Genomic DNA, 60,948 nt, shown 5'->3' on the forward strand with positions numbered 1-60,948 from the left:
GTGTGTAGTGTGTACACAGACAGTGAGTGCACACACGCAGGAGCAGCTAGTAGCCTATGAACAGTGACAGTGAGTGTCCTAGTACAGTTACAGTATATAACTACAATACTAATACAATCAGTAGTAAAGGACAGCAGAAATACTGGTATAGAATAGAGAGAAATAAACAGAGGACAGGAGGACAGCTGCCCACACAGGCAGGCCCTGAGGCCTAAAGCTGTAAGCCTGCAGCAGCTGGCCTGTCTCTATGTAACACAAAAGCTACTAACTAAAATACAATGTCTAACTAACTAACAACAATATAGGTGTGTATAGGAGGTGTATGTGAGCAAAAACGCTAGGTAAATGACCACAATAAAGCTCTTGCTAAGCCAAAGCACAAAGGAGCAACTCTCTCTCTATGCAAGTCTCAGGCAAGGACGGAGAAACGTAACATGGCGGCCGCTATTTATAGGGTAGGGGCTGGCCAGGGTCCCCCTCTGTGATTGGCTGCCGTCAGAGGGCCTGGGAGCCCTCTGATTGGCTCTAAGGACATCAATCTGGGCTATGACGCTATTCGAGCTCGGTACCGAGCTCGAATAGCGCCGTTTGCTCGAATAGCTCGAATAGTGAATGGGCTATTCGAGTGTACGCGAATAGCCCATTCGAATAGCTACAGCTATTCGGAGCTCGAATACCGAGCTCGAATAGCTGGAAAAGAGCTCGAATATTCGAGCTACTCGAATATTCGAGCTCTGCTGAGCACCACTGCTTGTTACACTTGCTAGGCACAGTTCACACTTGTCTGGTAGTTTGTGTGCTTTTCTCCGCATGTAATTGATAGACAAAATTTACACAGTGTACAAAATGATGTAGCCCACGAGCAGGGCCGGCCCGCTCATGAGGCGGGGTGAAACTTTTGCCTCAGGCGGCACTTCTAAGGGGAGCGGCAACCACCCATCCGTGGGTGTGGGGGGGCCGGACATCAAGCTGGAGGGGTAGCGGGCAGGAAGGGGGTATTGGGCCTAGAGGTGGGGAGGGGGGGTCGGACCTCCCCTCCCTCGCCTGGGTCCCCCGATCTGCGCTCCCCTCCAGCTGTAAATAGTTACGTAGCAGCCGATAGTAAGAGGGACGGGCGGGGATCACTCACCTCTTCCGGTTCCAGCGTGCGCTCCACTGACGTCACTTCCTGCAACGCCGTCTACTTACAATACAGTGGGCGGCGTTGCAGGAAGTGACATCAGTGGAGCGCAAGCTGGAACCGGAAGAGGTGAGTGATCTCCGCCCGTCCCTCTTACTATCGGCTGCTAAGTAACTATTTAAAGCTGGAGGGGGAGCGCAAATCGGGGGACCCAGGCGAGGGAGGGGGGGTCCGACCCCCCTCCCCACCGCTAGGCCCAATACCCCCTTCCTGCCCGCTACCCCTCCATCTTGACGGCCCGCCCACCCACCCACGGCTTGGGGGGGGACAATTTTTTCTAAGTTTGCCTCAGGCGGCAAAAAGTCTAGGGCCGGCCCTGCCCACGAGGTCCCCCGGCACCCTCTTAGGCTCTTCCTAGGTCCTGCTGGTGGCTCTGGTAATCCAGCAACTTCCCTGAAGTTGCATGTGCACACCCCCAGCGCGCACCTGTCGTGTCATCACGCCGATTGCCGTAAGCATCCCGCGCACGTTCCGTTTCATCTTTAGAGAACAGCGCATGTGCAGGGAACTTATGGCAACTGGTATGATGATGCGATGCAAGTGGCGTTTCAGCCGAAGTCGCCAGATTACCGGACCTGCCAAAGGGACCTAGGAAGAGCTGAAAATGATGCCGGGGGCCCACGTGGGCTAGAGAAAGACCAAGGTAAGTCAAGAATTCGGTTTTTTTTGTTTTTACTGCTCAGGGTCCCTTTAACATGGGTTTAAAAAACACCTGTGAGCCCCCTGTACCCGAAAACGGAGCTCAATAATATTTAGTGTTCATTTTTCTATTGTGGTCAGAGACATGTTCTCGTTACTCACTGTTTAATATCCTTATTGTCATACTGTATATACTGTATACTGTATATTGCCTTTTAATCAATGTACTTTGCCTGGCTGTCCTGTTGATCGTCTGCCTCTAATATTTTTAGCCATAAACCCTGAACAATTACGCAGATCAGATATTTCTGACTGTAGTCTAACTGGATAAGCCACATGCTTGTTTCAGGTGTGTGTCAGACACTACTGTTGCATGAAAGATAAGCAGGATGCTAGGCAACAGGTATTATTTAAAAGGAAATAAATATGGCAGCCTTCATATCTCTCTCACTTCAAGTGTCCTTCAAATGTGTTTTCCTATACAGAAAACATGCAGAAAATCAGACAAGTTTAAACCCTACCTTACTTTCCATTTTGTTTCATTTGTGCCCTTTTTGGTGCAATCACAGTTTCAGTAAGCTTCCCTAACCCTCTAAAGGAGGCCACTAACTATATTTCAACTAACAATAATTTACGAATGTTTATTAAAAGGCGCTCTGAGCAAGATACAGCTTTGGGCAAGGCTTATTTACCTGAGGAAGTGGCATCAGGCCATGAAACGGGTTGTTTTTATTCATATTAATAAAACTGTCTAAACTTTGAATGTTCTCATAATTGAAGGTAAGTATATAGTTACCTTCTTTTTAAGCATATTTTAGTTTTTTTATATTTTTATTTGGCGTCTCCAGTCACTAGCTACATGGGTTTCCACCCCATTAGAGGGGTGAGGGGGCAGAAATTTTAGATTTTATGTTTTTTAAAATCCTAAAAAAAATTCTTTTGGAGAAGCAACCACACCTGTACCTGAGAGGCCGAGTGGGGCGGTACTTCCTCAACTGCAATTATACTGGTTGCGGGTTGGGCAACCAGAAGAGTGTGAGTACGCATTCCTTTGATTACTTGCACTTGATACCGAAATACTAAAACATATTGGGCACCTGCTTTCACTGTGTTATACTTTTTTGTTTCAACATATCACATGATCAGAACCACTAACGAACGAAAATCTCCTAACCAATGTGATCAGATTAAAGGTTATCACTAATGGTAAAATTTGCAGAACGATCATTTACGAAAGATTCTTCGTATGAACGATTGGAAATGATTGTTTGTGACCACTGATGGAAAAAAATCTCCTAACCAATCCAATCAGATTAGTGAAATTAATTATCCTGTCACTCTGATCAGATTGTTTAGGAGATTTTTATCCATTCGTGGTCCCAAACATTAATTTCCGATCGTTCATACGAATAATCGTTTGTAAACGATCGTCTGGCAAAATGTTTTATTCGTGGCTACCTTAAAGAGGAACTCCAGCCTAATCAAACATACTGTCATTAAGTTACATTAGTTATGTTAATTAAAATAGATAGGTAATATAATCTCTTACCCACACTGTTTTAAAAGAACAGGCAAATGTTTGCTTTCATGATGGCAGCCATCTTTTTGGTTGAAAGGAGGCGACAGGGAGAATGACACACAGTTCCAACTGTCCTGTGTTCTGAGCACCTCGCCCAGTTGCTAGGCAACGTGAATAACAACATAGGAAATCCCATCATGCTCTGCACAGCATCAGGGGAAAAAAGCCCGGGCTTTTTTCTTTGATGGGTGGAGCTTAGCTAAAAATGCAGCTAAAAATGATGCTTTGGTAAGAAAAACAAAGTTCTGATGCTGTGAAACTGTTAAAGAAACACCAAGCCTTTTCAGTTCTGCTGAGATTTTTAGTCCGGAGGTTCACTTTAAGGCAGCTTCAATCCCACTGTATCTATCTAAATCATTCATCTTCCACATTGACCTCAGTGCATTTTGTGAAGATTCTGCTTGTCTGACAGTTTCACTCGCTGGAGGCCACTCTTATGCACAGTGAAGATACTGGAGGAAGGGAAGGCTAGGTTTCCCCTAACCAAAATAGCTACATTGTAGCAACCAGTGTAATTATGTTACAATAAAAACATATTTGTCAATATAAATGCCAAACACAAATGTATTAATCTTTATTTATTTATTTTTTAGAAAGCACAGTTTACAATTTTTAAACATCTCAGTGACCTTTTCCTTTAACCTCACTGACATTTAATTTCCCTGCAATTTTTGTACCTAAAGCTGTACAAATTTTTTTAAGCGTTTCTTTATAATGGATGCATTTGTGCAGACTGCTTGCAAGTTGTGGTCTTGCAAGCTTTGCACAAGCATGCGTACAGTATAAAAAAAGGCCTTTTTTATTTTTATTTTATTTTAGTTTTATTAAAAATATATATATTTTTATTTTGCTACTTTATTATTTGCTGCTATGGGAACCAGAAGGTGCATGCAGAGTCATAAGAGGGACATGCTGGGGGGGAGGTAATCACTGAGGGACAGGAGGAAGAGGAGATCACCACTGGGGACAGCCGCAAAGAAGACGGATATCCGCATACCTCCAACTTTTTGAGATAAGAAAGAGGGACACTTAAGCCACGCCCCTGCCGCACCCCTAATTACACCCCCAACACCCATAATCATGTATACCTGTAACGATCGGTGTCAGCAACCAGAGAGAATCTGATCCTTGGCGATCCGCAGTATCCCCAAGAATACAGATATACCCGATTATTGAGGATCTGCGGAATCGCCAATAATCAGATATGTTTAACCTCTAGACACCTGAGTGTGTGAGTGTTTGGTGCAACAGTAACAACTCTGAGTGGAGACCACCAGAGGAGCTGGCGGCCTAAGACTCCTGAGGAATTCACCCCTGACTGTGGGTGATATCCCTGTAGCCTGTGGACCCCTGGGTGAGGGACCGAGGCTAGGTTGCAGGAAGCCCTGCAGCTAATATGAAAGGTATTGCCCTGGACTGGGCTAACGTAGTAAAGAAATAGCACAATCCTAGTCTGGGTGTGAGGTCCGTAGTCACAACACCCTGGAACTAGTCTGGAGCATAACATAAATGATAATACAATTCCCTAGTCTTGGGTGTGAGTTCCTTGATCATCAACACCCTGGAACTAGTCTGGAGCATAACATAAATGATAATACAATTCCCTAGTCTTGGGTGTGAGTTCCGTGATCATCAACACCCTGGAACTAGTCTGGAGCATAACATAAATGATAATACAATTCCCTAGTCTTGGGTGTGAGTTCCATGATCATCAACACCCTGGAACTAGTCTGGAGCATAACATAAATGATAACACAATTCCCTAGTCTTGGGTGTGAGTTCCGTGATCATCAACACCCTGGAACTGGTCTAACAAATAAACAATACAAGGTAATCTGGCTCCGTGTGAATTCCCAAGTCCTCTTGGTTCAAACACACTGTAAGGATCTGACTATTGTCTGAATGCTTCCACGAAGTGTTTGCAATGACAGACAACCAGCAACTGACAAGCAGCAGAATATATAGTAGCTGGACTCTGCCGCCTCGCCCGAGCCACCCAGCCAATCATGAGTCCTGCAGGAATCACCTGATCTTCCTGATCAGCTGACACTTCCCCTGCTGGTATAAAAGTCCTGAGTTCAGGCTCGCGCGCGTAGCTCTCCATCTGCCTCTGTGCACTAACAGACCCAGCCACACCAAGCGCATGCCGCTGCATGCAAACCGCCGCGTTGGACGCGGAAACGGCCACTTTGCTGTCAAGACATGCGGCGGCCTTTCTGCATTCCATCATACTACCAGACGCGTGTCCATGCGTACAAACCGCCGCGCTGGATGCGGAGTCAGCCGCCTTGCTCTTGACACACGCGGCTTTTCCGCGTTTTCTCACAGTACCCCCCCCTGAGGAGTGGACTCCGGACATCTCCTTCCTGGCCTTCCAGGATGTAAGTTAGAGAATTTTCTTTTTATCTCATACTCAGGCCGGCCATCAATCAACCCAGAGAGGGAGGGAGTGGAATCCACCTGCAGCGCTGACCTGGGCAGGGACACAGGAAATGATTTCTTGTCAGCCTGTTTTTTCGGTGGTAGAATGGTTTTGGGCCCAAAACCCCTGTCTAAAGTGTCTGCTTTGGGGCTTTTACTATCAGATTTATGCATGAGAGGTAACCGTGAGGAACAGGAACCATTAGAAATATCTGTACCCTGTCCTGCCTTTCCTGCGACCTGTATCCTGGTTTTATCCACCTCACCCTTCTTCAAACAGTACTCATGACAATGGGCTGACCAGTTCAGCAGCTGTCCTGAAGCCCAGTCAATCAGTGGAGAGTGAAGTTGTAACCAGGGCATACCGAGAACAACAGCAGAGCCTTTCATCGGCAGGACTAGGAACTGTAAACTCTCTTCATGCAATGCCCCTAAACAACATGACAGTAGGGGGGTTTGGCAAAGAAACTGGGCACTGCGCAATGGAGAGTCATCCACTGCAGTGATCGAAATCAGCCGGTCGGGTGCAGATAACGGTATCCCCAAACTTTTGGCAAAATCGTAATCTATGAGGTTCGCTGACGAACCCGAGTCCACCATGGCCTCTGCGGACTTGGTCCGACCTTCCCATGTAACCGAACAAGGAAGGATCAGCTGACCGTCATTCAGGGATGAACCCTGCTCACCTAAGGTTTTGACTAATCCTAGGCGATAGCATTTGTCTGGTCTAGTGGACCCATGTAAAACGTTCTTCTTTGGGCTCCTGCTACTCTTTTCCCCCAGGCTCAACCTTGTGTATCCAATTTGCATAGGTTCGCCTGGGGGTGAGGGAGACCGAGAAGAATCGTGTAAGATAGACCTTCTGGCCACTCTACCACCAACCTGTCTCTGGTGGTGCAACCGGCGATCTATCTGTATGGCCAAAGAGATTGCCTCATCCAGTGATTTGGGCTCAGGATGACCTATCATTACCTCATGAATGGTATCTGACAATCCGGCCAAAAAACAGTCCAGGAGAGCAAATGCGTCCCATCTAGCCGAGACTGCCCACCTCCTGAACTCCGCAGCATAATTCTCCACCGGACCTTTGCCCTGACGTACAAGCTTGGGCTTCCGTTCAGAAGTCAAGGCAATGTCTGGATCGTCGTAAATCATAGCCATAGCCTTAAAAAATTCATCGACCGAGGTCAGCGCCTGATGCCCAATAGGAAGCCCATATGCCCAGGTCTGGGAATCCCCTGACAACAGAGTCTTAATAAATGTAATTCTCTGTGCCTAGGTTCCAGACGAGTTAGGCCTTAACTCAAAGTATGATAACACTCTATTTCTAAAGTTCCGAAAGTCAGATCTGTCACCAGAAAATTTTTCAGGCACGGACATACGGATGTCCGTAACTAGAGGAGATCGCACTGAGTTCATAGCTGATTGAAGTTCCTGAATAGCCCCAAATATCTGACATATCTGGGTCTGTTGGTTCAAAACTGCTGCGGAAAGTTGGTTTACCGCGGTGGTCAGGACTTCAACATGGCTATACAGTGCGTCCATTTGGGTTCGGTCTGTCATTCTGTAACGATCGGTGTCAGCAACCAGAGTGAATCTGATCCTTGGCGATCCGCAGTATCCCCAAGAATACAGATATACCCGATTATTGAGGATCTGCGGAATCGCCAATAATCAGATATGTCTAACCTCTAGACACCTGAGTGTGTGAGTGTTTGGTGCAACAGTAACAACTCTGAGTGGAGACCACCAGAGGAGCTGGCGGCCTAAGACTCCTGAGGAATTTACCCCTGACTGTGGGTGATATCCCTGTAGCCTGTGGACCCCTGGGTGAGGGACCGAGGCTAGGTTGCAGGAAGCCCTGCAGCTAATATGAAAGGTATTGCCCTGGACTGGGCTAACGTAGTACAGAAATAGCACAATCCTAGTCTGGGTGTAAGTTCCAGGATCATCAACACCCTGGAACTAGTCTGGAGCATAACATAAATGATAACACAATTCCCTAGTCTTGGGTGTGAGTTCCGTGATCATCAACACCCTGGAACAGGTCTAACAAATAAACAGTACAAGGTAATCTGGCTCAGTGTGAATTCCCAAGTCCTCTTGGTTCAAACACACTGTAAGGATCTGACTATGGTCTGAATGCTTCCACGAAGTGTTTGCAATGACAGACAACCAGCAACTGACAAGCAGCAGAATATATAGTTGCTGGACTCTGCCGCCCCCGCCCGAGCCACCCAGCCAATCATGAGTCCTGCAGGAATCAGCTGATCTTCCTGATCAGCTGACACTTCCCCTGTTGGTATAAAAGTCCTGAGTTCAGGCTCGCGCGCGTAGCTCTCCATCTGCCTCTGTGCACTAACAGACCCAGCCACACCAAGCGCATGCCGCTGCATGCAAACCGCCGCGTTGGACGCGGAAACGGCCACTTTGCTGTCAGGGCATGCGGCGGCCTTTCCGCATTCCATCATACTACCAGACACGTGTCCATGCGTGCAAACCGCCGCGCTGGGCGCGGAGTCAGCCGCCTTGCTCTTGACACACGCGGCGACTTTTCCGTGTTTTCTCACAATACCAAGAAGAATTCATAAGAAAAATATATTGTTTTATAATTCAAACCACACTGGTCCTTTCTATCCTGGTTCAATTTCCTTCATATTAATCTTTGAAAATAAGAAATATCTCAATTTAACCACTTGAGGACCGCAGTGTTAAACCCCCCTAAAGACCAGGCCATTTTTCACAAAAAGGGCCACTGCAGCTTTAAGGCCTCGCTGCTGGGCCACACAACTCAGCACACAAGTGAATCCCACCCCCCCTTTTCTCCCCACCAACAGAGCTCTCTGTTGGTGGGGTCTGATGATCGCTCCACCGATGTTTGTTTTTTAATAAATATTTATTTCTGTTATTTTTAAATAAAATGCTGTATTTTTCTTCCTGTGTCCCCGCCCTCCCTCCGCTGGCCAGTCTATCACTGTGATCGGCTGTCATAGGCTTCAGCCTGATCACCCCTGAGCCAATGCAGATCGCAGCGCTGTACAGCAATACAAGTTTCACCGTCTATCAGTCTTCCAGCAGCGATCACCGCTGGGAGACTGAAGGCGGAACAGAGCTCCGCCATCAGAGCAGGGATGCGCGCACGATTGCCCGCAAACCGCGCCCCAAGGACCTTACGCCGATCAGCATTAGGCGGTCCTGGGGCTGCCGCCGCATCCACGCCCAGCGGCGTGGCACTGTCAGCAAGTGTTAAAGGATGGGAATAAAGTTTAGAGTCAATTAAACACGTTTCAGTAAATAAAATACATATATTTTCATAGATCTGTACATCAATCCTGAACGAGGGACAAATGAGGGAGAAAGATGGAATAAAATACATATATTTTCATAGATCTGTACATCAATCCTGAACGAGGGACAAATGAGGGAGAAAGATGGACAGGGGGTTGGGGTTCCCAAAGAGGGACTGTCCCTCCAAAAGAGGGAGAGTTGGAAGCTATGAATCTGAGTGCAGGAAAGCCGCAAGGTGCCAGCAAGGTATCCGGAACACCAGCGACGCCGCAGGTAATAGTAGCCTGACTCATCCTCACTGATTCCAGCTATTTTTTTTTCAGGACGAGTCAGACTCATCCTTAGCCTATTTTGGTTCCTGGACGTAGAAACTACGTCCAGGAACCATGCACGCTCCCGCGGCCAATCCCGCACGTGCACGCGTGCTCCCGCCCGCAGTTCGTTAGCCAGGAAATCAGTGAATCGGGCTATGGTGCCTGATCACTGATTCCTCTCCCCTGCTGAAAAAGCGACAGCTTCTCTCGGAAGCTTCGCTTTTTCTGGCTGTTGTGTCCCCCATGCGTCTCTCTACCTAAGGGTCTAAACTTTTTAAATATCAATGTAAAGATATGAAATATTTCTATATTTTTTTTTATTTTTTATTTTAAACTTGTAAATAGTGATAGATGCAAAACGGAAAAAATGCACCTTTATTTCCCAAAAAAATATTGTCGCCATACATTGTGATAGGGACATAATTTTAATGGTGTAATAACCGGGACATATGGGCAAATACAATACGTGAGTTTTAATTATGGAGGCATGTATTATTTTAAAACTATAATGACCGAAAAAAAGAAATAATGATTTTTTTCAGTTTTTTTTCTTATTCTTCCTGTTAAAATGCATTTACAGTAGAGTGGCTCTTAGCAAAATGTATCCCCAAAGAAAGCCTAATTGGTGGCGGAAAAAAACAAGATATAGATCAGTTCATTGTGATAAGTAGTGATAAAGTTATAGGCTAATGAATGGGAGGTGAACATTGCTCAAGTGAAAACGACGGAACGCAAATGGGTTAACGCTAGGAAGGTTAAAGGAGAATGGCCACAATCATTCACTAGGATTGGCCAAGCTGATTTTAAGTTTGTATAAAATACATTCCAGGATCTAACCCTTAGCAAAGTTTTGGGTGAAGCCATTCAACCTACCAGTGTGCCTTTCGGTTGTGAAAAGAAACTGGGGTACACACTCACACCTAAAGCAGCAGTATAACTACTGGAGATAAGCAATTTCCAGAACTGTAGGTGAGGGGAGCCTCCTGTGCTTTCAGTAGCCACCTCACATCCTCCATCCTCTTTCCTCATGCAGAGAAGGGCAGCAGTGGTGCAGAAATTGTACTTCATCCAGTGGGCCAACTGTTCTCTGTCTTGGTCCTCTGCACACCACAAGGTATGCGACATGCAGTAAGATGCAGGGCCAGGAGACAGAGATAACAGCTGTGTTTTTTTAGAGAATTGGGGGGGTCCTAGAAGTAGGAGAAAGGAAGTCAGGTTTAGGTAACATTTTTAAAGGAGGGCAGAGGGTGGAGACAGGGCCGGTTCTACACTTTTTGCTGCCTGAGGCAAACTTGTGAGGATGCGCCCCCCCCCCCCCCCACACACACACACAATTTGGAATGATCGCACAGCACCCGACTCGGCTTCATTTAGTGTTCTCACATGACATGCTCAACACAATAGCACACTGGCTGGCTGTGGGTCTGTGACAAACAAACTGCTGTGCAAGTCAAATGAAACACTGCTACTCTCCTGTCTGCCCCCCTTCTCCTTCACTATCAGACTCCTCACACAGCACAACAAGCTGTTTCTTCCCCAATGATGACCTTTTCACCTCGCTCTCCTCTCATTTCTCCTCCTACTCTGACTGCATAGTGTTAGTGTAAACACAGTACAAAACTGCTGCCCCTGTAATCTCTCGCCTGATGCAAATGTTTCACCTCGCTTCATGACATAACCTGCCCTGGGTAGAGAGGAGGGTTAGAGGGGAGGTGGCCAAACACCTTATTAGGCAGGAGGGAGAAATTATACTGACCACACTTGTTATGGTGCATGGGGAATGGGGGGTGGAGGGGGGTTACTGCAATTATTAGAAGATTAGTTGTGAGGCAGTTGGGGATTTTGTTGCCCCCGTCCCCCCTCACTGGAGGGGGGTTAAGTAGCAGCTGAGTTTGCTGTGGAGGATCTATGTGGAGTTGATGCCACCATACTTGTAACTGGGGGTAGGTTATGATGTCTACACTTGCTTTATAAACCTTGTCGTCTCCACCTTTGGAGTAGAAAGAAGGAAAGGGGGGGGGGGGGGGGCATCAAAGTTTTATGGAGGTCCATGATGTATAGTTATGTCCATGAAGGACAGGGAGAACATAGAAACCTTCATGCAGGTGGTGTCTTGGCTAGAAGTGGAACCTAGGACTCTAGTCCTGTAAGAGGTCTAACCAACCAGCCATCATGTAGCCGCTGTCATGTACAACCGTCACAATCAGATACCTTGTATCCCCAGCAATGTGCTACATTCAATCTTTATATATTGGCTGCAAAACAAACTTGACATTCAAGATGCACAAATTACATTGTACATATTTAATGCCATTCTTTATATTCACCCCTAGGGTTTGGCCCATCATAGTCCCAAAAACACAGACAACATGGATATTACACTAACTTTGCCTAATCATCAAGCGAACGAAATGTGCTCTTTCAGCTCCGCTCAGCACTATCAATAAGACATTTATCATTGTATTGGTTCGCCTGCCAGCCAGACTGTTGTTCCGCATACTGATGAGCCTGAATTACATGACAATAATTTTAATGAGGGCCGTGTTTGCTTCTGTTTACAGTACATCTGTCACATCTGAGGGTTAACAGAAACACACACAAGACCAGCGAAAGAACATAGAATACACTGAATGCTGAAAAACCGATACATTCTAACTGATCACTGGTCCTGAAGCTGTGCACTGTGATAAAAAGCTTTCAGTTGGAATGCAGAGATGTAAACTGACCCAAAGAGAAACATGGACATTGCCTTCACCTGGGCTGCACATCACTCATCCGTTCAGTTATAACTGACAGCAACTGATTCAGTATCAACCAGCCCTAGCTGCGTATAGGAATGTGTTTGTTCTTTAGCTCCTATTTGTTCCAGAAATTCAATTTTACATGTAGACCTTGCACAGAGGCTACACATAAAATGAATTTCTGTACACCAGAAAAAGCTATCAGCATTTGGTGTGGGGGGCGGAGGGAAGGGGTGGGGGGGGGGGGAGAGGGGGGTACACAGGCGAAGCTGTATGCTGACACAATTGTAATGTGTTTTAGGTATTTGCAATCTATTTCTTTACAGAAAGCAATTCCTTGCAGATATCTCTAGCGCCACCTACTGGCTGCTCAGTGGCATATAGGATGATTTGGTTCATACTAGAATTGCTAGGGATTGGCTTGAGGCACAGGCAGGCACACAGAGCACGTCCACATTGCGCTCTCTTGAGCAGTAGCTTTCTATTCAGTGCACACAATCAGAACATCCAGCTAAAGGGCTACAGCATCCACCATCCATCCTATCAGTCATTGGAACACACTTTGTTCCTCCTCTAAAAAGTCAATGTCCTGAAGCTTAACTGAAGGTGCAGATGCAGCAGCAATACTTGCAGGGATGACCAACTTTTTTTTAGCGTCTAGAACCTGAACAGAGAAGATGTCAGCTCTGAGAAGGAAATTTGGAGAAGAATATCATGTTGTCACCACGACGGTGGGAGGTGGGTTCTTTCCCTCTGTTAAAAGAAAGCGGCAGAGGTTTGTAGACAAGAATGGTCGGTGCAATGTTCAGCATGGGAATCTAGGAGGAGAGACCAGCAGGTACCTGTCGGACCTCTTCACCACCTTGGTGGACCTGAAATGGAGATGGAACCTCCTCATTTTTATTCTAACCTACACAGTTGCTTGGCTGGTCATGGCTTCCATGTGGTGGATGATTGCTTACATCCGAGGAGACATTAACAGGAACCACGACGATAATTACACCCCTTGTGTGGCCAATGTCTACAACTTCCCCTCTGCCTTTCTGTTCTTTATAGAGACAGAAGCGACCATTGGGTATGGCTTCAGGTACATCACGGAGAAATGCCCAGAGGGGATCATACTCTTTCTTTTCCAGTCTTTGCTGGGATCTATTGTGGACGCTTTCCTGATAGGCTGCATGTTCATAAAGATGTCACAACCGAAAAAGAGAGCAGAGACTCTGATGTTTAGCCAAAACGCTGTCATCTCCCAACGAGATGGGAAATTGTGTTTGATGTTCAGAGTAGGCAACTTGAGGAATAGTCATATGGTTTCTGCACAAATACGATGCAAGCTCATCAAGGTAAGAAACAATGGTTGCAATAAAATAGTATTAGTTCAGATGTCTACAGAACACTAGTATATTTGGTTAGTATTCTTTATTGCATCATGTAATCAATATAATCCCTTCCATATTATAAAGTCCCTCATAGCCTCAGCTTACAGTCAAGCTGACAGATCTTAACCCTCAATTTGGGCTTATTGGTAGTAAGCTATTGTTTGTTTCTATGAGGTACAATTATGATGTACTAAATTTTAAATCAAATTAGAATCATTATATTTCATTACAGGAATAGTGGATATGCGCAACAAACCTCCAGACAGGCTTGGAAGTGGAATTTAATTGGATCTACCGGATAATTAAAATTATAGCAATGCAGGCGTATAAGTATGCTTTAAACATAAAACAGCTAAATAGTGGAATTTTGCCACGCTTGCAGTCACATAAATGCTGCAGCTGTTTCCCTCCTGTTCTCACCCATCAAGGTGGAAGAAGTGTTTTGCCCTTGCCTCTTACAAGACTGAATGGAAAGGAGCATGTCCTGGACTGCCAAATGGACCAGTCCTCTGGACAACTACCCAGGGCCTCAGGCTTTTTAGGGGTCCCCAGTTCAGGGCTGCAGAGGTAACAACATGAAAATGTAGTTTTACCTAAAACCAAGCCGATTGCTGGAGTGGTACAGCGTGTACGATGGTCCAAAACAGAAGGTGACGTGCTACAGTGGTCATGTGACTGCAAGAAGAATAAGCATCATTATGGGATTTTTGTGTACCTGTAGGGAAAAAAGTGTCCCTTTTCCACTACACTGTCCCTGCGCTGAGATCCCCAAAAATCCGCTTGTCGACAGCTTGCACATGCGCAGTATCATGGACCAACTCAGCTTTTTTCAGTAAAAGCCGAAACCAATTGGGTCCATGTTACTGCACATGCCCAAGCTGCCTGGGCAGCAGCACAGACCAAATCAGCCTTGGCTTTTTCTGTTGGAGCCCAAGTGGGTCTGTGCTACTAAGTAAGCGGAATGCGGCCGCACTTCGGGGATCTCATTGCTGGATCCGCCTGGATGAGGAAGACAGGGGAAGCCTCTGGAGGATCCAGATGCTTCCCCCTCCCGAGGTAAGTATTCCAATTTGGCTGTGGCAAACCTTCCAGGCTTCCTTTAAAGCAGAAAGAGATTCAGAGATGAAAACATAAGAAGAATCCATACTTACCGGGGCGTCCTCCTGCCCCATAAACACGTGTGAGTTCCTCGCCATCCTCCCACGGTCTTCCGTTCAGCCGCGATCAGCCTCGGTAACTGGCTCAGTCGGGATCAGCCTGGGTCTTCTGCGCATGCGCGGACCTACTGCGCATGCCCAGTAGACCCGGACTGACACGACTGAGCCTGTTACCGGGGCTGATTGCGGCTGAACGGAAGACCGTGGGAGAACAACAAAGGACTCACACGTGTTTATGGGGTTGGAGAAAGCCCCGGGTAAGTATGGATTCTTCTTAGTTTTTTCATCTCTGATTCTCTTTAAATCCAGCGTTTTTTAATTGACACTCTGTCTTTAAAGCACAAGAGAGGCAATGAAATAAATCTATCTTTACTTACCTGGGGCTTCTTCCTGCCTTTAGAAGTCATGTGTACCTCACCGAAGCTTTGGTTTTCCCCGGATCCCGCTGGCTACCTCTACAGTATCCCCGATCCCCAATGGTCCATGGCGCGTGTGAATTCGACCATGCCACTGGGAGCGTACTGCTCCCCATGACGTGGGCACTTTCACGTGTGACGTGGATGCATGCCCAGAAGATGATAACCCCTCAGGGGTTGGCGATATGTCAGAGGCTGCCAGTGGGACCCAGGGAAGACCGGAGCTGTAGCAAGGTACACACGTGACTTCTAGGGGCTGGAAGAAGCCCCAGGTAAACAAAGATAGATTTATTTTGTCACGTTGCTTGTCCTTTACGTGTTTGTATAATTTTTTCCGTGGCTGAAATTGTATTCCTGTGATCACTGGTTCAGAGATAATTTCATGATTACTCAATTTTAAAGGGCACCTGAACAAGAGCTGAGAATCTAATATAAAGAGTGTCCTCCATTGTTTGCATTTACAAAATTTCAAAGCAGTTTCATGGCTCCGGGTTAGCCTGTTGCCCCACTTCCCCAACCTCTAATCTTCAGACTGATAACCAGTCAAACAGAAGTGCCCACTACCATTAAAACAATCATTCTATGTGGGAATGCAAAGTCCCGAATTGCATATGCCAGTACTTGTGAACAAGCACATTTCAACTGGGCATGTGCCAGGTTGGGGAAATGAGGCTGAACTTGATGGACGGATGTCTTTTTTCAACCAAACTAACTATGCTGCTATGAGGCTATGGGTACCCTGGGGACCAAAGCTGTGCAGTGAGTAGGAGCAATTTTTCAGTACCTGGAGTCAGTGGTTGCATAAACTGAGAAGTCAGAGTAGAATGATTTTTGTACCAACTCCATGGCCCTGGTAAGTATACTAAAGAGCCGAGGAGTCAGAGTCGGAGTAATTTTGGGTACATGGAGTTGGCACCGGAGACGGCGGTTTCATATACTGAGGAGTTGGAGTTTAATGATTTTTGTACTGACTCCACAGCCCTGCTGGGGCCACAAGGCTGCTTTGAAATTTTTAAAACAAATTTGGGAAAGGTAAAAAAATGGGACACTCTTTATACTGGATTCTGCTTCTCTTTAAAGCGGACCCAAACCAAACATTTTTTTAATTCAAAATATTTAGTTGCACCACTCTGACACATACAAATATAAATAAACACTCCTTCAAGCCTATGAGCATTTCAGTGCATGCTTTTCACCCTCCTCTTTGCATAACTAGGGTTATACAGGTGGCAGCCATTAGCAATTCCTCCTTTGCTGGACACCATCTACTCCACCAGTTTGCCAGATTATTTGCCGGCAATGTGAAAGGAAAGGGAGGGGTTTCTCCAATAAATGTAAAATATTTTATGTTTGTCATCGAGCAGCTGAAAAAAGGCTGCTATTTATTATTATAATTTAGAAAATAGATTTTATTTCTAAAATCTTGTATTTTTAGTTTTGGTCCACTTTAAAGCTCACTCTCTGTGATGCATCCCTAACCTATGCACAGCATCCACGTAACTGCTGCAGAGGCAGGAGGGGACCATGCCTTTCCCATTGAAGTAACACTGAAGTAAAGTGTCACAGATTATTATTATTATTTAGTCTTTGTATAGCGCCGACATCTTCCACAGTACTTTACAGAGTATATTGTCTTGTCACTTACTGTCCCTCAGAGAGGCTCACAATCTAATGAGGAAAACGCTTGAACAATAATGAGGCAGTAGCAACACTCCAGTTATAAAAGTCCTACTTCCAGCTCTGAAGGAAGTACAGAAGGGTCTCAGGTATTAAAGTAAACTGGAAGTTTGATAAAGGCTGACATGTAATAGGTGCAAAAAGCATTTGCTCATCAAGTTCAAGCAGTTTGGGGAAAAAAACTATCATCAGGAACCCCAGTATTCAGAGAAAGGTGAAAACTGTGTAAAACTTAGACCACATCGTAGTAAATGAAAAACCCTCACCTGAGTCCATACAGTAATTAGACGACATCCCTCAATGAATGTATTTGGAAATGGTGGTTGTCCTCTATATTCTTAAAATTGTTCTCCTCGCATCCACCTGCTAAGCAATAATAAAGTAGTATCCACACATAGATTGGTGCCTCATGAGGGAGCTCCTCTTTCCTCTCCATCTACAAGAACCAAGTTGTTTGCAGAGTACCGAATACCCAAAGTAGTGGTGTTTCTAGAGTGCTAGCCATAAACACACAACAGGAATTTAACAACTTAATCCTGAAATAAAGACATAGCTGCTCCCATCTTTCTTACATGGAAGAACAAACCCACAGAGAGATTCACCAGGGGCATTAGTGTACCTGTAGGAAAAAAAAGTGCCCTTGGGGGGTTACTTACCGTGGAAGGGGAAGACTCTGTATCCTAGAGAGACCTCCCCCTTCTCCCATTTAGCGCAGCCCCCCCCCCCCCCCCCCCCCGCAAATTTGCCGACATGGCAGTACCAGCATCCCCACGGGTTCTGGGAGAAATAGCTGAGCCTGATCGGGTCCACTCTACTGCGCAGATGTAAATGTTGTTGCCATGTGCTGTTTGGGAGCAGCCAGCGCTGGAACGAGAAGGCACAGGAGGATGTAGGAAGCCTTATTAGGATCCAGAGGTTCCCCCCTTCTGAGGTAAGTATCTGAATTTTTTTAAATTTTAAAGGCCATAGTGTACTTTAAAACATAATTTTGCCTTCTAAAAGTGGAAGGTATATGCGATTATTCAGGTTGGAGTGAGCATATGGGGTAGAGTTCTGGTTCACCATGAGCTTGCAGGACAATCTGGAACTCTGGGTGTTTCAAGTCCTACAATTTTTTCTTACAAATGCTATGAATAAAAGGAATATCTGATGGGGTAAAATGGTTGTGACCCTTCCTCAAAACTCTAAACATAAAACATTATACACAGTTAGTGCTACACAGTGTGTCTTTTTCCATAGAGTCTACAGTGTATAAGTGCACTGCTAACTCCTCCACTAATGCAGTGCTCCATGTACCTATATCAGTTTCTTATTCAAAACACTACAATCCAGCAATGGATCACCAGTGAGTGCCTCCACCACTGGTGATCACTGGGCAACTCACCGTTAGATGTTGAGAAGTTAGGTTATAGGGGTCTTCAGCGCTTTTACGGGTGATCAATAGGCCCCCCCCTCTGCCTGTAAGAGTTTTCCTGGATACCTCTTCACTCTCCCTCTGGCTTTACACGGACCAATCACCTCAAAGTATAAACCATACACTCACCTTAGTGAAACTCACATTTAAAAGGAAGTAAAATCAGCATGAGTTTTATCGGGCTCTCAACCGCTTTTGGGCCCTTCTATGCTGAACTAAGTGGAGACAGCATGGAGTAGTGAGACTTAGGTGTCCCAGCATTGCACGGGCCCAAAAACGGGGGAGAGCCCAGTTTATGCTGGTTTAGTGATGTAAATTGTGATGCCCTAACTGCAGACCTTATGGACATTTCAGTGGCATGTAGTCGAACTTTAAATAGCAATGGTTCAAACACTGAACCATCTGGTACTCCACTTAAAATGATGGATAAAATAGTTAAAGGATACCTGAGATGAATGGAAAGAAGAAATTCATACATACATAGAGCTTCCTACAGCCCCCTCCAGGCTGATCAGTCCCTCGCCACCTTCCTCTGCCGTCTGAATCCTCTGCTATGGGTTCTGGAAATTCAGCCAGTTGGGGCATAGTGCACATATACAGACAGGTGCAGAAAGCTCCTGGCGACGGGAATGCGATTGGGCATGCGGCTGGCCCACGCATGCGCACTACTGCCCAACCGGAATTACCGGGACCCATAGCAGAGAATCCAGGCAGCAGAGTAGGATGGTGAGGGACCGATCAGCCTGTATGTACCGACACCCCGTTATGTAAGAATGTCTTCTTTCCATTCACCTCAGGTTCACTTTAATAAATCCTTAGTTCCACAGCGTACAAATTATAGATCACCAATTGGATGTACCAATGGTAGATCACCATATAAAATAAATGGCATACAGCTGGGAAAAGCAGACCTGGAGAAGGACTTAGGAATACTGGTTGATAACAAGTTAGGTAATCATATACCATGCCAAGCAGTAGTAGCTAAAGCAAATAAAATTTGGGATGTATAAAACGGGAAATAATATCTCAAAATTAGTAGTATACTAATACTACTCCCTCTGTATAAATCGCTTGTGAGGCCACATCTAGAGTATGGGATACAGTTTTGGGTACCACTGGAACATCTTACCTCAGGAAGTGGTGATGGCAAACTGTATGGGCTTAACTAAGATAAATAGCACGCCTTATCAAAGTTAGCATGCCTTATCAAAGTTAACACGCCTTATCAGAGTAGCATAGCGAACTTATACCTGTTAATTGGCAGTGATGAGAGCTCTACTCGTCCTGCCCTGAGCTCCTGCGGGTTGTTAGCTCTCGCTATGCTACTCTGATCAGGGGCTTGATTCACAAAGCGGTGCTAACTGTTAGCACGCCTGTAAAAAGCCCCTTAGCATGCCTAAAAGACGTATCGCATCGCGCGCAAAGTTATACGCGCAAAACTTTACGCGCGCAAAATTTTACGCGTGTAAACCTTTATGCGCACAGTAAACCTTTATGCGCGCATAAAGGTTTACGCGCGTAAAGTTTTGCTCGTATAACTTTGCGTGCGATTTCTTAAAGCTTTGTGCGTGCTAACTACTTAGCACCCTAATTAGCACGCCCAAAGCCTTTAGGCGTGCTAACTAGGTTAGCACCGCTTTGTGAATCGAGCCCAAGGTGTGCTAACTTTGATAAGGTGTGCTAACTTTGATAAGGCGTGCTATTTGTCTTAGTGAATCAAGCCCCATAACTGCATTTAAAGAGGGCTTGGATGCTTTTCTTGCATTGAAGGGCTTCTTCCACCGCTATAATTGCAAGGCAATTCCCAGGAGAGTTGATCCAGGGATTTCACAGACTGCCATCTGGATGTGGGAAGGATATTTTCCCTTTCAAGGCAAATTGGCCCAGGCCTTGTAAGGTTTTTCGCCTTCCCCTGGATCAACTGGAATATGTGCAGCTTTAGGATGGTGTTTTTTTTTTTTTTTCCCTGGATGAACTTGATGGTAGTGCAATATACACTCTCCCAGAACTGAGCGGGAAATCGAGTGGAAAAATGAATCGAAACACAATCGAACGGCAAATCGACTGCAAAAATGCATTGTGTATTCCCAGCATTAAGTGAAAATAAACGTATGATATAATGATTTGTATGTGTAGTATATCTAAGAAATAAAACATTAGCAGCAGAGATATGAGTCTAATACTGTTTACAGCACAGGAAGAGTTAAGAAACTCCAGTTATTATCTATGCGAAAAAGCTTTACTGAACTCTCCGACTTTCAAAGTTTCAGAGAGCTCTGTCTTCTGAAGCTTATTATCTCAACTGTCTGTCACTATATTTTGCCTTTTCTGCAGAGGAAAGTTCAAAAGGCCACTAGCCTGCTCTGTAAAATCATTTAGAATGCTGAGTAATGTGTAAACTGCAAATATGAGACAATGATGCTATGTTATAAAAAACAACAACAACTATATAACTGAAAATAAAAATGTACAATCCCATTCATTATAACGAATAGGATTGCGGGCTGAAGCTCCTCGAAATTTTGGCAACCATGCCAGACGATTCAGCGGTAAATCGCCGCGCATGATTAGAAACAGCAAACAGCCGTCCCTGTGATTGCGTTTCCATAAGCGCGCATGAAAGCGCGCTATATGGAAACAAGCCCTAACTTGTAAAAGTTTACAGATATTTTAAATTTTAAAGAGAATCTGTATTGAAAATTAAAGTATATAAATAAACATATCAGCCTATTTGGGGGACATCTCCTAGCCCCCTCTGTGACATTTTTGCCACTCTCCGCCGCAATATTGCCGATAAAATAACAGTTTTATACACTGTTTTGTAAACAGTAAAAATGGCCGCCGAAACAGGAAGTATACTGAAAAGAAACAGAATATATACTGCCTTATGTTTGCATGACAAGTTTTACCTTCTGCCTCTGTGGCTCTGTGCCACTGAAGCGTGACAAGAATCCTCAGACTCCTTTATAAACACAGCTGTTTCTTCTGAGCCAGGAGTTTGGGCTTTGCACTTGTGTCTGGGTAACAAATTGTCATCATGTGACAGGCAGCTCCCTCCTCCCACAGCCTCACAGACACAGCTGAGACTGAGAGCAGTGACCTGTCTGTGAGTGAGAAATAAACACACTGGAGTGAGTCTGGAGGGGGCGTGCATAATTTGTCCCTATCACAGCAGAGGCAGCTCCTTCCTCTCTGGGTCAACAAAGCTTGACAAAGAAAAGAAGATTAGATATATTACAGAGACAGTGCAACTAGAAAAGGCTGCAGTAATCCAGAGCACATTAGAACAGCTATAGGAACTTGCAGGATAGGAGAAATAAGGCTGAAAATGTTGTTACAGAGTCTCTTTAAGATTTTCACGACAGTGATCCTTTAATACTGCTTGTGACATCCCTTGCAGCTGACAGGCGCTCAGATGCAGTCCAGAGCACTCTAACATCTATGTGTAGGACGAAGCTGAGAGGACATTATTTGACTTTCTCAGGGCATATAAATAATTATTATCATTATTTATTTATAACATACAATCACGTTACACAGCACTGTACAATGTGTGAGCAAGCATTGCAGATTACACATGTCAGACAACAACCATAAACATCTATCCCTTTCAGCAGACGGTACTTCAGTGTCCAGAGCAGTGGGAAATCTAGATGCAGGGTTAAGCTCAGAGGACAACGACCAGATTTAGAATTGCATTTATTTTGTAGCCGGAATGATTTTTGGCACATACAGTGTCGGTGATGGTGCTGTAAATAAGCTCTCCACAGCTCTGCAGTGATTCAAACGCCCCACAAGAACGTCCTTAGAAAGAGTAGTGTAGAAAGAGAGATCCCGCAAGGAGGGAAGAGAGAGAGAAAGAGAGAGAGAGGAAAGAGAGAGAGGAGGAGATAGAGGGAGACAGAGAGTGCCCTAAGGTTTCGGCGGTGCCATTGCTGGCCTGGTTAACTGTCCCATTGCTGCGTTTAAAGGATACCAGAGCCCAAAAGAAGGTGAGAAACGGGGGGAGCAGGCATGTAGGGTCATCTGTCCTGATGTTCGCCGCTCCCCACCCCCGTTCTTCTTTCTGCCTCCTAGGGTACCTGTGATTGCCCTGTGGCTTCGTCTTCCGTTCGCCATGGTCGGATCCAGTGGCCTGCGCTGGCCGGGCTGCACGGGTACTACAGCAAGCAACCGGAGCCGAAAGCACTCGACACACGCGTGTGATGTCACAATGATGTCACATGCAAGCGCAGGCCACAGGGCAATTACAGGTCACACGCATCAGAGCCACAGGGCAATTACAGGCACCTGAGGGGGCAGAAAGGAGAACAGGGGGAGCGGTGAGCATCAGGACAGCTCACCATACATGCCTGCTCCCCCCGTTTCTCATTTTCTTTTGGGCTCTGGTATCCTTTAAAAAAGAAAATTTAGCTCCCAGCTGTGACCTAGTCTGGAGCGGTCTGTTGACTTGCGTAAAGTCCGATGGAATTCTAAGGCCATGTAAAACTGAATACTCACCTTGGAAGATGGATCCCGGTGATGCCCCTCGACAAATGAGCGATCTCCTATCCATCAACCTGCGGGCAGGTACGCGCAACAACACACGATGGGTGCAAACGGGTAGTTAGGCGAATGCGGTCCTTTGCGTGGAGTCCAATCCACAGTGAAGGTCTTTATCCCCGCGCGTCGCTGAATGTCATGTGCGTAATTGTGCACCTGCAGCCACATCATGAGATCGCAGAAACGGTCACTTAAAAAACTCTTTTATTTTCACTTGACTTTTAAAGGATACCCGAAGTGACATGTGACATGATGACATAGACATGTGTATGTACAGTGCCTAGCACAAAAATAACTATGCTGTGTTCCTTTTTTTCTTTCTCTGCCTGAAAGAGTTAAATATCAGGTATGTAAGTGGCTGACTCAGTCCTGACTCAGACAGGAAGTGACTACAGTGTGACCCTCACTGATAAGAAATTCCCTTTTTTTAACTCTTTCTTGCTCTAAGAAGCCATCTTCTGCTAGGAAAGTGTTTTATAGTTGGAATTTCTTATCAGTGAGGGTCACACTGTAGTCACTTCCTGTCTGAGTCAGGACTGAGTCAGCCACTTACTATTTAACTCTTTCAGACAGAGAAAGAAAAGAAGGAACACAGCATAGTTATTTGTGTGCTAGGCACTGTACATACACATGTCTATCTCATCATGTCATATGTCACTTCGGGTATCCTTTAATAACATTTCAGCCTTTCCCTGTTTTGACTGTGAATAATGGGTGCATTTTTCACAGAGTTCCCCAGGTGGCGCTAACAGCACCGTGTCAGTACGGATGAGCTGCCAGTTTCCCTGGATTTCCATTTTTCAAGTTCTCGATCGGAAATCGGCTTTCTGCAACAGAAATCGGAATTCAATTACCGAGACTCTAAAATGGTATGCCAATCACAAGACTCGGATGTATTAGGCCAATTAGCGAATAGTATTGTAGGGCGGAAATCGGAATGCCGCATTACTGAGACTCTGACATTTTTGACCAATCACCAGGGCTATGAAGTCGGAGTCGAGGAGTCAGAGAAATTTTGGGTACCTGGAGTCGGAGGTTTCATAAACTGAGGAGTCGAAGTTGGATGATTTTTGTACCGACTCCACAGCCCTGCCAATCACTAGACTAGGAAGTATTGGGCCAATCAGTGATTCAGCAATACAGCGTACTTCCGCTAAATATATTGAATGATGTATTAGATTATGCAAAATATAGCTGTTTCCCACGAAAAACAACTCCTTTGTTTATTTAAAGGAAACCTGAGATGGGTTTCCTTGCTGTATTTATACTTACCTGGGGCTTCCTCCAGCCCCATGAGGTGCGTGGGTGTCCTCTCCGGCCACTCCGTTCTCTTATAATCCCCCTCAGTAATGTGGCCAGCCACGCTCTTCTGCGCTGAACGCTACCTTGTACGGCCAGGGCGCATGCGCCACATTACCGGGGCGATTAGAAGATAGCAGAGCAAGCGGAGAGGATAGCAAGGAAGCCCACACACCTCATGCGGCTGGAGGAAGCCCCAGGTAAGTATAAAGGGTATAAGTATATACCCTTTATTCCCATATCAGGTACACTTTAAATTAACAAACTTTATTAACAAAAACAGACAAAAAATTATTATTCGGAAATTGGAAATTCAGGTAAACTTGGAAACCAGAAAATCCAATCTCCATGAAATTACGGAGAAATCAGAAAACACACTTCTACGAAAATCGCACTTCCACCCGTGCAAAATATCACAAACTGTTGCGATAAGACCTACCGAAGGTTAAATCCTGTGCTTCATGCATCCTCTACCCTGTCACTCTGCTGTGTGCACGAAGCTTTGAGATGTACAATGGAAAACTAAGGATAACCAGACAGAAATAGCTGCATGTTATCTAGACGTGCCTGTTCTTTAGAGAGGGCCTGAAAAAAGACTTGCAGTGGGTCCATTTACAATACAGGCAAAGCTTGCCCAAGTAAAATAAAACATTAATAAATAAGCCTGAATTGTGATTAAAAAAAGAAAGAGTGTAAATAAAGGAGAGAGATAAGAGGACAAGACAGGAAATTACAAGGGTGGCAAGCCATCATAAGAGGAAGGATTTGCATAATTACAAGCTGTATCGGATCAGGAGGACATGCTGGAAGCAGAGCAGCCAAGAGCGGTATATAAAGATCCAAGTTTGCCCAGAGAGTGCTAGTGTGAGTGAATAGAAGAAATGGAGGTGTCCCTTTAATTGCCTCCCTGCTCTGTTTGGCTCTGACAGTTCCACGCTGTATTTTTGGCATTAAGCTTTAAGTCTAAATGCAGCTGAATTGTTCATTCTGGCAATTACTGTGTTTCTCCCCTAAGCCTACAATCATTTTTTTGTGTACTAAATTCCATTCCCCTTCAAACCTAACATAACCTCCATGTCCTAGATATTATTTCCTGCCCAAACCCAACATAATTCTCCCTATTGCCAAATACTATTCCCCAAACCTGAAAAAAACACTTCCCTCCCCCATTGTCTATTTCTGTTCTTACTATCAAACCTAGCATAACTGCCAGTGTGAAATATTATTCCCCTTCCAAGTGTGAAATATTATTCCCCTTCCAAGTGGGAAATATTATTCCCCTTCCAAACCTTACAAAAATAACCACCACACCCTGAGATGGTAGTTTACAAACTAATCCATAGTCAGGGCTTGTTCACGCGCTTTTGGACTTTTTTAACCCTCCTGGCGGTTTGCAAAAAAATCGCCAGGGGGCAGCAAATCTTTTTTTTTAAATTTTTTTTTTTTTTTCATGTAGCGAGACAAAGTCTCGCTACATGATAGCCGCTGCTCAGCGGCATCCCCCCAGCCCCTCCGATCGCCGCCGGCGATCGGAGATCCGGAGATCCCGTTCAAAGAACGGGATCTCCTGGAGGGCTTCCCCCGTCGCCATGGCGACGGGCGGGATGACGTCACCGACGTCATCGACGTCGTGACGTCAGAGGGGACTCCGATCTGCCCCATAGCGCTGCCTGGCACTGATTGGCCAGGCAGCGCACGGGGTCTGGGGGGGGGGGGGCGGCCGCGGCGAGAGGAATTGCGGCGGATCGGCGGGTAGCGGCGGCGATCGGGCACTGCACGCAGCTAGCAAAGTGCTAGCTGCGTGCAGCAAAAAAAAAATTATGCAAATCGGCCCAGCGGGGCCTGAGCGGTGCCTTCCGGCGGCATAGCCCGAACTCAGTTCGGGCTTACCGCCAGGAAGGTTAAGCGCTGACACCCTAAGGCTCCTTGCAGACTGCAAATCCGTTTTCTGATTCCGTTTCCGATTTTCAATTCCGATTTTCCCTGAATACATTCAACAGAAAAATGGATCAAAAAACACAGCATGCAATAAAGATTAAAAATCGGAATCGGAGGTAAAAACTGATTCAAAAGCGGAATCGGAAATGCATGCAGTGTGCAAGAGCCCTATAAGCGGCTACACCATTTTTTCCTATGATGTGGCTCGGATTGCGATTTTCGGATCAAAGAGTTCACTTCCTGACTTGCGTCAGGGAGTGAATTAAAAAAACGCTTTGGAAAAGCACTTAGAAAAGCGCTTTTAACACAAATGCATTGCCCACCCAAACACCGGGAAAGGAAGAAAAAATGCCTCAAAAAACTGCCAACGTGAATGGACACGCGATCGGAACGCAATAGGAACGAGGCCTCATAGTCTAACGTTCTACCATATGTTGTGTGTGGCTGAGAGAGGCCTTTCAGGAATCCCTCCTTTTGAAATCCTGGGTTTGCTCCTGAGACACTAGCCAAAGAGGAACACGAAGAGGCTAGCGCTCAGCCATTGTCCCAGTTATTTCAGTCATCTGGGATTATCCCAATTATTTGCTATATTAGCTACAAGGCATACAGACTAGGCCTGCATGATGTGTTGGTCCACAACTGCACTTCCTCTAGGACACAGCTGTCTGAGGCACTCACTCATCCGTTACGATCCGCGACCAGACCATTTTTTAGAGCCAGTGTGAACTGGGCCATAAACAACCGCATGGCTTTGTTGACTCTGATTCTTACACTACTGGCAAATGTGTAACGCACAGTGTTAGGAACACATCTGTTAGCAAGAGTGGCACCTCATCATCAGAGTGAACTGATAACACCATAAACACTTGTTCTCCATTACCAGACAGTCAGGCACTGCCTTAAACCAGGGAAGCCCAACATGTTCCTATGCTGTGCTGTTTTTGATTTCTTTTCCCAGGGGTGCTGCTAAGGTTTTTGTGGCCTCAAGCAGCACATAAGCCTTGTTTACCTCCTTCTATTCCTAGAGAAAACACAGAGCATCCCTACTCTCATGGGTCACCATGGGTGGAGGGGAGAAGGTGCACTTCGGGGGGCCCCCACAGGCTCTGGGGACCTAGGGCCTCTATGGAAGCACTGACTTTGGCCAGATGTTCTCCCCTGTGCCCCCACCCCAGCCTAGTATAGTTGGTCAGATGACCTCCCCCACCACCACCACTAAGCAACAGAGGAGAGCAATGTGATTCAACACTGGATCCAGGAAATATGAGTTCTCAGTCGCCGCAACTCTGAGGACAGGACGAGGATGTAATGAATGGCGGATATGCCGCCGCGCGGTCTGGCGGCGGGGCGGCTGTCTCCGCGTTCAGACCGGCAGTTTCCGCACAGCAACATGTGTCTGGTTTGTCTGGGCCTTCTAGTGCACACGGAGGGAGAATTACGCGCGCGCGCTCGAGGACAGGACCTTTATGCCAACAGGAGAGGGATCAGCTGATCCGGACGATCAGCTGATCCCAGCGGAACTCCTGATTGGCTGAGCGGCTGGGGGCGGCGCTGAGCAGCTCTGTTATACTCTAGACCAGTTCCAGGGTGTTGAGACCAAGGATCTCACACCCAAGCTTAGGATTGCTGTGTCATTACTCTGTTATACTCTAGACCAGTTCCAGGGTGTTGAGACCAAGGACCTCACACCCAAGCTTAGGATTGCTGTGTCATTACTCTGTTATACTTTAGACCAGTTCCAGGGTGTTGAGACCAAGGACCTCACACCCAAGCTTAGGATTGCTGTGTCATTACTCTGTTATACTTTAGACCAGTTCCTGGGTGTCGAGACCAAGGACCTCACACCTCAGATTAGAATTGTGCTAATGTATATCTGTTATGACCTTCTGCTTTGCTGACCTCTCTTGCTTTCTGATTTGGTACCTCTGCCCATCTGTCTACCAGTTGCTGACCCTGCTTGTATCCGGTTACCGAATCAGTCTTCTGTCTTTGTACCTTATATGCTCGTGTGTTGCCGACCTGGCCTGTCTGACCTTCTTGGCTGTCACTCGTTCCCTGAGTGATTAGTCTGTCTGTACTTCCTTGGCACTAATCCACCAGGTGTCAGTTGGCTGCAAGGACCTCCTGTACCTCAGAGAGGCCTTCCTGCAGTGCAGTCAGTGGTCTCTTCCTATTTGGAGTCCATTGGCTGCAGTACAGTCTGATTCCATTCCATCAGGGAATCACTGGCTGCTGCTCTATCTCATCTCTAGAGATAGCTCCTGCTCGGCCATAGGTCACCTGCTCCTCAGGTGTCCACTGGCTGCAGTGGTGTCTGTATCTCCCGCTCCACGGGAGATAGCCTTCTACTGTTGCACCCAAACACTTACACATTATTAGGTGTCCAGAGGTTAGTCATACTTGTATTATTGGTTATTCTGCAGATCATCAATAATCAGGTATACATCTGTATTCTTGGTGATACTGCAGATCACCAATAATCAGATTCTCTCTGTGTGCTGACACCAATCATTACAGAGGAGCATCAGGCATAACAGAGGGCAGCACAGCACAGAGGGTGAGGCACCAAGATGTTCCGTGGGTTGCCTGTACCCTCGCGGCGGCCCTTTTTTCCCCCTTTCCTCTGAGTGAAAATGCTCAACAGCTTCTGCCCTCAGGTAGTTGCATGACATAATGAATAACAGACTTTTATAGCATCTTTTTCGGCATTACCATAGTGACACAATCCTGAATTAAATCTTTATGACCCATACCCACAGAACGACCCCTCGGTAATTATTGGATTCGATCGTTCCTAGTGTGAAGTATGAACGTCTCCATAGACTTTCATTGACTTTGTGCAAGATAGCTTACCACAATGCCATAGTGCAAAAGGGGCCAAAATCTACATTCACAAAAGACGATTTTGCGTAACAACATCTACACTTTTCAAATCAAAATATTTGACTGCTGTTCAGATACGGGAATGTGAACATACGCAGGGATGGAGCTCTGCATAACTGGATACAACAGGAAAAATACTGTAAAAACAAACTAAACCCTGACAGCAAATTCGTTCCCACAAACTGTATGCGAAAGCAGGACTTCCCTGCTAAAATGCTTTTTATTTCTAAAATCTCTTTACTGCAGAGCTCTGAGCAGCGGAAGTACCTTGCAGTAGCACATTCTAATTCAATAGAATGGGAGTCTGACAGCCGCTAGCCGGGCACAAACAGCTTTCAGCGCAGCAGTCACTTCTGCTACTAAGGTTCTAGCTCTGCATTACAATAGATTTTTTTAGCATTATTTGGCAGGCAAGAGAGAGCATTATTTAGCCGGAAAGTCCTTCTTTAGTATAGTTTATAGGAGCCAACCCTGTCAGTGATCTTGATACCAAGGACTAAAGTAATCCTAATACAAGGGAGCAAGTTCTATTTTACTTTCCTTGGTCCTCTTCCAGCCTCCTCCGTAGCTTTACAGGTCCTCGATTTCCTCCTGATCTGCTTCGCTGTGCTGCCATCTCTCTGAATGATCGCTGACTTCGCCTCTTCGATTGGGCCTCCTTAGCCGGGAGCATTCTGCACGTGTGCAGTTTAAGTTTTTACAAACCGTATGCGCAGTAGCCTGCGACTGGATCAGTCAGCAAACTTTTTGGAGGGGCACAGCAGCACAAGGGAGTTTACCAGGAGGAAAACAAGGGAACTGTACGGCTATAGGGGCTGGAAGAAAACCCAGGTAAGTACAATAGAACTTGTTCCTCCCCTCGTCGCAGGTACATTTTAAGCTACTTACACACGCGGGGAAACTATTAAGGACCATTTTGGCTAAGGATATAGAGAATCTACAGGAGACTCTCCCATTATTGACTATACTATAGCAAAGTTCATGGAGGAGAGCCCATGAAACAGGTTGAGAGGAAGAATCTTGCGTACATATAATAAAGGCGCCTACAAAAAAGGGTGCCGGATATTGACACCAGTAGAATATCGGTAAAAATTACCAATATTCTACAACTTCATTCTGATAGTAAAATATTGGCAATCTTTACTGATATTTTACTATGATGTAATTTAACCCTACCCTCACAAAGAACCCTCCCTCTACCAATGCTACCCCAAGACCTCCCCTACCGATGCCCAACCCTTAACCCGGCCACTACCGATGCCTAACCTTTAACCCTCTCTCTACCAATGCATAACCCTTATTCCCCTCCCCCCCCCCCCCCCAATACCATCCAATATGGGTACCACCATATGTGAAGGAGCACAGGGATTTGGTAGGAAAGTTGGTACCGTGGGAGCAGCAAGATGGAGGTAAACTCCTTATATGAAACTCTCCACTTACTTGGAAGGTAGACACTATTCTAGCAAACTATAGCTGCTATATATACAGTAGCAGCAAAGTCTGCAGACAATAGGCTAAAATATTAACTGTTGCAACATCACAAAACAGACTAGCTAGAAATCATCTCTTTGTCATACCCAAACAAATCAGTTGGCTGCAAATTAGTTAATTTCCATAATGGCTGGTAAAGAGCAGAGAGAGAGTTGGCAAATGTGAAAGGTCCCCCTCAGCTCTTGTTTCCTACCTGCTGTGCCTGTCAACAAATGGGGAGTGGCTTTGAGAGCTTTGGCCCATTTCTTATTTCAATTTCCCACCGCCACTGACGTAACTCAGCTGCATCATCCCACCAAGTCTATAATTAAAAATGGGTAAGGGGTCTACTGGAAATAGTATTTATCTGCTTAATCCACTGCCAAGATGATCAGACTGTAAACCCCACGCTTTTCTTACCAGACACCCCATTAGGCTTTTATTACCGTACTTCTGCAGAATGCAGAGCCTGAACAACCACAGAAATTTCAGACAGATGACTGTTGTCGTTATCTTATTGCAGACATTAGCAGAGAGAAAACAAAATCTTTCATCAGCAGGGAAATTGGGGAGATAGTACACTGTTCTTTAAATAGTTTAGAGAAGTCAAATATGCTATCCTCTAGCTAAATAAGGGCAGCTAGAGCGACGCTCAAACAGTATCTTGGGTGCTGTCAAAAGACAGAGCCCAAATTACTATAAAAACAGTGTAATTCCCTTGCCAACAGTAGCTGGCAACTTAATTCTATCTTCTTACCCCTGAGTCTATGGCGGCCTGGAGGTGGAATAGTAATTAAAGCCGTTGGAAGTTTTGCGGGAACAGGGTAAACCGTTTTTTGCCTTTTCCCTGCAGCCAATTTTCCCAACACCTTAAAGAGAGTCTGAAGCGAGAATAAATCTCGCTTCAGACCTCATAGATAGCAGGGGCATGCGTGCCCCTGCTAAACCGCCGCTATCGCGCCGCTAAACGGGGGTCCCTTACCTCCCAAATCCCCTCCGTGCAGTGGGGGATCTCTTCCGCATAGAGGCAGGGCTAACCGCCGCAGCCCTGCCTCACGCGCGTCTGTCAGCGCGTATCTCCGCCTGTCCCTGCCCCTCTCAGTCTTCCTTCGCTGAGAGGGGCGGGGGAGAGGCGGCGATGCGCCGCTGATAGACGGCGCTTAGAGGCAGGGCTGCAGCCGTTAGCCCTGCCTCAACAGCAGCAAAATCTACGACCAAGTTGGTCGTTGATTTTGCAGGGGTGGGTTTGGGGGTGAAGGGACCCCCGTTTAGCCGTGGGATAGCGGCGTTTTAGCAGGGGCACACATGCCCCTGCTATATACAAGCACTGAAGCGAGATTTATTATCGCTTCAGTGTCTCTTTAATGTATACCTGGTAGCTGAATCACATCAGTGAGATCACGAGTGCTGCAATTGTAACACAGGAGATAAGGATCCTGTTTACTTGGTGATTCCAGCTTTAATCAAAGGGTTCAGTAATTTAAGATAATAATAAGTGGTAAATTTGTGCTGGTTATAGCAGCCTTACTGAACTGCAAAATCCAGGATCCACTCGCTGTACAGAACAGCTGATAATAAAGCAGAAGCCACATAAGACTCTTTCATCACTTTATAACAGCCTAATTATCACTTCAAAAGTTTAGATATGATTATTAAAATGGTTAGAGGCTGCAATAATGGGTGAAACAAAAAATTGCTTTCCTAAAACAGAAAGAATTTGCGATAATTCAGGTTGGAGTGAGCTTGAGATGTCTCCCAGAGCACCACTGCTGAATATATGCAAATTAACCATTGTTAATTCAAGTTCACTCCAACCTGAATTATCGCAAATTCTTTCTGTTTTAGGAAAGCAATTTTTTGTTTTTCTTAACATCTTAGTAAGGGGGCTTTTAGGACCATTGTAGTCCCTTACACACTCCAATGAGTTCTGGGTCACCATGAGCTTGCTGGTTAGTCTGTACCTCTCGGTTTACAAGCCCTACTCCATAGAGCCAAATTAATCCATGCCATGCACTGATGAGGATCAAACAATCTGAAACAGTCTGTATGCATGTTGGATTATTATGGCTCTGTACAATTTAACAAGCTGACACATCATTGCATTCCAGCGGTTCTGGAGGTGTGTTTAGCTTCTAAGGGTACAATGGTTAATTTGCATATATTCAGCAGTGGTGCTCTGGGAGACATCTCAAGCTCACTCCAACCTGAATTATCGCAAATTCTTTCTGTTTTAGGAAAGCAATTTTTTGTTTTTCTTAACATCTTAGTAAGGGGGCTTTTAGGACCATTGCAGTCCCTTACACACTCCAATGAGTTCTGGGTCACCATGAGCTTGCTGGTTAGTCTGTACCTCTCGGTTTACAAGCCCTACTCCATAGAGCCAAATTAATCCATGCCATGCACTGATGAGGATCAAACAATCCGAAACAGTCTGTATGCATGTTGGATTATTATGGCTCTGTACAATTTAACAAGCTGACACATCATTGCATTCCAGCGGTTCTGGAGGTGTGTTTAGCTTCTAAGGGTACAATGGTTAATTTGCATATATTCAGCAGTGGTGCTCTGGGAGACATCTCAAGCTCACTCCAACCTGAATTATCGCAAATTCTTTCTGTTTTAGGAAAGCAATTTTTTGTTTTTCTTAACATTTTAGTAAGGGGGCTTTTAGGACCATTGTAGTCCCTTACACACTCCAATGAGTTCTGGGTCACCATGAGCTTGCTGGTTAGTCTGTACCTCTCGGTTTACAAGCCCTACTCCATAGAGCCAAATTAATCCATGCCATGCACTGATGAGGATCAAACAATCCGAAACAGTCTGTATGCATGTTGGATTATTATGGCTCTGTACAATTTAACAAGCTGACACATCATTGCATTCCAGCGGTTCTGGAGGTGTGTTTAGCTTCTAAGGGTACAATGGTTAATTTGCATATATTCAGCAGTGGTGCTCTGGGAGACATCTCAAGCTCACTCCAACCTGAATTATCGCAAATTCTTTCTGTTTTAGGAAAGCAATTTTTTGTTTTTCTTAACATCTTAGTAAGGGGGCTTTTAGGACCATTGTAGTCCCTTACACACTCCAATGAGTTCTGGGTCACCATGAGCTTGCTGGTTAGTCTGTACCAATAATGGGTGAAGAAATACCTTCTATTTGAAGTTTATGATTAGAAAGCAGCATTTCCTGCTATTTGCATGGTCCTGTAATGGATGTTGTATGCTTAGTGACATTTCACAAGGTGTGTCATGGGCATAGTATTTTAGTATAGCAGTGTGGGGTGTCTTGGCACCATGAAAAAGAACAGAGAAAACGGGAGCCCAAATAACGCAATATGTAAATTCAAGAGATATAATTGTAAGTGTAATAGAAAACTACTCACAAAGGTAGGTTTCATGAGGGGCAACCAACCACTTAAGGCAGGTGGAGATATTTACCCTGACTCCACTGGGGGTGTCCCATAGCCGGCCTTTGACCTGAGCGACCGGAGCGGTCGCTCAGGGCGCCGGCTTCCAAGGGGGCGCCTATAGCTGGTTACCTATACTGAGGGCACCTACACCTGATTTCCTATACTGGGGGCACCTATAGCTGACTATCTTTACTGAGGGCACCAACACCAGGCTACCTATGCTGGAGGCACCTACGCCTGGCTACCTATGGGGGTGATGGAGACCTTCAACTGACTTCCTACACTGGGGGCACCTATACTTGGCAATCTATATTGAGGGCACCTACACATGAGATCCTATACTGGGTGCACCTATACCTGGCTATACTGTGTCTGAGGGTGTTTTTTTGGGGGGCGGGTAGTGGGCGCACTGCGGCTATAACGCGTGGTGCAAATTGTCGGTGCTTTGCTATCACTCTAAATTGGGGGGGGGGGGGGGCATTTTTGTTACAGAAGCTGTTCAGTAACAGCTTTACTGTAACAATATCTGTAATCTGCTGTACCAAAAACCACAGCACAAAACCACAAAACGCTAGCAAAACGCTTCAAAATAAGAAGAAAAAACGCAGCTAAAAACGCTAGCGTTTTGCAGATCTGCTTGCGGTTTTTGGTGTGCACCAGGCCTAATTGTGCTTAACCATTTCAGCCCGCGGGGATTTTTCACCTTATGCATCAGAGCAATTTTCACCTCCCATTCATTCGCTAATAACTTTATCACTACTTATTTCAATTTATTGATCTATATCTTGTTTTTTCCGTCACTAATTAGGTTTTCTTTGGGTGGTACATTTTGCTAAGAATTATTTTTTTATAAATGCATTTTAACATGATTAATAAGACAAAAATTGAAAAAATTCATTATTTCTCAGTTTTCGGCCATTATAGCTTTAAAATAATCCACGCTACCATAATTAAAACCTATGTATTTTATTTGCCCGTTTGTCTCGGTTATGACACCATTTAAATGTTGTCCGTATCACAATGTATGGCGCCAATATTGGAAAAAAAGGTGCATTTTTTCCGTTTTGCGTCCATCACTTTTTACAAGCTTATAATTTAAAAATTTTTCCTAGTATACCCCCTTCAAATGCATATTTAAAAAGTTCAGACCCTTAGGTAACTATTTATGTTTTGTTTTTTGTTTTTTTATTGTAATTTTTTTTTTCCATTAAAAATTTTATTTGGGTAATATTTTGGTGTGGGAAATAAACAGTTAATTTTTAATGTTATTATATGTGCAAATTGTAATGTAAAAAATATGTAGATGTAGTTTTACTATTTGGCCACAAGATGGCCACCTTCAATTTTTTTTTCCCTCCTCGTACTTCTCGCTAAGCGGAAGCACAAGGGGGATGTGGACATTTTTACGTGCAGAAAGATTGAAGCCTCTTGTAAGTGCGCTTTGGTTTTTCTGCTGGGGACACGGATCGGTGATCGGGAACCATGTTTCCGTTCACTGATCCCAGGGCTACCGGAGGACACCACAGGGGCGTGCCCGCGATTGCGCGCGGGAGCGCGCCGAAGCGCGGCACCGCAGCAGAGCAGTCGCCCGGACATGAGCTTCACGTCCGGGAGGCAGAAATGGTTAATATCTAACAAAATGTAAGGACAATATAAATGTCATTGTTCAGGGAACCGGAGATGAGAGGGATATGGAGGCTGACATATTTATTACCTATAAAAACAATGCAAATTACCTGGTTGTCCTGCTGTTCATCTGCCTCTAATAGATTAAAGTAAACCTGAGACAAGACTAACTGCATGATTTATACTTACCTGGGGCTCCCTCCAGGCCCATGAGTACTGTGGGCTCCTTTGCTGTCCTCCCCGCAACTGGCCAAAAATAACAGAACAGAAAACGGGAGAACGGAGCAGCCAGGCGGGATGGCATTGGAGCACACTATCTTTATAAGGCTGGAGGAAGCGCCGGGTAAGTATAAATCATGCAGTTAGTGTTATCTTAGGTACACTTTAAGGCCCATACATGGATATGGTCCAATAGGGATCAGGACCCGATGCCTTGGGTGACATGGCTGGCCCGAGGCTGTACAAATGCATAGTTAGCTTGCAAGCTAACGCCGAGTTCTGCTGCAATGCAAAGGCAGAGGGCCAACGCTGCAGCGCAGATGTGACATCATGCAACAGATGGGGTGAGAGGAGAGAACAAAGCTATGGGCCATTGCATGGCCAAATGTTGGGGAGTTTTGTACACACACAGGATTATTGGCAGAGGCGGTCATTATCAGCGGCCTCAGACAACTTTAATCTAGAGTATGTACAGTGCTTCAGCCATAGACTCTGACCAATTATGCAGATCAGGTACTCTGACTGAAGTCTGTCTGACTTTGCCACATGCTTGTTTCAGGTGTGTGATTTAGACACTACTGATGCATGAAAGATTCAACAGGACCAGGCAACTGGTATTGTTTAAAAGGAAATAAATATGGCAGCCTCCATATCCCTCTCACCTCAGGTTCCCTTTATTAGGGCCACACTATTCACACTAAATAGTGGCTAGATTTAAGAAGATGGGGTTCACACTGATGCAGAGAGCACACTTGTCCTTGTGTTTTTGCATCCAATTTGGAGGGTTTTTGGCTTTTTGCATTTGCGGTCTCCACACACCATGTTCCTCCTTTGATTGCGGTTTTCCAGATGGTGACAAAATATATTGCAATTGAGAATGCGCATCACGGCATGAGGGCCCGTTTCCACTTGTGCGGTGGGAATCGCCGCAGTAAACATTTGCATGCAAATGCGAATTTCGCATGCGGTTGTATGCAAATTTTCATGCGAATTCGCATGACGATGTATGCGAATTTAACCATGGCAGTGCCTGTGTGCTTTTCCATTGAGTCCATGCGAATTCGCATGAAAATTCGCATACCAAAACCGCATGTGAATTTCCTATTACATACATTGTATGCGAATCGCATAGCGGAATGCAGTATGCAAATTCTGACGGCTCTGCCGTGCAGATTTTTTCTGCACAGAAAAACGCTCTGAAATCCTGACAAGTGGAAACAGTCCCATCCACTTGTATTGTCTATGCGAATCTGCATGCGTTTCCTGCATGCAGATTCACTTCACAAACAGGCCCTGAAAGAAAGACTCTCTGATTGTAAACGGTGAATAAAATGCAAGATTGGAATGCGGTCAAATGCGTAAAATCTCAAATTCCCCAGCAGGCCATTGACCAGGGCTGTTGAGTCGGTACGAAAATCATCCTATTCCAACTCCGACTCCTCAGTTTATAAAACCACTGACTCCAACTCTGACTCCAGTTACCCAAAATTGCTTCGACTCCGACTCCTCGACTCTGACTCCTTAGTCTAATACTTACCAGGGCTGTGGATTTAGCAAAAAAAATCATCCGACTCCAAATCCCGACTCCGACTCCTCAGTTTATGAAACCACCGACTCTGACTCCAATTCCGACTCCAGGTACCCAAAATTGTTCCGACTCCTTGACTCCTACTCCAACTCCGACTCCACAGCCCTGCCATTAACACGGCAAAATGCTTGCGATTCAAACAAGTTTACTTCTTGTCTTATTAAAGTGGACCTGAAACATTTCTTTGTTACAGCTGGAAGATCAAATTACAGTGGTAATTAGTCACAGATGAGGGGGAATTAGACAGGCTAAACGCTCTAAATACATACAGGGTGCATTTCTCTATGTTTTCCTTCTGTCCTGTGCAAGAGTTCAGATCCGCTTTACAGTGACCCAGAGCCAAAGCTCGGGTACAAAATCAGATACTTACCTTAACCTCCCTGGCGGTATGATTCCTTCCTGATTTTAGGGTCTAAAAGAGGTACAATTTTTCCATGTGCTTTTAGACCCTAAAAGCAAGAAAAATCATACCACGAGAGAGCCTAGAGCAGCCCCTGCACTTACTCACCTCCCTGGGATCCAGCGCTGCAGTTCTTCCTCCATCCTCCGGGTGGCGCTGTAACCCTATAGTGAGATTGCTGGCTGTCATCATGACGACAGTCGTCGATCTCACCAGGGGGGTGCAGAGCCTCCGTGGACAGGAAGAGGAATGGCCGCCAGCGTCTGGATCGCCCGGGAGGTGAGTGAGAATGCCCGCTGTGCGCAATGTTCTGCATGGACCTCCCAGCTGCTACCACAAGTGTAGCTTGGGGTTAACGCTTTGAGCTGTGGTTCTCCACCCCGAGTGTAGCTCGTGGTTACCGCTAAGGAGGTTAAGAGAAGGAAGTCTCAGGATCCAGTAGAGGCTTCCCTCTCTACGCCATCGCTGAGCGCGGCCCCCCGGAGGATTAGTAACAAGGCATTGTCTATAATCACATCAGGGACGCACAGCTCCACTTCCTCCAGCGTGGTCGCGCAATAACCTACCGAGCCTGCCTGCATAAAATACTGCATGAGGTACATTACTGAACATCTTAGTAAATTGGAGCCATAGTCTGTAGTCAGTAACATTTACCCATATTGCTGCCATTTGTAACACTTGTTAATCTGTTTGGCTCTTTTCTTGGTTATTTCTTCACATTACTCCTGATAACAACCTGTTTACTGATGAAATAATATAAGAAGTGGCTGAAAAAGAAACGAGCTGAATAGTTTTCCTCTAATGGATGTCTACGGGTTCCGTGCTACTGCGCATGGGCGGGCTCACGCGGCTACTGCATGGCCATGATAGAGGAAGAGGGAGCTGCGCTGCCCCCAATGTGGAGGGGGCTACCGACCACCGAGGGAAGCATCAATAGGATCCTTAGGCTTCCCTCTCTTCAGGTTAAAGAGGAACTCCAGTGAAAATAATGTAATAAAAAAAGTGCTTCATTTTTACAATAATGTATAAATGATTTAGTCAGTGTTTGCCCATTGTAAAATCTTTCCTCTCCCTGATTTACATTCTGACATTTATCACATGGTGACATTTTTTTTTACTGCTGGCAGGTGATGTCAGTGGAAGGAGATGCTGCTTGCTTTTTTGCAGTTGGAAACAGCTGAAAACAGCTGTTATTTCCCACAGTGCAACAAGGCTCCCACAGTGTGATCTCAGCACCATGGTCCTGACATCACACTGTGGGAGGGGTTTTACCACAATATCAGCCATACAGAGCCCCCTGATGATCGGTTTGTGAAAAGGAAAAGATTTCTCATGAGAAAAGGGGGTATCAGCTACTGATTGGGATGAAGTTGAATTCTTGGTTATGGTTTCTCTTTAATGGCCCATACACACGAGCTACAACTGTCGCCGCAACCACGTGGCACGCGCGTGTTGCGGTGTGTATGACGCGCGCACCCTGAACCATCGCTACTCAGAGCTGTCGCCGGGCGATTGACTTGGTCAATCGCCTGCAACAGCTGTCGCCGCAACTTCGAAGCAACTTCGACGTATTTGTGGCTAGTCCGTCGTGTGCGGACTAGTGACAGCAACTCCATACACAATGTATGGAGCTTCCGGTGGGGGGACAGCGGGGGGAGGAACCTTCGGCGACAGCTTCCACTGCATATCTGTCCCTCTGTGCGCCGTGTGTACGGCTGTTGCACAGAGGGACCTGGCGACGAGCTGTCGCTGTTTTTTTTTCTTTCCCCCGGCGACTTGCTACATTTGTGCCTCGTGAGTACGAGGCTTAAGTATCTGATTTTGAACCCGAGCTTCAGGTTTGTTCATTTTAAGAGAAAAAATATATATTGTACCTTGGCTTGCAAAGCATTTGTATTGTCTAATGAAGTTGCTGTTCTTTTGTTGCAACACCCTGGAGAGACTGCAGCTATCACTTTTACGGATGGTTACCTTGAATCCCCTGCTCACAGACAGTTATTTCCAAGCTGATGAGTTTGGGAGGTGACGGATAATGTTGTGCTACGTGGGGTTGATCCACAATGGGTAAGAAATCCCATTTGATAAATCTCTGCTTTAAGCGTTGCCAGTGGGGCCTGCTGATAGCTGATGAGGCAGCTTATTCATCTTTTCTTTATGGAAAATGTTTATAAAGCCTCTCTGCAGATTCCAATATGGTTTACGTTCATATTTAAAGTACAATAAAATGCCTTTTATTTTCACACATAAAACAAATATGTGAAGTCCTGCCAAGCCTTACTCACCCCTCTCTGCACGATACAGATTTGGTGACTAGGAAAAATGCTTCTATGTACCCCAAAAAGAAGGTGGGGTTAACAGTTTAGGGATGTGTAAAATGCTATCTAGTCACACCTTTAGGCCGGTTGTACGCTTACGGTATTTTTTACATTGTGGTGGGGATGTGATGCCCACAGCAATGCAAAAAATGACAAACATATCACCCTGCAGTAGAATGCGTTGGCAGAGTCATATACATAGCTCCGCCCCCCACTCAGTGACGTACTCCCTACTGGACAGGAAGTACATCACTAGGATTCCTGTCAGTCCCTGCATGCGCGCTGCAACACACCGCGCTCCTGTAATTTAAATTTCTGCAGTGACTCCAATGACTACCGCCACAGATGCATTGCCGCGGAAATCCTACGGTAACATGCTGTAGATTTTGCATCGGCTTGCTTGCTATTCAGAAGCTTCTGACGTAACACAATGCAACTCGGTAAGTGTGCAACAGCAATACCTGGATTGCTGTTGCTTTACCCTGCGGTAAAACAGGGTAACACAATGCACCCACGCAAAGCAGGTGTAAAAGGGGCCTTAAAGAGAAACTCCGACCAAGAATTGAACTTTATCCCAATCAGTAGCTGATACCCCCTTTTACATGATAAATCTATTCCTTTTCACAAACAGACCATCAGGGGGTGCTGTATGACTGATATTGTGGTGAAACCCCTCCCACAAGAAGCTCTGAGTACCGTGGTACTTCTGGCAGTTTTCTGTCTGGGAACCTTGCTGCATTGTGGGAAATAGCTGTTTACAGCTGTTTCCAACTGCCAAAAAAGCATGCCGCAGCTACATCATCTGCCAACAGTAAAAATGTCCCCATGTAATAAATGTCAGAATGTAAATCAGGGATTTAAAAGATTTTACAATTGGCAAACACTAATCATTTATACATAATTATTGTAAAAATGAAGCACTTTTTTTATTACATTATTTTCACTGGAGTTCCTCTTTAAAGTGAAGGTGGCAATACATCTATCAATTTTGTAGCCTGATCAACCAACCGATTTGATAATGTTATCAAATTGGATCGAAAATTTGGGCCGCAAAATGTCCATCCGATGATTCCAGCGCAGGGTAGTGTACGCTGGTAACTTACGCGCTCTCTTTGTAACTAACGGCCACTCCACTCATCCCGCCCTGAGCCCTGGCAGGTCCAATGGCTTTCTAGGATTTGATCTATGCATGTTGATTGGCCCAAACAGTTAAGTGACAGGCAGCGCTACGTTGCACTACCACCACATAGCAGGTGCTGAGCTCACACTCCTCTCATTAAAGGACATCCGAGGTGAAAATAAACTGATGAGAAAAACAAGTGTATCTGTCCTCCTTCTCCTGAAAATTACTTTTTTTTAGATATCTCCCAGTTTTATTTTATATTTAAATCTAGTTTTAAAATTCTTGCAGTTTCAGTGTCTCTGCTCAATGACACCTTCATTGACGTATGCCAGAGCTCAAATCTATGAATTATTGACCCTTTTTTATCTTTTCTCTGTTTTCAGAAGCAGTTTACTAACAGGAAAGTGTTTTGTGGTTGTAATTACTAATGGTGAAGGTTATGCTATAGTCTGACCCAGTCTGACCCGGTCCCGAACCAGAGAGAAACTGTCACTTACATACCTGGTGTTTAACTCTTTCAGGTAGAGAAATTAAAAAAAGGAACACAGCATAGATATTTGTATGCTTCCCACTGTACATAAACATATCTATCTCATTATGTCACATGTCACCTCGGTTGTCCTTTAAAGAGACTCTGTAACAAAATTTTAAGCCTTATTTCTCCTATCCTATAAGTTCCTATACCTGTTCTAATGTGCTCTGGCTTACTGCAGCCTTTCCTACTTGCACAATCTCTGTAATAAATCTTATCTCATTTCCTCTGTCGTGTCTGTCGGGCTGAGGCTGGAATGTGTGGAATGTGCAGCACTGCTTGTCATTGGCAGAAGCTTTCCACACACCCTCCAAGCTCTGCATGAGTCACACAGTAAGCTAGTTCTCAGCCTATGATACTCTGGTTAGAAGCCAGTCTTTTGTTTGTAAACACTGCCTAAAACTGTTCATTACAAGCCAGGATTGCAGCAGGGAGTGGCAGAAACAGCACAGAGGGGCACAGGAGAAAATAAGGAATAGAATGGTATGCTTTTTATTGTAAGAATATTAGAGTACAGATTCTCTTTAAACTGTGCTGTATGTTGCACTACTGATTGGGGCCTCATTTTAAGTTACATAGTTTGTTTAGTTGAAAAGAAGACATCTGTTCATCAAGCTCAACTACAAAAAAAAGCACATATACCACTTGATCCAGGGGAAGACCGAAAACCTTACAAGACCTGGGCCAATTAGCTTTAAAGTGGACCTGCTCTCTTACACAGGACAGAAGGAAAACAGACAGAAATGCACCCTGTGTGTATTTAGAGAATTTAACCTCTCTAATTCCCCCTGACTAATCACAAGTTGTAATTTGATCTCCCAGCTGAGTTAGCTGGCTGACACGGCAGAGCAGCTAATTTTGGTAAACACAGGATGTTAACAATATGTCTGCTTTCATGAAAGCAGGAAGTAGGCACACTAAAGATTTATTGCAGGATTTGTATCAGCTGTAACAAAGAAATGTTTTTCTTTAACCTCCCTGGCGGTTAATTTTTTTTTTTCAAATGGGCAAAAATCCTTTTTTTTTAATTTTTTTTGTTTTGTTTCATGTAAAGCTACCATAGTGGTAGCTACATGAAACACCACTAGAGGGCGCATGTGTCCCTCTAGTGCGATCGTCGCCGGCACTTATAGCAAACAGGGGAGCGCGTATATAACGCGTTCCCCTGTTTGGCTTCTCCTGTCGCCATGGCAACGATCGGAATGACGTCATGGACGTCAGCCGACGTCCTGACGTCAGGCGCACCCGATCCAGCCCATAGCGCTGCCCGGAACTCATTGGTCCGGGCAGCGCAGGGCTCTGGCGGGGGGGGCCCTCTTTTGCCGCTGTGTGCGGGCGATCCGGCGATCAAGCTGTGCGCGCAGCTAGCAAAGTGCTGGCTGCGCGCACAGCACTTTGAATGGGGCGAATCGCCCCAACAGAGCCGGAGAAATCCTCCTGCGTGGCATAGCCCGAGCTCAGCTGGGGCTTACCGCCAGGGAGGTTAAAGATTGAATCATTGTTGCTTAGTTTTTAGAGCAGAGAAGAAGTTCTGAGTTCAGGTTCTCTTTAAAAGGGAAAAATTCCTTCCTGACTCCAGATGGCAGTCAGATAAATCACTGGATCAACTCTCCCGGGAATTACCTAGAAATAATACCCATGGATGCCCTTCAATGCAAGGAAAGCATCCCTGCCCTCTTTAAATGCAGATTATAAAGTTTGCCAGTTGTTTGAGGCACACTTGACTATACAGTATGTACACATGCAATATAAGTGAACAGCAATATACCTACCTTATCCTGTGTTTGTATTATGTTATAGTCAAGACAGACGCCAGAAGGTGAATTCCTACCACTGGATCAACGAGAGTTGGATGTTGGATTCGGCACTGGAGCGGATCAGCTGTTCCTCGTTTCTCCACTAACGATTTGCCATGAGATTAACGGCAGGAGTCCGTTCTTTGACCTCTCGCAGAAGTCCCTGCGGAGTGAGCAGTTTGAGATCGTTGTCATTCTGGAAGGAATTGTTGAGACAACAGGTGAGAATTAGCGTGTTCAAATGTCATTCTCTGTCAGTACAATAAAACCTGTGTACAACAGCGGCATAAAAAACATTAAAGTCAATAGGAATCAAAACAAACAAAAAAGAAAAAGTTGAAGAGAAATCGAGAGCCCAATATGGTGTAGTATGTCAAAATTGATTGGAGAAATGAAACAGTGAGATGGTAATACTCACAAACACGGGTTACCACCTAGGTAACCACTCATTAGGCAGGTGAGGAGATTAGACCTGTCCTCACTCAGGATTAAGAAGTCACTCTCTGTAGATAGGAAGAAAGGGGGTAGATCACCCCTCCACCTGGTGTGGACTCAAATATATTGGTAGGTGAACAGAGGCGCCAGAAGGATAAAATACATAACATTTTTAAAAAATTGCTGGGAGGAAGTGGTGGACTCGCCTCCGTTAAAGCAGACACCAAGGACTGTAAATATATAGATATACACATTTATTGAAAATACCCCAAAGATGCAACGCGTTTCGCGGGCACAGCCCACTTCTTCAGGCAATAAGCAGGGGATAAACAACAGCAATTCAGTTATAGCAAGCAGAGCACCTCTGTCTGTTGTTGTTTATCCCCTGCTTATTGCCTGAAGAAGTGGGCTGTGCCCGCGAAACGCGTTGCATCTTTGGGGTATTTTCAATAAATGTGTATATCTATATATGTACAGTCCTTGGTGTCTGCTTTAACGGAGGCGAGTCCACCACTTCCTCCCAGCAATTTTTTAAAAATGTTATGTATTTTATCCTTCTGGCGCCTCTGTTCACCTACCAATAAACAAAAAAGATACTTACCTATGGAGAGGAAAGGCTCTGGGTCCTATAGAGCTTTCCCGCTCCTCACCTGGTCCCCGTTACAGCACAGGATCCCTGGGAGCAATATTGAACCAGTTTGGTAAAATACTGCTCTAATCCCCCAGCATGGGGAACTTCGGAAGACGGGCCGCTTCGTATTCGCGCACTCGTGCTTGCGCAGTAAGGAGACACCTATCTTCGGGAGGATTTGGCTCCCAGACTTATGAAGTCCCCCCATGGTGGGGGAGAGCTGCCGCTACACCAAAGGCACTGGGAGAGTAGAGGGAAGGCTCTATATGACCCAAAGCTTTCCCTCTCTTTAGGTAAGTATCTGGCTGTTCTTTGGGGGGGGTTTGTGGCTTTAAGGCTCGTACACACGTGCAACCTTTCCGCACAACCAACACAACAACATGACTGACCGCACGACCAAGCAATTGAAGGACTTGTAGTTTCCGTGCACCAACTAACTGACAGATCAATTCATCTGCACAAGCGGAACAACGGACTACATGACATGACTGCATTCAAAATAAGTAAAAATCATTCAAATGACTTGTACACATGGGGCCAGCTGCACGGTATCAGCCTAACATGTCATGTCATGTGAGTCGATCCACATGTTGGATTGGGCGAAGCACCTGTTACCAATCACTCGTCTAGTCGTTTGATACGCGTACACACACCTAACTATTATCCAACAGATCAAGTTTGGACGATAACTGGGTGGAAAAGTTGCACTGTGTACGAGCCTTTAGAGAGTTGATATGTTTCTAATGGATGAACAGCTTGGGTGTCTTGGTTCTGGTGTGAACACATTTCTGTCTCAGTTTATTGCTAGGTTTGAAGAAAAGGAGTGTTACAACAACAACAAATAACATTTGTAAAGCGCTTTTCTCCCGTAGGACTCAAAGCGCATAAGCATGGCTCAGACCATTGTGGTACAGAGGAAGAATTTTATAAGTCCGGAAATGCCAGGCTAAACATGTGGCTTTTCAGTCTGGATTTGAATAGCTCCAGGGATGGTGCTGTTTTTACTGGGTGTTGCAGGGAGTTCCAAAGAGTAGGGGCAGCATGACAGGTCCTCTTGCCTTTCTCTGAAGCGCCAGCTACATGCAGATTGGAGGAGCATACCTCCCCTTATGTCCTGCTTATTTCCTCTGTTCATTAGTGTGGAGTCTGGTCTAATTCACCCTATTTTAACCACTTCCCCTACCCCAGGACGAGTAACTACGTCCCTGCAAAATGCCATAACGGCTTGCAGGGCGTAGCTACTAGGTCCCTCCCCTCTGCACATTCCCGCTTGGCCCCCTCTGCCCCCCCCCCCCGCGCACTCGTTAGTAGCCACTAGATCTAAGTCCCAGTGTGAATGACCGCAGCCATCTATGAGACGGTGCTGCCATTCACAAAAAACGTCCATGCATCACTTCCTCTACGCATCAGAAACTGAGCAGTCAAAAAGTAAAATTACATTAAAAATTTTTTACTCAATAAAGGACCTATTTTTTTATTTATTTTTACATATTAAATTAACCCCTGACCTCCAACACTCCCCAATAGTAGCCACATTTAAAAAAAATATATAAATACATTTAAAAATAAAAAATAAACTGAACTTTTTTTAATACGTATGTAAGGATGGCATATTACTATTACTTTATAAGTTACGAACTTGTAATAAGGGATGGATGCAAAACTGAAAAAATGCACCTTTATTTCTAAATAAAATATTGGTGCCATACATTGTACTAGGGAAAAATGTTAAACGTTGCAATAACCGGGACAAATGGGCAAATAAAATGTGTGTGGGTTTTAATTACATTAGCATGTATTATTTTAAACCTATAATGGCTGAAAACTGAGAAATAATTATTTTTTTTATATTTTTTCTGTTAAAACACTTTTATAAAAAATAATTATTCTTAGCAAAAAGTACCCCCCAAAGAAAGCATAATTGGTGGCGAAAAAACAAGATATAAATAGTTGTTTTGTGTTAAGTAATAATAAAGTTATAGGCGAATGAATGGAAGGAGCGTTGACAGGTGAAAATTGCTATTTTTTTAAGAGGAAAAACCCTTCGAGTTGAAGTGGTTAATACACAGAGGAGAGACATTACATTGGTACCATAGTAGTATTAACCCTTTTAACGCCAAACAACCATTTACAATCAATAAGAAGTCTATAAACAGGTTTATAAGTAGAAAAGAAAAAAAAAGTTTTAAAATATATATTTATATACTGTATACCGTATTTCGCGCCGTATAAGACGCTCCGGAATATAAGACGCACCTAGGTTTAGGGGGCAAAAAACAAGGAAAAAAAAGAAATATACTAAACCTGGTGCGTCCATGTTCCAGGAGCGTCTTGTTGATGTTCTCCCCCAATTGGTGTCGTACTGTGTCCCCTTCTGTCCCAAGTGTGTGTACTACTGTCCCCAGTATGTCAGTGTGTGTCCTGCTGTCCCCAGTATGTCCCCTGCTGCCCCCAGTAAGTCCCTAATGTGTGTTCTGCTGTCCCCAGTATGTCCCCTGCTGCCCCCAGTAAGTGTGTGTTCTGCTGTCCCCAGTATGTCTCCAGTGTGTCTCTGGTATATACCCTGCTGTCCCCAGTATGTCCCTAGTGTGTCTTGCTGTCCCAGGAATGTTCACTGCTGTCCCTATAGTGTATGTCCTGCTGTCCCCAGGTGTTCCCTGTATGTCCCCAGTACGTGTCCTGCTGTCTTCATTATGTCCCTAGTGTGTGTCATTCTGTCCCTAGGTGTCCCCATTTTGCCTACCGTGTACCTCCCCGTGTGGTCCGCAAACACCCGCCGCCGCTTGTGACTATGTTCCCCCTGGGTGGTCCACAACTGCCGCGTATATGTCCGCAAACACCCGCCGCTTGTGTACATGTCCCCCCTCTGTGGTCCGCAACTGCCCGCTTTTGCCCTCACATGTGTCGCCGCTGTCCCCGTGTAAATAGCTGGACCCCGCTCATCTTACCTAAGTCAGTGCCTTCTGCGGGGATCGGAGACCCGCTTGTACCCTCACTTGTGTCGCCGCTGTCCCCCGGTGTAAATAACTGGACCGCGCTCATCTTACCTAAGTCAGTGCCTTCTGCGGGGATTGGAGACCTGGCTTCACTTCCGCACTTCCACTCTAGTAATTGCTTCTGCTGCGTCATCAGCAGAAGCCTTCACTAGGGGGAGCCGCGTGTGTGAAGCCAGGTCTCCGATCCCCGCAGAAGGCACTGACTTAGGTAAGATGAGCGCGGTCCAGTTATTTACACCGGGGGACAGCGGCGACACAAGTGATGGTACAAGCGGGTCTCCGATCCCCGCAGAAGGCACTGACTTAGGTAAGATGTGCGGGGTCCAGCTATTTACACGGGGACAGCGGCGACACATGTGAGGGCAAAAGCGGGCAGTTGCGGACCACAGAGGGGGGACATGTACACAAGCAGCGGGTGTTTGCGGACATATACGCGGCAGTTGTGGACCACTCAGGGGGAACATAGTCACAAGCGGTGGCGGGTGTTTGCGGACCACACGGGGAGCAATGAGCACACACGGGGCAGTGCAGGGAATCCCCGACGTGGCGGCGGGTTGCGGTTTGGAAGTCGGGGATTCCCTGCCTTTGCCGTATAAGACGCAGGGACTTTTTCTCCCCATTTTTTGGGGAGAAAAAGTGCGTCTTATACGGCGGAAAATACGGGTATATATATATAAATTTCCAAAAGAAAAAAAAACTTGTAAATAAAATTGAAATAGCATTAAGATTCATTTGGAACCGTTTTACTGTAATAAAGATATACATTTGACATTGAGAGTCTAGTATTATTAACCCTTTAATGCCCAAAAAAACTAGCAAGAAGTTTATACTTAGAAAAGAAAAACATTTTTTAATTATTTTTTTTTCAAAGTAAAAAATTAAATGAATGAAATAATGTTATCATTAAATTTAAATACCGGTAGTTTTTAAATGTTACAATTTTAATTTTGCATGTCACCTCCCAGATGATGAATCAATAAGTAAAGGAACGCTTGCTGCATTTAACTATCGTGAAAATCTTAAAATTTTAAATGCATGTAAACACATACAAATAAGAAGTACGTTTCTTTCACAGTAAAATGAGCAGTAAATTACTTTTCTCCTGTGTTGCTGTCACCTACTGTAGATAGTAGAAATCTGACAGAACCGACTAGTCCATCTCTTCACGGGGGGATTCTCAGCAAGGCTTTTATTCTTTATACCGACAGTCCCTAAAAAGGATCTATACAATTATGCCGATCAGACCCCACTAACAGAGAGCTCTGTTAGTGGGGAAAAGGGGGGAGGGGAATCACTTGTGTGCCGTGTTGTGCGGCCCTGCAGCTTGGCCTTAAAGCTGCAGTGGCCATTTCAGTGAAAAAAAAAAGGCCTAGTCTTTAGGGGGGGTTAACACTGCAGTCCTCAAGAGGTTAAGTTGTAGAGTTAATGCGGTTACATTAATCAATATAATGCAAACAATACCAGATCATCAGAAAAAGAATATATGGTGGTGCTGGCCACTATCAGTACCGTTTGAAAAAATTATGCAGAAAGCCTTTATTAAAAAAATATTGCACAATAGATGGCTCCAATCATAATAAAACCACTAAAAACAAGTAGCTAGTCATGTCAGGGGTCAACCCCCTGTATGCAGCATTCTTCCAGCCAACACACACCATGCACTCCATGTGGTTATGATTTTATTCTCACATCAGTTAGTGCTAATCCCAAAGGGACTGTCCCTCTGGTGCATGCAGGGCCGGGCCGAGGCATAGGCTGGAGAGGCTCCAGCCTCAGGGCGCAGTGTAGGAGGGGGCGCACAATTCATTCAGCTGTCATTCCTAATTGTGTATGAAGCAGAAAGAAATAAGAAAAGGGGATACATAGCAGTGACTTCAAGCCAGATAACTAGATATTAAGGTGTTGGGGAGGTTGTGGGCCCTGTGGCCCTCTTAGTCTAATAGCAATCCATGTGTGACAGCTGAGGTGGGAGGGATGGAGGGGCGCACTTTGGTGTCTCAGCCTTGGGTGCTGGAGGACCTTGTCCCTGCTCTGGGTGCATGCATCTAAAGACCTGTACCCACCACACCATTTGACCGGCAATTTTTTTTGAGCGACGAGCGATTGTTTCCGCATTCTTTTAAAATAAACCCTTACACATATAGAGGCTTATTTATAAAGGTGTATAATTTGCTGATGTAACTGAATTTAAAAAAAAAGTTTTTTTTTTCTTGTAAATCACATTCAGAGAGGCCTGGATAGCTTTTTTTTTTTTTCCACTGATGAGAATTCGTTTCAGCTAATGCAATAAAGTCTTTTTGTGAGTTTTTGCATACAAACAATTTAAAATTGCAAAACTGCACACAAAAATTCACAAAAATGAGAATTAAAAAATTGCAAAGGCAGAAATGTGTATGCAAAAAGTTGCATGCTTTTTCTGTTAGGACAAATGTCAAAAACCTTGTCTCAAAAAAGAAGAAGAAACTTTGGAGTGGCAGTGGTGGCAGATAATAAGAGCAAAATGGCTACTAAACAGCAACAAGTTGCACCATTTTATGAAAGATACCGAACTTCATAAACAAATCAACCATATAAATGCATCAATTAATCATCCTTTCAATTAAAAACATTTAAAGAGGGATTGTCAGCCACAAAATCAAATTCAATTTACCCCCGCTGCTCTGTGTTTATTATGTAGTCTATATGCAGTCTGCATTGCAAGCATTCCAATACAATCAGAAATGTTTCTGCTGTAATGAATCTTATCTCAGTCATCCTGTCTCTACTCTGGTACATTGTTGAGTTGCATATTTAGTAGTAGTGCATTGTGGGTAACCACAAATGTTCATTTATAACTGAATTATTGCAAATTTCCTTCTGTTTTAAGAAGGCAATTACACCAAGCTTTGCTTTTTTAGTAAGAAGGCTTTTTGGTCCCTTTTATCCCCTACACATTCCTAGTAGTTTGGGTCACCCTGAGCTGCTTGGTTACTCTATTGTTGAGTAGAAGGAAGCCTGTTATGTCCCCTCCCACATTCCTGCTCCTCACTGATTGGCTGAGGGCAGTTCAGTGTGACAGGCTGAGAAGGGAAATACACATCATCCCTCTGCAGAAGCTACTGAAATACGATCTATGCTGTGCTCACATGGGGTTAGAAATCAAGCTAGATATATCATTGCAGTTTCTAGGAGAGAAAAAGAGTAAGGCAGGAAATTACATCAGGATTGGCTTCAGTCAAAGGCAGTAAAGATGTAAAAGTTTTCTCTTTATTTACTATATAAAATTCACTGAAATCAAAATGTGGACAGTACAATACATATGTCATGTAAGTAGAACAAGTATTTATCTACTTATATATGATACCATTTATTGGCTAACTTAGAAGAAAAGCAGTACGCTTTATGTAAGGTTTCCATACGTTTATATAAGGATTACAATTTCTTGTGCAGATATGATGGGTTTTAAACCCCACTACTATTTTATTATTTTATTTTTTGTGCCATAATTCCTTTTTTAATTATTGTGCTGGTTAGAAGGGCTTTAAATTCTACAATTTGCTTTAGCCTATAACAAACTATTGTGTGTAGCTTGACCAAGTTATGTTTGAATGAGTTACGATGTCTCCTCATCACACAGAGTCTAGGGAATGTGATGTTCTAGCAGACTAGTGGCCTTATCTTTTTTGACGAAAATTACCTAGCATCCCTGTGGGACCCTCCTAACGTTGTAATTAAGGCATCCAATGACATTTTGTGCAGAACAATGTATCTCCTTTTCAATGTCCAGTGTATATAAGCTGTGTTCTAAATGTTGTCAGTATACAGGAATCAGTCTGAGGAAGGCTTTATAGCCGAAAGCTTACTGCTTTTCTTCTAAGTTAGTAAATAAATTATATAATCCTGATTCAAAACGTCTAACATGGTATAACACTCATCTGCCTTTACTCTACTTATATGTGTTTTTTTCTCCTGGTATAGTATGGCTGTCCCACTCCCTACTGCTTTAACTTCCCCTCCCCGGAACGAGTATCTACGTCTCTCCTTTTTCCACTCCCCCTGAACGAGGAACTACGCCCCTTGCTGCTGTGTGCTCCCGCTCACCCCCCGCTCGCTCCTGTGTTCGTTACCACCGCCGATCGCTAGATGGGAGATCACTGTATGGAAACACAGTTCCTCTTCATTGATCTAAGTCCCCATGTGAATAACCGTGGCCATTAAAAAGATGGCATAGTTTGCATAGTAATACTATGCATAGGGAAGTTATGCGTGACGACATCTTGCGACCAAATAGTAGAATTACATCTACACATTTTTAGTTACCCCAAACACTTTTTTGTAAAAAAAAAAAAAAAAAAAAAATACATTAATAGTTACCTTAGGGACTGAACTTTTTTAATATGTTTGTCAAAAAGGTGTATTACTGTTACTTTTTAAATAATGTGTTTGTAATTAGTGATTGACGCAAAACTGAAACAAATGCACCTTTATTTCCAAATACTATATTGGTGCCATACATTGTACTAGGAAAAATTTTAAATGTTGCAATAACCGGGACAAATGAGCAAATGAAATGTGTGGGTTTTAATTACAATAGCATGAATTATTTTAAAACTATAATGGTCAAAAACTGAGAAATAATACATTTTTTCCATTTTTTTTCTTATTATTCCAGCTAAAACGCAGTTAGACTAAAATAACTCTTAGCAAAAAGTACCCCCCAAAGAAAGCCTAATTGGTGGCGAAAAAAAACCAAGATACAGATTGTTTGGTTGTGATAAGTAGTAATAAAGTTATAGGCAAATTAATAGAAGGAGCGCTGACAGGTGAAAAATTGCTCTGTTTTTTTTAAGGGGAAAAACCCTTGGAGGTGAAGTGGTTAAAAATTCTTGGACAGCAGCAGAGAGAAACATTAGCAAATACAGATGAATGTCCTATCACGATTTATAACCCCTCTGCTGCCATAATTGACAAAATAGTGTTCAAATTAGAACTAATAATTAACACCTACCAAATATACACTGTATGCTTGGAAGAAATACCCAACAATTATCTAAGGATTTTCTCAAACACATGTGGAAAGGCGTCAAAAATTAATAAACTGATACGACACCTATAATTTCCTGCTGTACATATGAAAAAATCCATGGCGCTCACTGAGTTAATTACGTTCACAGCAGGAAATTACGGGTGTCGTGTTGATTTCTAATTTTCTTTGTGTCCCCCATCATCTCCTCTTTAGTTTTCAGGAGGGATTCTCTGAAAAGAGAGAGTGCCAAATTTACATGTGAATACTAGCTGGCTCATTATTTGTCTACAGAATTCATTGGGTTGGTGCTTGTTGCTGGTTGGTGAGATATGAACCCCTGGCGTTTTCTCATCTTTTCTTCATTTGAATGCAGGGGGCACATTTAGATTTGGGGTACAGTGGCCAGTCAGCAAAGGGGGCGTCACAAAGCCTGCGGTGTATGGGCTGCCAACAGATCTCTCTGATCAGATTCGATCAGAGAAAGATATGTTTCTTGGTCGATCTGCCCTTACACTTACATTACTAAATGCTACGTTTTCTCCCAAGAGATAATTTTTCATCTTCTGTTTAAAGAGACTCTGTATAGAAAAAAGGGTCCCTGGGGGGTACTTACCTAGGGAGGGGGAAGCCTCTTTATCTGATTGAGGCTTCCCCATCCTCCTCCGTCCCATGGTGGTCTCGCTGGGCCCCTCCGAGCAGAGCCGGGACAAGGTCCTCCAGCACCCAAGGCTGAGACACCAAAGTGCGCCCCTCCATCCCTGCCACCTCAACCGTCACACACTGATTGCTATTAGACTAAGAGGCACCCCAGGGCCCCCAACACCTTAATCTCTAGTTATATGGCTTGCAGTCACTGATATATATCCCCTTTTCTTATTTCTCTCTGCTTCAAACACCATAGGGGAATGATAGCTGAGTGAGTTGTGCGCCCCCTCCTACACTGCACCCTGAGGCTGGAGCCTCTCTTGCCTCTGCCTCGGCCCAACCCTGCCTCCGAAGCCACAGCCGACAATTTGGCAGGCTGTGGCGCAGAGGAAGTAGTGCCTGCAATATTTATCTTCCACGGCTCCAGCGGAGGTGCAGTAGCGGCTCTTGGCTTGGATCAGGCTGAAATAGCCAATCCCAGTCGGGTTCACTCTAATGTGCAGGCGTCTTGCGTCTGCGCAATAGAGCAGATCTGACTGGGATCAGTTATTTCCGCCTGATCCCGAGCCGAGAGCCGCTACTGCACCTGCGCTTGATCCGGGAAGGTAAATATTTACATGGCAACTGTTCGGAGTGGCCCAGCGAGACCACCGTGGGACGGAGGAAGACCTCCCCCCTCCCGTGGTAAGTACCTCCCAGGGGCCCTTTTTTCGATACAGGTTTTCTTTAAAATAACTTTTCAGCACTCTGCAGATGAATAAGTACCAAAAAGTGTGGTAATATGTACTGTCAAACTTACTCTGAGTAATATCTTGCTTGCTGGTAGCTTTAAATGCATTTTATTGATAAGGTGTTAAAATATTACCTAGGAGAAAACATAGGAGAAAAGGTTAATTGAATAGGGGCCTAAATATGTTAAGTATTCTTGTTCTTTTTCCAAATGTGATAAAATGTACTTGTGTACATTTTTTCAATACAGATTAAAAAAAATAGATTCCTCACTCAAAAAGGCTTTTGTCACACCACTACTTTAAAAAAACATCTCTAGATCCCACTGCGCTTGCCAACTACCGCACTGTATCCCTTCTCCCATTTGCATTTCTATTACTGCATTGTGGGAGACCACAGTCGCTCACTTAAAGAGAACCCGAGGTGGGTTTGAAGAATATTATCTGCATACATAGGCTGGATCTGCCTATACAGCCTAGCCTCTGTTGCTATCCCAAACCCCCCTAAGGTCCCCCTGCACTCTGCAATCCCTCATAAATCACAGCCACGCTGCTGACAAACAGCTTGTCAGAGCTGGCTGTGTTTATCTCTATAGTGTCAGTCTGCTGCTCTCCCCGCCTCCTGCAGAACTCCAGTCCCCGCCTGCATCCCTTCCCTCCCTGCTGATTGGAGGGAAGGGACGGGGGCAGGGACCGGAGCTATGCAGGAGGTGGGGGAGCAGCTGAGACTGACACTACAGATGTAAACACAGCCTCACAGCACGGCTGTGAGTTATGAGGGATTGCAGAGTGCAGGGGGACCTTAGTGGGGTTTGGGATAGCAACAGAGGCTGGGCTGGATAGGCAGATCCAGCCTCTGTATGCAGATAACATTCTTTAAACACACCTCGGGTTCTCTTTAAAGCTGAATTATTGCAAATATCTTCTGTTTTAAGATGGCAAACTACACTCTCCCAACCGTTGAAATCTTTAAATGCTCTCTCAAAACTCACTTTTCCTGACAAGCATACGCTTCAACTTAGGTCAGTTCTCCTTCGACCTGTGGCCATTGTACTCCTTACTAGATAACCTAAAAACACTCTGCCTATATGAATACTGTATACTACTCCACCTCTTGCGTCCCCCCCCCCCCCCCCCCCATTCATTTGCATTGAAGGCCTGCAGAGGCAGGGCCCTCTCACTGTTTTGTGCCTTGGAGTTTGTTACTCATTTTTTATCTTGCAATCTGTTATGCATTTTATTCATTGCGTTACGTTTGTCACTCTAATTGCCAATTCTCTATTTTATACCAGTGTCTATATTTAGTGTATACCAATGTCTGTATTATTATGTACCCCATTTTTGTTTTTTCTTACTTTGTACATATCCTCGGAATATGTTGGCTACATTAATCAATAATAATATTAATAATAAAAAATACCATCTTAATCTTATTATATTGCATATCTATAGTTCTTCTGATGAGATCTGGTTATTTTTACAGGAATGACTTGCCAAGCAAGGACATCTTACATAGAAGATGAAGTGCTGTGGGGACATAGATTTCTTCCCGTCATGTCCTTAGAAGATGGGTTCTTTCGAGTGGATTACTCCCAGTTCCATGCTACATTTGAAGTTCCAACACCATATTATAGTGTAAAGGAGCAGGAGGAGAAAATGCTCCCTAGTTCCCCTCTAAATTCTCTCTGCAGCGATAGGTACAACAAGAACAAGGTCTGCTCTTTAGACTACCTCAATGTTTTCGAGGTAGGAAGCGGCATCTTCCCTACCAAACTTCAGAAGCTAAATCGAGGTAATGACAATGTCCAGAGAAACCTACTACGAATGTGCAGTAATAACGTAGAGAGGGCTTGTAGTACTGGAGATCTTCCAATGAGAATCCAAAGAATAACGGTGTCTGCATGTGACCACAGCGAGGAAACTGCCCAACTCAAGTATTTTAAAGTCAAACCAGAGTGCATGACGCAGTCTACCGGAGACCTTCTGCTGCAGCAGAAAGCACAAGACATGTTGACCCTGGGAACAATGCTAGATGCAAACCTACCGGCAAAACTGCGTAAAATGAATTCTGGCTGCATCAGCTAAAATGGATCTCACGAGAGGGACATGCTGTGGATGGAATAATAACATGTAACATGCTATACATGGAATTATAAATGGCCTTATACTTGTGACAATAAGATACGTTACCTGTTCTCCATGTCTGTCTTGGAAAATTTCAGAATTAAAACATGCATTTGCAAGCTGATGTCTCTTCATTAGTATGCATGAAAAGAACATACAGTCCATAATTAGGGCATGGCATATGTTTTTGAATCCTGTTACCGTATGTTTTAGATCAGAAAATAAGATGAAGATAATAATAAAGCGTCTTTCATTTCACTGTGATTTTTTTTTTTTAAATTCTTCCTGGATTGAACGGAGAGATAAAAAAATGTGCATATATCATTGTTTTTTTTTTTGGGGGGGGGGGGGGGGGGGGTGTGCATAAAAACATCATTATTAACATGTATTGCAGCCTGCAAAGATCATTTTAGTACTAATCTGCTGACTTTTTATGAAGCACTTTTTATTAAAGCCCTAAATCAGCCTAACATTTCTTTAATGTATATGATAATAAATGAGTATTTATTAGCAATACACAGCTTTTTTCTCATTGCATTGCACACTTGTACTTTTCACAATAAATACACTCTTTATTTTTATTTAGTATTTATATAGCGCTGACATCTTCCGCAGCGCTGTACAGATTATTTGGTCTTGTCACTAACTGTTCCTCAGTGGGGCTCACAATATAATCCCTACCATAGTTATATGTCTATGGATGTATCATAGTGGATGTATGAAAGTCTAGGGGCAATTTAGGGGGAAACCAATTAACTTATCTGTATGTTTTTGTGATGTGGGAGAAAACCCATCCAAACATGGGGAGATCATACAAACTCCATGCAGATAGTGCACATGCTGGGATACGAACTGGGGACCCAGTGCTGCAAAACCACTATGCTACTGTGCTGCCCAGTCATGGCCACAAGTTTTGACAGTGATACAATTATCAAAGACAGTGCATAGGAACCTTTTACCCTTTGTACAGACATTTCTTTTCTCAGCTTCTCAACAATAGGCTTAAATTATAAAGCCCAACAACTTAGGTGGCTTGCATGCTTCAAAGTCTATGGAGATGTTAGTTATTATTTTTCAGTAGTTATGTAGCGCTGACATCTTCTGCAGCGCTGTACAGAGTATATCGTCTTGTCACTTAAGTGTCCCTCAGAGAGGCTCACAATCTAATCCCTGCAATAGTCTTATGTCCATTGCAGTCCAGGGCCAATTTAGAGGGAAGCTAGTTAAACTATCTGTATGTTTTTGGGATGTGGGAGGAACCAGAGGAAACCAACGAAGACATGGGGAGAACATACAAACTCAATGCGGATAGTCCCCTGGCTAGGGTTAGAACTAGGGACCCAGCACTGCAAGGCGAGAGTGCTAACCACTACACCACGGTGCTGCCCACTTATCTGTTGAAACAAGGGTGGCTGAGCGTGAGTCAATAAGGATGCACTCTATTACATACTAAACTTCATGTCTGGTGCAGCCTTATATTTTTTCCCGGCATGCAAAACTCTAACCATGGGCAAAAATGTTGGCAGTGAAACAAATATTATGTTTTGCAGAATTTGCTGCTTCAACATTTTACATTATATTTCTGTGGTACCCCGAAGAGCAATTAAAGACATTTAATAAGTTTCAGAAGCCACAAATTGTGATCAACTACTAGCAAGAACAGATCACCATCAGCCAGGTTTTGGCACAGGAGCATGATATTCACCATGCCAGAGCACATTTCAGAAGAACGGTCACTAAATATCATTAAATGTAATGTGTTGCCAGTAGCAGCCTTTTAAAACTTATGAAGCAATTGTTCTTTTGGATACCATAGAAACATTAAAAAAAAAAAAAATGCTAAAGCAACAAAGATTGCAAAACATTTCTGGCACTGACAACATTTCTGTCCATGACTGCAGCTTAAGCAACAGACTGCATCTTCAATGACTCAAAGGAGTATTGTTGGGGGGGGGGGGGGAGAGTTGAACTTACTTGGGGCTTCTAACGGCCCCCAGCAGACGTGCTGTGTCCGCATCACAACAAAACGATCCTCTGGCTCCTGCCGTGGCTCACTTCCTGTTTTTTTGCGACTTTAATGTCGCGGACCACTGTGTCTGTGCGGCCCTGCTGACGTTGCTGAAGAGCTTCCTGCGCAGGTGCAGTACAGTACATGTATTGCACCTGCCCAGAAAGCTCCTGTGACATCAGCGGGAGTGAGGATGTACATGGTCAGGGCTGCGGAGGCGCAGTGGTCTCAGACATTAAAGTCGTGAAAACCAGGAAGTGAGCCGCGGCTAGGACCAAAGGATCGTTTTTTCTTGGTGCGGGCACAGGACGTCTGCGGGGAGCCGTTAGCAGCCCCAGGTAAGTTCATCTTTTTTGCCCCCCTTACAGTACTTCAAGCTATGGCATCCATGTTTTTGCAGACATTTCCATAGGGGTTGAGGCATGCAAGCCACCTTAGCTGTTGATTTTTATATTTCAAGCCTGTTGTTGAGAAACTGAAATAAAATATGAAGGGCAAAAAAACTCAAGCCACATTAGTAATATATGCACTGTCTGTGACATTGAAAGATGAACATTAACCCAGCAATGAACTTCATCCCAATCAGTAGCCAATACTCCCTTTAACAACAAGAAAGCTTTACCGGGTCTCAAATAGATCATCGGGGGGTCTGTGTGGCTGATATTGTGGTGAAACCCCTTCCACGGTGTGATGTCATGGCCATGGTCCTGACAGTTTCCTGCCTGTAAATTTGTTGCATTGTGGGAAATAACATCTGTTTCCAACTGCCAAGCCAAGTGCCAGTTACTGGTTACAGCAGGGCTGTGGAGTCGGTACAAAAATCCTCCGACTTCTCCACTCAGCGGATCGTTCAGAAACAGCCTTATCAGTCCATCTACAGTGCGTACACACCCTCTACTGTCGGCTGAATGTCCGCCCAGCGGGAGGGTCTGTCGGACCCGCCGTTGCCGGCGGTAGTGCATGTGTACGCACCTTAACAGTTCGGCAGCTGCGACATGAGGGGGGGGGGGGGTGAAAGGTGATGGGGTGGGCTCTGAAGGTGTCAAGGTGGGATGCCTGAAAAGAGTTCAAGAGGTTTACAGCAGCAGGGAAAAATTATTTTCTATGCCTAGCAGTTCTGGTGGAGATGGCCCAAAACCTTCGGCCTGAAGGGAATATACATTACATACTATAATATTATTGCTGGGTATATTTTTTTCCTGTCATTTGGCTCAGTGGGCCCCACCAGCTAGCCATTGTGCCCCCTTTTTGTCATCACTGGTCCAGGCCCATGCACTCCTCCATTAGTCCATGTATTCCCGTCTTTATCCCCCCTGGTCGCATCTTCTCAGTGACCCAGTAGCATGTTATTATGTTATAACACGCTTAGCATCACAGAGAAGAGGGGCCCTGATTTATAATATCTTCCAGTATGGTATAATTCAGGGGCCACCCAGGGTAATTTTGCTCAGGGCCCCATTGTAACTAGAACCGGTCCTGGTCGGAGGGATATGGAAACTGATATATTTCTTTCCTTTTAAACAATGCACATTGCCTGACCCTCCTGTTGATCCTCTATGTCTAATACTTTTAGCCATAGACCCTGAACAAGCTTGAAGATCACATTTTCTGACCTGATGCGCTGCATGCTTGTTTCTGGTGAGTGATTCACTACTTTCGCAGCCAAAGGATGAACAGGACTGCCAGGCAACTCGTCTTTTACCTGTAAAGAAAAAACTTGTCCCAAATGGAAAGTCACCCAAGGAAAACCTCTGGATAATATCCCCCCCCCCCCTCCATTTCACTAGCCGGTTCCAGCACTCTCTCCTCAAAACCATCAAGCCCTTGTTGATAGATCCTGCATGCACAGTAGGCCAGACCCAGTCAGGCTCAGATTTTTCTGATGGAGCTTGAGCAGGCCCATGCTACTGTGCATCAACTCTCAGGAGGACACAGAGCTCGAGAGGCAGGGTAGAGGGAGATGGGGGGGGGGGGGGGGGGGGGGGGGTCCAGAGGCTTCCATCTACCAGTAAGTAATAACCCTAAGATTTGTATAGCACTTTTGTCCTGTTGGACTCAAAGTGCTCAAGAGCTGCAGACACTAAGGGCACACTTAAGGGGCCACACTGCAGTGTTAGGGAGTCTTGCCCAAGGACTTCTTACTGAATAAGTAAGTACTGACCCTAGCCAGGATTCAAACCCTGGTCTCCCACTTCAAAGGCAGAACCCTTAACCAGTACATTATCCAGCCACCTATCTCTCTTATTCATTTGCAAACCTCACAAGTTTGCTTTAAAAGGAAATAAATATGGCAGCCTCCATATCTTCACACTTCAGGCGCTATTTAAACAACAATTGGTCACGAGACCTATGAAGTATCACGTGAAACCCTACGTGTCTTATAGATATTTATTGCATTGTCCTAAAATATATGGACCATTCTCAAGAGATGACAGCTGAGTAATGGTACACAATATTTTTCACATACAAAAAACAGTCTTTTCTCATTTTATCTAGAGTTCCTTTTTAATATGTGCTTCCTAAAAGAACGAAGTTAATCCATACATTTTACATGAGCTGTTTCAGGCTATTCAAGCTTACTGAAAAATGTAGTGGGTAGGTTGGAGGAGCACAATGTATGTTCTATTTTGGTATTTATAGATGCAAATTAAAAAAAAATTATTTAATAAAAAGAGAGGTAATTGCTTACCTCTCCAGAAGATATAGACACCAGTTCAACTGGAAAAAAAAGTTTTTATTCAAAAAGCAATCTGACAATGCGTTTGATGGGTCATGGCCCGCTTCCTCAGGTCAATACAAAATGCCTAAAACAATAAATAGGTTTATATGAGTATACAATGGAACATGTACAGATAATCATATTTTACGTGCACTTTAGTTGCAACATTATGAATGCATGTAGTTAGAAGTAGTAATAACAACTCCACTTGGGATAAAATAAATAAATAAATCCATTTAAGTACCAAAAATTATCTTTGCTGAGAATCAGAATTACCTCTCAGAGCACATAATAAAATGTGATACCCAATTC

At 44.6% G+C, this 60,948-nt stretch overlaps 1 protein-coding gene across 1 annotated transcript; it reads left to right on the forward strand.

The window, feature by feature from the left end:
- Positions 1-12,593: 12,593 nt before the first annotated feature.
- Positions 12,594-56,167, forward strand: LOC137541756 (G protein-activated inward rectifier potassium channel 1-like). Its single transcript, XM_068263241.1, has 3 exons — positions 12,594-13,505; positions 43,350-43,566; positions 55,269-56,167. Exons 1-3 carry the CDS (start codon positions 12,840-12,842, stop codon positions 55,868-55,870), a joined length of 1,485 nt encoding a protein of 494 aa, XP_068119342.1. The 5' UTR covers positions 12,594-12,839; the 3' UTR covers positions 55,871-56,167.
- Positions 56,168-60,948: the final 4,781 nt, after the last annotated feature.

This window comes from Hyperolius riggenbachi, chromosome 12, assembly GCF_040937935.1.
Source record: "Hyperolius riggenbachi isolate aHypRig1 chromosome 12, aHypRig1.pri, whole genome shotgun sequence".
In the NCBI taxonomy this organism is placed as follows: Eukaryota; Metazoa; Chordata; class Amphibia; order Anura; family Hyperoliidae; genus Hyperolius; species Hyperolius riggenbachi.

What these genes read in the sequence shown, in the direction of transcription:
- LOC137541756 (XM_068263241.1), top strand. Translation starts at nt 12,840, where the DNA reads ATGTCAGCTCTGAGAAGGAAATTTGGAGAAGAATATCATGTTGTCACC. An exon ending in TACGATGCAAGCTCATCAAG is followed by an intron (nt 13,506 to 43,349) that starts GTAAGAAACAAT and finishes ATTATGTTATAG; the next exon opens with TCAAGACAGACGCCAGAAGG. An exon ending in AGGAATTGTTGAGACAACAG is followed by an intron (nt 43,567 to 55,268) that starts GTGAGAATTAGC and finishes TTATTTTTACAG; the next exon opens with GAATGACTTGCCAAGCAAGG.